Here is a 66,628-nt window from a genome sequence, read left to right as displayed (position 1 = left end):
ATCTGTCTCCTGAGAAATCTCTATGTGGGACAAGAAGCTACAGTTAGAACTGGATATGGAACAACTGATTGGTTCAAAATTGGGAAAGGAGTACGACAAGGTTGTATATTGTCTCCCTGCTTATTTAACTTATATGCAGAATTCATCATGCGAAAGGCTGGACTAGATGAATCCCAAGCAGGAATTAAGATTGCCGGAAGAAATATCAACAACCTCAGATATGCAGATGACACAACCTTGATGGCAGAAAGTGAGGAGGAATTACAGAACCTTTTAATGAGGGTGAAAGAGGAGAGCGCAAAATATGGTCTGAAGCTGAACATCAAAAAAACCAAGATCATGGCCACTGGTCCCATCACCTCCTGGCAAATAGAAGGGGAAGAAATGGAGGCAGTGAGAGATTTTACTTTCTTGGGCTCCTTGATCACTGCAGATGGTGACAGCAGTCACGAAATTAAAAGACGCCTGCTTCTTGGGAGAAAAGCAATGACAAACCTGGACAGCATCTTAAAAAGCAGAGACATCACCTTGCCGACAAAGGTCCGTATAGTTAAAGCTATGGTTTTCCCAGTAGTGATGTATGGAAGTGAGAGCTGGACCATAAAGAAGGCTGATCGCCGAAGAATTGATGCTTTTGAATTATGGTGCTGGAGGAGACTCTTGAGAGTCCCATGGACTGCTAGAAGATCAAACCTATCCATTCTTAAGGAAATTAGCCCTGAGTGCTCCCTGGAAGGACAGATCGTGAAGCTGAGGCTCCAATACTTTGGCCACCTCATGAGAAGAGAAGAATCCTTGGGAAAGACCCTGATGTTGGGAAAGATTGAGGGCACTAGGAGAAGGGGACGACAGAGGACAAGATGGTTGGACAGTGTTCTCGAAGCTACGAACATGAGTTTGACCAAACTACGGGAGGCAGTGCAAGACAGGAGTGCCTGGCGTGCTATGGTCCATGGGGTCACGAAGAGTCGGACACGACTAAACGACTAAACAACAACATGCTTTGAGATCTTTTTCTTAAAAATATAGAAGTCCACAAATGAAATGAATAATAATTGTTGCTGGCACCCCTCTGTCTGGAGAGACAATGGAGTGTGCTTCTGGGGGTGAAGTCAGACCACCCTGGGGCACAAGGCTGGGCAATGTGTCTGGAGATTGTGGGCTGCCCAGACAACCAGGACCCCCCCCCCCTGTTCATGAGGTCCAAAGGCAAGCAGAGCAGGACGTTTAGCACCAGCTTGGCTGCAGCAGTCGCTGGAAGGAGACCTGTGAGGCACCACCCAACCGCCTTAGGGACTCCAGTCTGGTTTTGTGTGGGGTTTACTCTTTAGCTTTTTCTTCTCTCAAAGATATCCCATAAGGCAGCAGAGGTTTAGGATCAGAGTTTTCCTTTCCTTCCTGCGTTTCACTTTCCTCTACAACATGTGCAGAAACCGCCTTCTTGGCCCCTGGATCCATTCTTGGTCTCTGTTGCTCCATCTGCCAGAGCGTCTTTGCATGCAGAGGTTGAGACCTGTTGGTGTGGCTGCTGCCACCTGCTGGCAGCTTCTAGGAGCCACAGGTGGGAGCTGAGTGCAGGGTGGGGACCCAAAAGAAGTGTGCATGCACACGAAAGCTCATACCAAAATAAAAACTTAGTTGGTCTTTAAGGTGCTACTGAAGGAATTTTTTCATTTTACTTCGACCCAGACCAACACGGCTACCTACCTGTATTCCAGAAGGAGCAGGGCATGCCCTCCAACAGAGGTGCCGTACTACCCCTCCCCTAACACCCCATACAACAAACAAACAAACAAACAAACAATCCTATTCGGAGCATGATTTATTTATTGTATTTGCCTGTCATTTAAAATTGCCCAGGGCAACCCAAAGTGACTTACAACTAATCCCTGGGGAATCTAATGCAGCTTCTTCCTCATGTCAAGGCTGCAGCCCTCTCAGCTTCCTTGACTTGGATGCAGCAAATGTACCGGTAGCTGGGTCCAACCCTGAGGCAATAGCTTAAGAGCCGCCCCGCCCCCAGCCTCCCAGCCCCATTGCTGGCAGCAGCAGCGAGAGATTTTAGGGTGATGCAGGCAGTTCCCCCCCCCAGGGGCTGCAAAATAATAATAATTGAAAGCCATAGAGCTTCCTCCTCATTAAGTTTAATTGCAGCCCACTGCTGTAATTTACCCCATCCATCCAGGGTCCCTCCTGCTGCCACAGGCAGGCTGAGTCAGGTGTTTGTGCTGCGAAGAGCCAGTGGGAGCCAGGGAGGCTGCCTCCTTCCCTCTCCCAGGCCCACATCCCTCCACCAGGCTGGGCATGCCATGCCCCACGCTGAGTGGCTACAGCAGTGCAGCAGACACAGGGGCCACCCCTCTGCCTGCACCCGGCCCAGCAGCCCTGATACTTGTGTCACGCAAGAGAGCCAAGGAGCCCCAGACTCCCACCAGAAGGCAGTCTTGGCACCTGGAGACGTGGCTGGCTGCCTTTCTCCATGACAGCCAGATGCAGGCCAAGACTGGGGGACACGCCCAATGCTCACAATGCAGAACTCAGCACCCCCAGGCCCCCAGATACACTCAGGGAAGAAGGGCAATCTGGGCCTCTCCTCACACACACAGCTGGACACAGAGCTGAGCCACCAGTCCTTAGCAAAAGCAGCTGACCGCTGGAAAATTCAGGACAGATCATAGGAAAGGCAGAGTTAAACTATGGAACTCCCTCCCACAAGAGGCTGTGATGGCCATCAACCGGGCAGCCACCTTGAATAAAACATTGGAGGGGGGAGATAAGCCCCACCCTGTGTAATTGATCACAAGATGCAGCATGCACACAAACCATTTGAATGTGCAACATTCAACAACTTTGGGAGGGAGGCACCCCCATATTTAAGGGGGGCAAATGGACTTCAACCCCTAGGAGTTGGCTGCTATGGTCAAGAATGTGGATGGCTTGAAAAGAAAGTTAGACAGATGCATGGAGGAGAGCCCTTGGGATTAGTTGTTAGTCGCTTTGGGTTGCCCTGGGCAAAAAAAAAGGGGCAGGCAAATTAAATAAATCATGCTCTGAGCAGGTTTGTTGGTTTGTTTGTTTGTTGTTGCATGGAGTGTTAGGGGAGGGGGTAGTAGCTCTGGTTGGGAGGCAAAGTTTGTTGCTGGAAAAGCACAGGAGGGGAGAGGGAGAGTGTTCCTCTTGTGCTCAAATCCTGCTTGCAGGTTCCCCACAGGCATCTGGTTGGCACCATGAGAAGAGGGTGCAGGATGGGCCCCCCTTTCACCTGACCCAGCAAAGCTCTTCTTCTGTTCTATATAAATCACAACTCCCCACTCTGCTCTGGATAACTCCTGGGCTAATGAGGGAGCAAAAGGGGAGCAGGGAGCCATTTGTTTTGCTTCTAGACCGGTTGCTGATAGAGAAATAAATACACCGCTTTCAAGGGCTCCCCGAAGGCTTTTTTATTGCCCTCTTGTGGCTGCGGAGCAGAGAAAAACAGCTAGAAAGCGTCCGGTCATTTCCCCTTTCATCATGGCTGGCGCACTCTGCACTCCGTCTGTCCATGATGCTCTCCGGAGAACTGAAGTAGGGAGCGTGCAGGAATCGCCCGACGCTGCCAGGCTCAGGTTGGCACGACCTCTGCTGTGCAGTTCGCCACTCTCGCCACCGGGAGGCGCGCTGCCTTTTCCCGCGAGTCGCGCTTGCACAGGTCCACCACCAGATGGCGCAGTGGACCGCTGCAAAGCCGGCCAGGTGCGACGGGGCGGTTCCGCTGCGCCAGCCGGGTCCAAAAAGGCAGGGAAAAGCCTGGAGCCGCTGCCTGCTCGCTCTCTCGGCAAAGCGCCCCCAGCAGCGGCCATCCCTGGCTTCACAGCTGCCCGGGTGTCGAAGGAGGTCTCGCTGGAGCTTTGGAAGAGGCGCTGGCCGTCGGACGCGAGGAGGCGGGCTGGGCGTTTGGAGGGCTGGCCGTCCGAGGTCGTTGGCTGCTGGCCGGCGGGGGCGGCGGTTCCAGCAACCGGGACTTCCCTGACTCCTGGACAGCCCCCACCCCCACCCCGCTTCCTTGCTGCCGTTACCCTGAGAGAAGAGCCGACTGAGCCACCAACTTGCGGTGGGGGTTGGGAGCTGCTGCCCCTTTGATTTGGAAAACTCCAACCAAACATGTCACAAAACAGGGGCCACGTTTCCGGGAGCCCCAGAACTCTCTCAGTCTGTCCGTGTTTGGCAGGAGGTATTAATGGACATGCCAGAAGTTTAGATTTCCTGAGCTGAAGTGGATTAAAGGGCTCTCGTTGTTGCTCCAGAGCAAGAAATCAAGTTTTAAAAGGGTGGGACTCTTTGAAGTTTGGAAAGTGAAAGTAGAATTGGAGAGTTGGAAGGGCTCCCCAAGGGTAATCTAGTGCAACCCCCTGAAGGGCAAGATGGGGAATTGCAATAAAAAGTGTGAGGTGAATGACTGACTAACAGGAGGATTTGTAAATTCCCCGCAAGCACATCAAGGTGTGTGCAGGATGTATCATCCTTGTTGCCTTTCATCCTGGGGGGGGGGGACAGGGGGGAGGACCACTGCAGCTCTGCAGCTGAGCATCTTTCCTTCCCTGAAGGGGTCAGGCGGAGTCCCAGCAGCATCTCCAGCTCAGGGTGAGGCCAACAGTCTCACTCGCTATCAGGCAGCTTCCCATGTTCATATCATAAACCCACCCTGTGAGCAAACCAGAACAAATGTTCAGCAAAGACCCTAGCAAGTCCGACTACTGCAGAAGATTTGTGCAGGCAGATCAGGACGTTCCTTCCTAAGGAGGACGAATGCGGAATAAACAGCTTGTCTGGAGAAGCAAAGGTGTGTGTGTGTGTGTGTGTGTGTGTGTGTGTGTGTGTGTGCAAACAAAGCTGGCTTGGTACTGAGGCCACCACATCTAATTTTTTCAAAATGGAGGTGAGTGTTGGTGTCAAGGCCCTTGACATCTGTGGCAACTTGGATGGGGTGCTCTACAATCTATTGATAATCTCCCACAGAAAACTGGATTTGGCCCAGCAGAGTCCCCACAGCCCCCTATTCTGCACCTGACACCATAAGGACCTCCCGGGCAGAGCAGGTGCATTATGGCTTACATTCATACTTCAAAGCAGCAATGGGGAGCTTCAAGTGAGCTGCCCTCTACTGCTCCTTTGCTAGGAGCCAGGGGGGCTGGCAGGTGGGGGGGGCACCCCTGGCTGATGCAGGAGGAATGAAGGCTGCTTCCCGCAAGCCTTGGCAGCATGGAGCGCTTCTCCTTTGCCCTGCAGGTGCCCTTCCAATGCTCCTCCTGCCCATTCATTGCTGGGCAGGAGAAAGAAGCCCTTTGCCAGCCCACAGGTGCCTTCTCATTTCCCACAGGCAGGTAGGTTGCCCCTCCCACATGTCAAAATTGGCTGGGGGGGCAAATCAAAATCTGGGCCCCAGAGCCAAAAAGGTTCCCCACCCCTACCCTGTTTGGACTCGTCAGACACAGACTCTCAACAAAAAAAATTACATCAGGCATTCCTCAGATTGCAATACCCACCCCAAAAAGAAGCCAAACAGGTCAGTGAAGCTGAAATGGTCCCCAGGAATGATAATCCATGGATGGGGCAGACCTAGAAGAGGAAAGGGCAGAGCTGCAGCACCAGCTGCTCCCAAACACCTAGTAAAGCTGTTCAGTCGGTAGAGCATGAGACTCTTAATAATTGAATAATAATTTTATTATTTATACCCCGCCCATCTGGCTGGGTTTCCCCAGCCACTCTTAAGCTCTGGGTGGTGAGTTCAAGCCCCATGTTGGGCAGAAGATTGCAGGAGGTTGGACTGGAAGACTCTCGCGGTCCTTTCCAACTCCACAATTCTAAGACTCTTTCTAAGGTTGGTGTGTGCTCAGAAATGGAGGGAAGATACAATACCAAAAGAGGAAGAATGGGAAAGTTAATAGAATCTATAGAAATGGCAGGATTGATAAATAGAATAAGTGATCAGGATAAAAAAATACTCAAAGAAGATTGGAAATGTTTTGCAGACTATTTGGAAACATATTGTAACATAAGTTAACAGTAAAAGTATAAATTCAGCAGTAAGAAATATTGAAATATAAAGCTGAGAAGAATAAGATATGGTATTAGTATATGTAGGGGAAAAGAAAGCAACAAAATGAACCATGGGAGGTGAGTCAACATCAACTGTGTTGTTGTTTTTACAGTACTTGAAGTATTGTCATTGTTTCAAGTGTAAAAATTGTAAATGATAAAAAAGGCTCTTTCTAAGGTGCATCATCATCAGTAACCTAGAGCCATAATTCTGGGCATTGAGCCTTCCCTTCACGGACCGGCACTTGCTGACAGACAGACCACCCCACACCCCACACCACCCCCGTACTTACTAGCAGCAACAGGACACAGCAAACAGTAACATAGAGGCAAGGAGCAGCCCTGCAACAGCCCCAAATGCCAATTCTGCCCGCTGCCCGTCTGCCCTGGCAATACTATTCGAGGACCTCTTTATCTTGCCCACAACACCAGAGTCTCGTTCCCTTGGCACATCTTCCCATCTGACCCTCAACTGCCATCTCCCATCCAGTCCATGCAAACAAACAAACAACTACATGCCCAGCTGGCCCTGGAAGTGGCAACATAGAAAAGACAGGTGGGGATATTTACACCTCCCGGAACACTCTCTAGCTGTTGAGGGGACCCCCATTCAAGGAAGGGGCTTTGGAGGGAGGCCTGAAGCGTGTAAGAGGCTCCATGCTCTCACCTCTGCACAGAATCCGAATGAGGGTTTTTTATCAGGCTTCCTGTGCCAGGATATCTGTGTGAGCATTTATGTGAAAGACAAAAGAGCACCAGAAGAGCCTTCTGGATCAGGCCAAAGGGAGCCCATCCTGTTCTCACAGTGGCCAAGCAGATGCCTCAGTGGGAAACCAACAAGCAGGATCCAAGCACAGGAGCAACTCTCCCCTCTGTGGTTTCCAGCAACTGGGATTCAGAAGCAGGGCTGCCTCTAACTGTGGGAGCGGAGCAGAGCCATGAGAGCCACTGAGCTTTAAGGAGCTGGTTTTCAAGAAGAAAGCTCCAGAGCAAACAAAAAACAAGAAGGTGCCTGGAAACGGATCTCTAAAGTGCCGGAAAAGAGCAGAGGAAAGCTAAGTGCAGAAAAGCTCTGAGTCATGCGATTTATCACCATTTATGCTTTTCTGCATTTGGTTTCTTCTGACCTCACGGTTTACCCTTTCTCCCCTCCACCATGTAGACATGCACCTGCCACTCAGGAGCTCACAGCCTGAGTCTGAGGAAGTAGACAAAGCGCTTGCCATGCTATTATGGCATGTTATTATAACAAACCCATGTTATTGTCTTTAAGGTGCCACCAAGCTCTTTACCATAACTGCCAAGTTATCCCTTTTTTAAAGGGATTTTCTCTTATGCTGAATAGGCTTCCTCGCGAGAAAAGGGAAAACTTGGCAGCTATGCTCTTTACCATTTCTGCTGCAGCAGACTAACCAGAAGGCAGCTGCCTCCCAAGCTTGCTCTCCTTAATGGGGCAGCAGGACACAGGCCAGGCCAGGCCAGCCTCCTCTGCTGAGCTTCTGGTGCCCCAGCTGCCTGCAGGGCCTCCTCCTGCTGCTGCTGCTGTTGCTGCTCCTCTTCCCCCTGTGTGATTTGTCTCCCAACACACCTGCTGAGTGCCTGGGTCCTTTTCTCACCCCAGACAGAATCCAGGACTGCCCAGGGGGGAGGGGGCACAGGACACTTAGTGAAGGAGGATCTTTGCCACCGGTGTCTTTCATTTGCAGCAAAGGGCTGGATACCTGGGAAATGACTGTGCCCTGGAACAGTTTGGACCCGACTAGAGCATAGCTGCCAAGTTTTCCCTTTTCTCGCGAGGAAGCCTATTCAGCATAAGGGAAAATCCCTTAAAAAAAGGGATAATTTGGTAGCTATGGACTAGAGGGGTGCCTACCATTCACTGACTGCCCAGGACCAGGTGCAAGATGCCAGTGTTGTTGAGCAACCATTGTGTTCAGAAATGTGAACATGAATTTAAGTGGAACAATTGCCAGGAAGGTCTCAGTCGAGTCACATTTGATTTCAAAAGAGGAAACTTTCCCAACATGAGGGGATTGGTAAAAAGGAAGCTGAAAGGCAAAGTCTGCAGATTTGAGGAACATCCCCTCAATTCCTTCATCCAGGTGGCTTATAAAGACATTGAACAACAATGGGCCAAGGCAAAACCCTGCAGCACCCCACTTGTCACTTTTCCCCAGGATAACGAGGAACCATTAATGAGGACTCTTTTGGTTTGGTCAGTCAACCAGCTACAACTCCACCTAAGGGTTACCTCGTTCAATCCACATTTTACCAGCTTCTCTACAATAATACCATGGGGTTCTTTGTCTAAAGTCTTACTGAAATCAAGAAACACAATGTCCACAGCATTCCCCTGATCCATCAAACAAGCAAACAAAAAGAAATGAGATTCATTTGACATGACTTATTTTTGAGAAACCCATGCAGGATCTTAGTAACCACCACATTTCCTTTGGGCTGAACCAAATTGTTCAGGGTTAAAACAAAAAGGGATTGTGAGGAGCTTCAAAAGGACCTCTCAAAACTGAGTGAATGGACAGGAAAATAGCAAATGCAATTTATTATAAGAAGAGTAAAGCAATGCACAATGGGGCAAAACCCTCTAATTTCGCATAGGTGGTTTGGGCAACCAGGGAGGCAAAGGAGTGCCAAAAGAGGTAAAGGAGATTGCAGAGAAACTGAGTGAATTATTTCACCTGTTTTCCAAGCCCAAGATATTGGGCTTGCTCACACCTGAGCATTCTTTAGATGCTAATGACTGTTTCCCTATTCAGATTAGACCCATGTTCCCCACACCCACACGTAGTTGAACTGGTATATGAGGAGCCCTTTCAGTCTTTCCTGTTCATACCAAGAGGCCTTCCCTCTGCTGTTTGTCCTCACCTTCTAATTTATTGATTCTATTATGCCAATTAAACACTGACAGGACATGAACACAGCAGCTGTGCAAGCACCTTGGTTCCTTTTTTTTAAAGAAAATTCACCACCCAAGAAGTATTTAAAAGCAGTGTCAGGCAATTGGAAAATGGCCTCTCTCCCTTCCCTTCCGCCATGATTCTGCCTCCGTACATCCGTGGTTCCACCCATGTGGCTTTGCAGGTCCTCAGCCGGGTCTTTCCTCAGAGCGCATTGGTCACGCTCCCTGTGAGTTCTGTGTCTTGGGCAGACCATTCCCTGGTGAGGTTTGGGCTGAAGGTAGCACATGCCACTCTGCAGGTTGGTCCAGTCTTGGAGGCAGAGGGAATCGGATGGGTTCATGAACACTCGGTGGGGGGGGGGCATGTTTCCATCTGACAGAGCCGGCACTCCGGCCAAGACTCTTGTCTCACTCTTATGGAATAAGATGGTATGTAGAACCACTCACACGGTTGCTCCAAAGTGCCCTCACTGTCACTAGGGAGCCTGTAGTCCGTGTTGTCACTCCAGTGACCCGCCTGCAACGAAACAGGAGGATCAGTGGCTAGAGCACAGGTGGCATAAGGCTCAGCCCAAACTTGACTGAACACAGGTGAGGCTGCACCCCCATGCTCACCACCTGGCTGGGCTGGCAGCAAAGAAAACCTGCTTTTCCTCTGCCACCATTGCATCCCTAAGCTGCCATCTGGCAAAGCTTTTCTGAGAAGTGAATGGGCTTTTGCCGCCTGGCCAAGAGAGTGTTGCCACGACCTCCTCAAAGACCCGCAGAGACAACTTGGCAAAGTTCTTCAGGAACAAAATTGCTCAGATTCAGGCGGACGTGGATGTGCCACGTCCAATGGAAGTGCTTCAAGCATTGCCTTTCCCATCTACACTGGATTGGTTTAGATCATTGCAGCTGGAGGATGTGGACAAGCTGCTCGAAATAGTGTGTCCCACCCACCTGTCCCCTTAGCCATTCATTCATTCATTCATTCATCCCAGGCTGGGTTACAGAATTAAAACTCAGCACTAAAAACAATGTAAAATAACTTAGAACCACAAAAGAAGGTGGGTCCTAGAAACATGCAGCTCAGGCAGGTGTCCAAAGCCAGGGCAGAGAGGAGTCTCTTCAGCATCCTCTGGAAGCTGTACAATGAGGGTGCCAGGCAAGCTTCTGGGGGGAGAGAGGGCCCAACCTGGGGGCTGCAGCTACAGAGACCACGTTCTCAGGAGCCTCTGCTCCACCCCACCCCCCAGCCTCTGAGGGCAGAGGAACTACCAAGAGATCTCAGCTCCTGAGAGGGTCTGTAGGGATGGAGGAGGCCTTGGAAACATTTAGGGCCAGAGTGGTTTAACAACTAGCATGAGCACTTTGAATTGAGCCAGGAAAGGAACTGGCAGCTGTTTTGAAACAGGGGTTAACTAGAACCCCAGCCAATAATTTGGCTGCTGCATTTTGGACCAACTGACATTTCTGGGTTGTCTTCAAGGGCAGCCCCCGAGAGAGTGCATTGCAGTAATCCAATCTGGAAGTCCAGAGCGCAGTGGCCAAATCCTCTCTGTCCAAAAGGGGTTATAGCTGGGGAAGCAGCCAGAGTTGAAAAAAGGCCCTCCTGGCCACTGAAGTCACCTGAGCCTCCAGCAACAGGGTCCAATCCAGACTGCAAACCGGCTCTTTCCAGGGCAAAGGCCATACAGGAGAGGCCGCCTCCCTACTTCCTGGGGCACATAAACATCTCAATCTTTCCAGGATCCACCTTGAGTTCCTTGGCCCACATCCAAGCCATCACTGCCTCCAGGCGCTGGTCTAGCACCTCAACCGCCTCCCTGATTCAGATGGAGGAGAGAGATAGGGCTGCCTCTCAGCTGCATATTGATGACAGTTCACTCCAGCTCTCCTGACAGCAGCTAAATATAGATGTTCAAGAACCCAGGTCCATCTTGGCTTCTGAGTGTTAGCCATAGGGGGCTGACGGGGAGTGATTCATCCTTCACGGGAGGGGGGGGAAACCACCTGCCTTGAAGGAAGTGGTGAAGCATTGCCTCCTTACAAAACACTGGCTTCCCTTTCGGGGGCAATGCGCTCAAGATGGTGATGGGGGGTCCACTTTCTGGCAGGCTTGGAGGAAGCTGATTACTTGGATCCATTCTAGTCTGGCTCCAGGGCCAATGAGGGCACTGAAACTGCCTTGGTCACCCTGGCTGATGCCATGGGCCAGGAGAAAGATGGATCCCTGAACTCTTGTTGACTTTCAATACAGATGAGCATGGGATCCTTTTGGAGCAGCTTAGGGAGGTGGGGGGCACTGGGCTTTGATGGTTCTGCTCCTGCCTCTAACTCCAAGCCCGTTTCCAGAAGGTAGTTGTGGGAGCCTGCCTGCTGTTGGTTGCCTGGCAGTTGTCCATCTTGTCCCTTGTGCTATTTGCCATCTATATGCAGCCTCTGGGAGTTTTGGAGTGAAGTCCATCAGTTTGCAGGTGATGCCCAGCTCTATCTCTTTGCTCCATCTGAATTGGGAGAGGCAGGTCGAAGGGGTAGCAGGCATGTCAAACCTGCGGCCCTCCAGATGTTTTGGCCTACAACTCCCATGATCCCTAGCTAGCAGGACCAGTGGTTGGGGAAGATGGGAATCGTAGTCCAAAACATCTGGAGGGCCGCAGGTTTGACATGCCTGGGGTAGAGCAAGGCTTGGAGGCAGCAATGGGCTGGAATTTGGCCAGTTGACTGAGGCTGAATCCTGAAGAGACAGAGGTGCTGTGTCTCCCATGCCGTGGGGGTGGGGGGGACAGGGACCGGCAAGTCCTGGATGGTCTGCAGCTTTGAAATGCTTGTGGCTTCCACATTGTCACATAAGGATGCTTTGGCCTTTGGGCTTAGAGCGCCTACCGGTATGCCTTGCTCTGGCTGGTTCTCCAGCTACGGCCCGTTTGGGGCAGAAATGACTTGGCCACTGTACTCCACACTGGTAACTTTGAGACTGGACTGTTGCAATGTGTTCTGTATGGGGCTGCTCTGGGAGATGACTCAGAACTTCAGCTGGTCCAAAACACAGCAGTTAAGATTCCTAGCTGGCCTCCCTCTTAGATCTCACATAACCCCTGTTTTAAATCAGTTGCATTGGCTGCCATTCTGTTGATGGGCCCAATTCAAGGTGCTCATTTGAGTGTTTAAACCTCAAATATCTGAAAGACCACCTTCTTCCCTTCAGGGTCTTTTCTGACAGAGGACAGGGCAGCCCTGCAGTTGTGGAACTGTCTCCCTGCAGAGCTGCATCTGACACCATCTTTCTACATCTTTTTGTAAATCCTGAATATGCACCTTTTTACGTTGGCTATTGGCACCGGAGATGTATATTTTTAGGACGCACCTTAGTTTTGTGGTTGTAGGTTGTTCTAAACTGTTTTAACATTGTGCTTTAATTCATGTGAAGTGCCTACAGACATTACACTGAACAGCGGGCAATAAATCATATATTTACATATATATAAGCTCCTTCCGTGCCCTTTTTAGCATACTGGAAAAGAAATGAAAGCAAATTCTCAGCGTGCGTGCGCGCGCGCGCACACACACACACACACCTCAGATTGCTGTTGTTGTTGTTGTTTAGTCGTTTAGTCCTGTCCGACTCTTCGTGACCCCATGGACCAGAGCACGCCAGGCATTCCTGTCTTTTCAGATTGCTATCAGGTGCATATTTTTTCTTTGTGGTTGGCTTGTGCTGTTTTCTGGTTTTGTACATAGCAGAGTGACCAAAAGAAAAAGTCAGGATTCCTCCATTCAGGACTAGACTACAGACAGAAAAGAGATGAGTGCCTCACTTGAGGAAGGAGGGGGCATGGGAAGGGGAGTAGCAGAAAGTGACAACTGATTCAGTCACCCAAAAACACTGAAACAAATTGCTTGAGACCCACAGGGCAGGTGCCACACCTGAACTACTGTAACTTGAACTGGAGAGGTGGGTTTTTATGAGGAGGAACTGGGTAGAGTGTGGTCCCCCTCATCATATGAGAACTTAACGGGGTCAGCTAACAAAGCTGAATGTTGAAAGACAAATTGAAGTACAGTGGTACTTGGGTTAAGAACAGCTTAGTTTATGAACAACTTGGATTAAGAATGCTGCAAACCCAGAAGTAGGTGCTTTGGTTTGTTAACTTTGCCTTGGAAGCAGAACATGTTCCACTTCCTGTTGGGTGTAAATTGTTTCCCCCGCTGCTGTGGGAAAGCACACCTTGGTTTAAGAACACTTTGGTTTAAGAATGGACTTCCAGAACAGTTTAAGTTCATAAACCAAGATAGCACTGTATCAGTTTTAAACTGTGGAACTCAAGGACAAAAGAAGGGCCTGCAGGACCAGGCCAATGGGGGCCCATCTAGTCCAGCACCCTGTTCTCAAGGGGCCAACTAGGGGCCCCGAGGAGAAGCCTTGCATGTGCAGGAGGACCTTAGAATCATAGATTCATCGAGTTGGAAGAGACCACAAGGGCCATCCAGTCCAACCCCCTGCCAAGCAGGAAACACCATCAAAGAGCTGCAGTTCTCTTCCCTCTCGTGGTTTCTAGCAACTGGTATTTGGGAGCACTGCTGCCTCCAGGTGTGGAAGGGCAGCAGAGCCATCCCAGCTAGGAGCCTTGGACAGACCTCTCTTCCTCCCCTTAAAGCCATCCGGGTTGGCGGCCATCCTGTGGCAGGGAGTTCTATAGCTTCACTATGTGCTGCAGAAAATGCTCTGTGGGGTCCAACTGGCTGCCCCACTGAGGGAGATCCCCTTGCAAGGCGCTGAGGCACCAAAGGAGGCAAGCGGGGGGGGGACTATGGGATGGGGGTGGCACTGTGACACAAAGTCCTTCCCTTCTGTCTGCAGAAAGACAGAGAGACAGGCAGAATGACAGGCAGAGTTGCTAATCCACCAGCTCAGGCATTCTTGGCAGGGGAGGGAGAAGGAATCCAGAAACCACAGTGGCTCAGCCTTTGTCTCCCAGGCTGGTCCTGGCCTGCCCACCACAAAGCCCAGGGCCTGAGAGGCAGAGAGGGCAACTCAGGGGCACTTCCTGCTCCTCCGGCTGGTGGGAGACGCCTGTGGCTGGGATGGCCCAGCACCTAGCAGTGGGGGGGGGCAAAGCAGCCTTGCAACGGGGGGGGGGAGAACCTGGGGTCCTGGAGCAGGCTGCAGCATTCTCCTCCTGATAGGGCTTCTCTCCTCTGCAAGCACCATGACCCTTCCTCCTCCACCAGGCTCCTCTTACTACACATGGGGAGCCAGCGAGGGCCACATCCTGACATCTGTGGGGGATCCTGGGAACGCCCCTTTGCCAAGGATGCCGGGAACTGTAGCTCTGCGAAGTCAGCACTCTTAACAAACTACGCTTCCCAGGACCTTTGGGGGCCGAGAGGGGAGGGTGCACTGGGCCCTTTTTGAGGAAGAGACCACCCCCCACATTCCACAAGGGCAGAGCACCTGCTTGGCATGCAGAAGGACCCAGGTTCAGTTCCTGGCAGCCCCTCCTGAGAGGCCTGGGAAACCCCAGGGAACTGCTGCCAGTTGGTGTAGACAGAACTGAGTGAGAAAGGCTAGTGGTCTGACTCAGGGCTTCTCTGCAATTCCCCTTTGCCTGCTCTTTCCAGGCAAAGGTCTGCACTTAAAAGCTCTGGGTCTGAGTGCTCTCTCTCTCTCTCTCTCTCTCTCTCTCTCTCTCTCTCTCTCTCTTTCTCTCTCTCTCTCTCTCTCTCTCTCTCTCTCTCTCTCTCTCTCTCTCTCTCTCTCTCTCTCTCTCTCTCTTTCTCTCTCTCTCTCTCCTTGCTCTTCTGTCAATTCAGCTTTTCAGCCCTTTTTGGTGAACTCTGAGGACTGGCGTCTTCCTTTATTGTTAGGGCCGTAACTCAAGATAGGGCAGCCAGATGAGGGGGGAAGAATAAGAAGATCGGAAACCCTCAAGAGTAAGACAGAGAGAGATGCTGCCAGTCAGTGCCTGCCAGGCAGAGCCCTCCAGGTGCTGCTGAACTACAGCTCCCGTCATCCCTGGCCACAACCCACGCAGACTGCTGCAAGCAGGGACTCCACAACACCTGGCGGTGACCCCAGCATTGGCCCCGCTGAGTGAGATGGGCCAAGGGCAGGTTCCTGTGAAGGACCAGAAGGGCCTCTTTGGACCTCCATCCCGCAGAGCAGCTGTGCGAAAGCGACCTCTGGGTGGCGCTACAGCAGTGACCCCCCCCCCACAAAAGGCTGGGCAGTTGGCCACTGGATGCGACTGTGGGCTGTCTCCTGCAGGGAGGTGGGGTCTGCCCCGACATTGAGGTCCATCCACTGCTGTTCCCCACCCCCGACCAACGGGGACCATGTCCTTTGAGGCCCCATGTCTGATGCCCGGTAGCAGCATCTCTGGGTAGGGCTGGGAAAGGCTCCCCTGCCTGAAACCCTGCGGAGCCGCTGCTGCTGCTGCCAGCCAGTGCAGGCACACTGGAGCAAGAGAGAGCCAGAGCCTGACTCGATGCAAGGCAGCTGCTCCCTCTGTTCCCACGAGGAGAGGAGAGCCGGGCAGGTGGGGCGAACATTTCTCTCAGCAAGTGCCCGTCGCGCCCACACCTGGCCTGCTCCTGGGATGCTGCTGTGCCAAGAAAGTTGGTGACTGAGCAGGAAGGTGAATCGTTCATGCCGTGGCTGCTGCCACACCTCCGCCTCTCTGGCTCCGGCCTGCCGGGAAGGAAGGAGGAAGGCGGGCAGCAGCCTGGAGGCATTCCTCAGGAGGCGCTTGACAGAGCAGCAGCATGGCCGCAGGTGAGTCCTGGCCTGCGGGACTGGCGGGGGGGGGGGGAGAGTGGGATGGGGAAGGGGTGAGCCCAGGAGGAGAGGGAGAGGGGGGCAGGCTCTGCTCCTCCCAGGCTCTCCTCAGCCCCCCTCTGCATGCCCTGGCCCCTTCTCCTCCTGCTGCTCCGGCTCCCCTCCCTGGGGATTTCAGTGGCCGCAAGCAAGGATGGCTCTGCTCTTCCACAGCTGGAGCCAGCAATGCTTCTCAGTATCGGTGGCTGGGAGAGTCCTTCTGGGCTTCCCATAATGGGCATCGAATTGGCCACTGTGAGAACAGGACGCTGGGCTAAATGGGAGCCCCTTCTGATCCAGCTGCTACAGGGCTCTTCGTAGTGTCTCATGGTTGCTAAATGGAGCCTCCATGGACAGAGGCAGTCTAGCTTAGAATTGTGGAGAGCAAGAGTGGGAGAAGGTGGCTTTGGGGGTTCTTAAGCAGAGGTTGGGTGGCCATCTGTCATGGATACTTTAGTGGTGATTCCTGCATTGCAGGGGGTTGGACTAGATGGCCCTTGGGGTCCCTTCCAACTCTATGGTCCTACCTGGGGGCTTCCCAGAAGAAGCATTCCGCTGGCCACTGAGAGAACAGAATTCGATGGGCCACAGCCTGGCCCAGCAGTCTCCGCCGATGTCCTTTTGCTCTTCCCTAGACCTGCAGCTGGCGTTCATCACTTGGCACAGCACCGAAAACAACCTGCAGCACCGCACAGCGGAGATGGGGGGCCAGCAGGTGATCGCACGGCGGGGGCAGCCCTTCACCATCACCCTCCACTTCCAGGGCCGAGGCTACCTGCACGGAGACTCCCTGCACCTGATTGCAGAGACAGGTAGGAGCAGGTGGGGAGGAGGAAGAAGAAGGGGCTTGGCCTGGGGTCTCCAACCAGCCCTGCCCTGCCAGTACTTCACCACCCCCCATGAGAGGAGAGGAGATAAAAGAGGATGAGGCAATTGCATGCAGGAGAGGGCTCTTGAAAGCTCCTAGCCAGGATAGCTCTGCTCTGCCTCCAGTCGGAGGCTGCAAATGTTTCTGCATACCAGTTGCTAGAAGCCACAGGAGGGAAGAGATCTCTGGGGCTCAAATCCTGCTTGCTGGTTTCCCACAGCCACTGGAGGCTGGACTAGGTGAGCCACTGGCCTCCTCCAAGAGGCTCTTCTTCTGGCCCCGAGCCCTCACCACGTCCAGGGCAGCACCATCCTTCCTCTCAGGAGGCCTACCCAGTGGCAAGGGACCTGCTGCAAGCCCTGGGGTCTCTTCTGGCTCCTGTGGTCTGCCTTGTCCCCTCCCTGTCTTCCATCTGGACTGCCTGGCAAATGCTGCCTGCCTGGGTGCAACCAAGCCTGATGAGGAACGGTTGAGGGAGTTGGGCATGTCTAACCTGGAAAAGAGGAGATCTGAGAGGAGATAGGAGAGCCATCTCCAAATATCTGAAGGGCTGTCACATGGAAGATGGGGGAAGCTTGTTTTCTCCTGCTCTGGATGGTAGGACTCGAACCCATGCCTTCTAGCTACAAGAAAGGAGATTCCAACATCAGGAAGAACTTTTGACAGTAAACGATTTCCCTCGGGAGGCTGTGGACTCTCCTTCCTTGGAGGTTTTTTTTTAATAGAGATTGCATGATCATTTCTCCTCTATAATCTAGTTGAGATTCCTGCATTTGACCCTTCCAACTCTACCATTTGATGATTGCTGCCCTGAGTCAACCAAGGCCATTGGAGCTCCTGGAGTGGGAAGCTCAGAGTTCTGCCTGCCAGCAGGTGCCAAGGGAGTCCCAGACCTTGGCGGAGACCCAGTGGGGTCCTATTGCCAGCAGCAGCAGCAGCAGCTGAAAGGGTCTCGTTGAGCAGCAGCGGCTGCTGCAGACAAAAGCAGGAAGCAGGGCCTCTATTTTACGTGTTCATTATTGTATTTATATCCCACCCGTTTCTCCATGGAGCTCAAGGTAGTGTCTGGCCCAAGGTCACAGCCAGTGAACTTCATGGCTTTATGGGGAATTTAACCTTCGTCTCCCAGGTCTTAGTCCTCCTCTAATCCCCACAACAGCATCCCTGTGTGGTAGGTTAGACTGAGACAGGAAGTGACTGGCCCCGAAGGTCACCTCGTGAATGTCATGGTTAAGTGTGGGGTCTTGAACCCTCTTCCAGGTCCTGTCTCTGTTGCTCTAGTGCAGTAGACAGCATGGGGAGGGGGCACGATGGCCCACCAAGGGCAGCCTCTGCGGGCAAGCCAGTTCCCACCTTCTGTGATGGCAGCTCCCTTGCAGTCCAACCGGGCCAGCTCTTCCTGGCTGCTCAATGCCCCGTTGGGCTGCCTTGAACTGGCCTGACCCCCTGCGAGAGACCCTCCAGCTCCCCTTGACTCCCCCCTGACTCTGCAGGGCCTCAGCCAGACCAGCAGGCGGGGACACAATCCATCTTCCCGGTGGGGCCAGGACAGCCGGACTCGAAGCGCGCCTGGAGAGCCACCGCCAGCGCCGCCAGCGGGCCCCGATCCACAGACGTCGTTGTCCGGCCTCCGGCTGGGGCACCCATTGGGCGTTACCAGCTGAAGATCCGAGTCGACTCCGACCACACCTCCAAGTTCTACTACCTGGGGGACTTCATCCTGCTCTTCAATGCCTGGTGCCCAGGTAGGGGGTGGAGGGCCCTTGGGGCGGTTGGGTTTTAATGGGTAGGAGAGGAGATATTAATGGCAATTTACCCCTCTAGGCCCCCTCTCTAATTGTATTTCTGCCTATCAGCAACGCAGCTCTGTGGACTCTGCCCCTTCTCATGCTCACTAGCAAGAACAGGCATGTGTTAGCTTGGGCTGCTAATCTCCCCCATCCCTGCCAGGCCCCCCCCCCCAATGTTTGGCTTTGCTCAGCCTTGCAGCGGAAGAGTCCTGGGTCTGCATCTGGGGGCAGGGGCTTGTAGCATCTCCCTTGGACCTTGGAGCATTGGGGGGCTTTCCTGGGCCTGGAGGGGAGTGGGGCCAGTGCACCCATGAGGCAAGGGGAGGCAACTGCCTCAGGCAGCAGGATCCACAGGGGCAGCAGACTCTGATGTAGATCTTGATTCTTCCATTCTTCCTGAAATGAAGCTTGGAGGTGAAGCTGGGTCCCAGGAGGGGAAGGAACCTCAGAAGAGCCTGCTGGATCAGGCCAAGGGCCCACCTGGCCCACATCCCGTTGTCACTGTGGCCAACCAGATGCTCCAATTGGGGAAGCCCACAAGCAGGACCAGAGTGCGAGGGCAGCCCCCTCCCCTCCTGCGCTTTCCAGCAACAGGCATTCAGGAGCATTGCTGTCCCCAGCTGTGGAGGCAGAGCAGAGCCAGCCTGGCTAGTGGCCCTCGAGAGCCCGCTCTCTCCTCCTGGCCTAATCCTTTCTCCAGGCCCTCCAAGTGGGTGGCCATCACTGCCTCCTGGAGGAGGGGCTTCCATACTCTGACCTGTCCCCCTGCCCTGCCTCTCAGATGATGACGTCTACCTGGAGAGCGAGCTGGAGAGGGAGGAGTACATCCTGAACGAGCAGGGCCTCATCTACCAGGGAAACAAGGACTGGATCCGCCCAGTGCCCTGGAACTTTGGGCAGGCAAGTACCTAAGGCAAACCCCAGTGCCGGATCAGGCCAATGACTCATCTAGTCCCATTCCCAGTGGGAAGCCCAAACAAGCAGCTCCTGAGACCAACCACCTTCCCCCACTCTTGTTGACTACACTAAGGTAGAGTGGCTCTATCCAGGGAAGCTCCACTTAGGGTTGTGCTGCAGCAGGCGCAGCCTCCCCTAGGGCTGGCTAAAGATGGGGCTCTGAAGGCATGACTGGACTTCCAGCTGACCTCTCCATCCCTGACCACTGGCCTGGCTGAGGCAGCTGGGAGTTGGAGTCCAGCAAGTGGTGGGGGGGGGGAGCCACAAGCCCCAGCCAGACAAGGCCCAGCCCTCCCTCCCTCCTCCAGTTCCCCTTGGCCCCTGCCCAGAAGAAGAATCCGGCCAGGCCAAGCCAAAGAGCAGCCTGCATTTGTCCGAGTTTGCTTATGTCAGGCCATTGCTCCATCTAGCTTATTATTGCCCACACTGGCTGGCAGCAGCAGCAGCTCTCTGAGATTTCAGTCAGGAGTCTCTCCTAGCCCCACCTGGAGCAGGTGCCAGACCAGCTGAGCTGGATCCTTCTATCTCCTCTTCCTCTGCAGTTTGAGGAGGGCATTGTGGGCATCTGCCTGAAGCTGCTGGACAGGAGCCTGCACTTCTTGCACGACCCAGGCAGGGATTGCTCCTTGCGCAACAGCCCTGTCTACATCAGCCGGGTGCTGAGCGCCATGGTAAGAGCTGTTGGGACTCAGGGTGGGGCTGGTGGGACCTTGTGGGATGTGGGCCCAAAGCAGTTGGCTGGACTTGCCCTCAGCCAGGAGACAGTGCAATGGAGCATGCGCAAGAGGCGTGGCCTTCCCCATGCCCCACGCCAGCCAGCCAGGAATTCAGTGTACAGGCTGTTCCACATGGGCTTGCCGTAGCTTATTTCACTCATAAATCACTTCCCAAGCAGCACCTTGAAGCCATTTCACAACACAGCAAAAACCATTAAAAACCCATTAAAATGAAAAACAACTGCATGTACACAAACACTTTTCCTTCCCCTGGAAAGAGCAGGCGCATGGCAGGAGTGCTCCAGGCGACTGGGGGCCATGCTCTGAGAGGCTCCTGTTTCAACTGCTGCAATGCATTGTGGGTAGATAGGGCTGCCCTTGCAAGAAGCAGCTGCCAGAACATTCACTGGTTTGAGACTCCGTTCTGTCTGAAACAAAAGGTTTGGTGACCCAATTCCTCTCCAAGTGACAGGTAATGACATAGGCTGAGGCGGACAGGACAGCTCACTCTATGATTTAACCCCTTCATGAACTAATTAGCTTCAAGCACGCTAGAGTTATATGAGGCTGCAACTCGACAAGGGGCAAGTTCAAAGTACTTTGGGAGGCTCAGTCGAGTGGCCGTGAGCTTGGCTGTGCCTGGAGGGGCCCTCTGGCACTCATGGGGCTGCCTCCCCCCTCCCCCCTCCAGATCAACAGCAACGATGACAATGGGGTCCTCCTGGGCAACTGGAGCGAGGACTATTCTGGGGGCGTCCGCCCCACTGAGTGGAGTGGCAGCATCGCCATCCTGACCCAGTGGGACCGCAGCGGGGGCCGGCCGGTCAAGTATGGGCAGTGCTGGGTCTTTGCCGCCGTGATGTGCACAGGTAGGGACGGGGAGCAATGCATGCTGGGAGCAACTCCCCAGGGAAAGGTGGAGGCCTCTGCTTCACCTGCAAAGCCAGAAGGGAGAGTGCGGAGGGGACTGTCCGGCTACTATTTGTCAAGATCCTTGTGTAATGAGGAGTAGCTGTTTTTGGAATAGGAAAGTGATAAGTTGCATTTGGGAACACGAACTTCCTCACCTAGCAAGGAATTTAAGAAACACAGCTTTTTTTCCTGACTGCAAACTTGTGGAGAGCTTGGTACTTAAGGGGAGGTGGACAATGGAGGGGGGGGCAAGTAGCAAAACACAGGGCGACTTTAAATACCATCGGTGAAAGCAGATGGCCTACCTGGGCCAAAGGGAGAGGCAGGTTTTCCTTAGGGGGAAAAACGGGGGGTGGGCCAGCCAAGTAGTAGGCTGGAGAAATGGACCCCCAAGTCCCCTCTGATGCACACACAGAGAGAGACTTAACTCTTGGGGCCCAGAGACTGGGCAGATATGGGGGTCCCTGTAAGAGCCTCACCCCAGCTGCTTTTTCACTGCAAGCTGAAGCTGCTGCTGCTTCTCACTATTAACATGCTCAGAGGCTAGTTACAGGAGCCAAGTGCAGGATCCCGGCAGAATTGGCACAGCCATCCCTTCTCTGGGGGGGAGAGGGGAAAACAGCAGCACTTGGTTCCACCAGCAGAAGCTGAAGGGCAGCGGGTGGGGAGGGGTCACAGCTGCCCAGGACGCCACCCAGCTGCACCCTCCTCTCCCCAGTGCTGCGATGCCTTGGGATCCCTTCACGGGTGGTGACCAACTTCGACTCGGGGCACGAGAAGGACGGGAACCTGATTATTGATGTCTTCTATGACAAGGCCGGGCACCTCCTGCCCACAGAGAGCAAGGACAGCATCTGGTGAGATGGGGCTGCCTCCTGGGGGCCCCTCCCCCCGACTGCCAAATCCCCTCCCCCCCGACTGCCCCAGAGCGCATGAAGGCCCCTTCTTCTCTGCATCATGTGATGGAGGGAGGACCACCATGACTCAGGGGCTCCTTCCCAGGGATGGAGTGAGGCAAGGGCTTTCCTATCCTATTCCTGCATTGCAAGGGGTTGGACAAAATGACCTCTGTGACCCCCCCATGATGACCCCAGAGATGCATCTTACCACAAACCACACCCCTCCCAGCTAGCGAGACCACCTCTTTGGGCTCTGCTTGTCTTCTGCTGCAGGAACTTCCACGTGTGGAATGAGTGCTGGATGGCACGGAGAGACCTTCCCCCAGGCTACCATGGCTGGCAGGTCCTGGATGCCACCCCCCAGGAGCGCAGTAATGGTGAGTTTCCTTCGCTCCTCCTTCCAGCCTGGCCTAGGCTTGGCCTGACTGCTTTCCCATCATGCCTCACTGTGTCTCTGGGGGACCTTGGTGCGCCAGGGGCAGCTCCATGAAGACGCTGAGCCAGGGTGTGGAAGCTGTGAAAAAGGCAAACGTCATGCTACAGATCTTTAGGGAAGGAACTGAAAATAAAACTCCCAGTAATCTAAGGTGAGACCACATTTGGAGTACTATGTACAATCCTGGTCACCGAAAGGATATTGTGGAGTTGGAAAAGGGTCAGAAAAGGGCGAGTGAAATGATCAAGGGGGTGGAGAATCTCCCCTATGAAAGAAGGGCAGGGGTATGGATGGATCGGGTGCTCGGGTCCAGTTTGTGGACTCCCAGAGGTGCTCAGGTCCAGTTTGTGGACTCCCAGAAAAGGCATCTGGGCAGCCACTGTGAGAACAGGATGCTGACCTAGATGGGCCCCTGGACTGATCCAGCCCTGACGTTTCTCTTCCCTCCTGGCAGGGCTATACTGCTGTGGGCCAGCCCCTGTCAGAGCCATCCGGGAGGGAGAGCTGGACCTGCGCTTTGATGCCCCCTTTGTGTTCTCCATGGTGAATGCTGACCGCGTGGCTTGGCTGCTGGACGGGGCAAGGAAGGAGAAGCTCCAGTGGGACACCAGGGCTGTTGGGAACAACATCAGCACCAAATGCGTTGGGAGCGATGAGCGGGAAGACATCACCAGCGCCTACAAATATCCAGAAGGTAGGGAGGTGGAGGAACCCATCCTGCACCTGGCCAGCTGGCCTGACTCAGAAGTTGTCATCCGGATTCACCATTCCTGCAAGTGGTTACAGAGGAGCAGAACAGATTGTTCTGGCCTGGAGACAGAGCCGGTGGAGAGGCCTCTTGGCCAGCAGGCCCCTAAATTGCAGGGTGCAATTCCCTCATCTGAAGGCTGTGAAATTCTCAGCCAGCATGTCTGATCCTGCTTGTGATGGTGGCAGCAAAGCGCCTTTCGTGGCTGGGGCAGAGAGAAAGGCAGGAAGCTAAGAGGCTGCCGCAAGCACCACGCGGGCGAGCCTGAGGGTTGCTGCACTGTCAAGGCAGTTGGCTGGGGTTGGGCTTTGTGGCGCATGATTCTTCTTGTGATTGGGTCTTCGAGGGCCTGGGGCCACAGGGCGGAAGCTGGCGCTGCAGAAAACCTCCAGCAGGTGGAGCACCAGCCTCAGAGCACCAGCTGGGAGCAGCTTCTTGGCCACTAAACAGCAGCTGCAAAATGCCTGCAAAAAGATCCACATGGAACCACAGTGGGGTCATCTGGAGTCCCTTGTCAGCAATATGCTGGTGACACACAGCTGTCCTTTACGCCAGCAGGTGGCCAGTGGAAGTGCTGGACTATTGTCTTGCCTTGATAATGGACCGGATGAGCACCAGCCAACTGAAGTTCACTCTGGATCAGGGCGGTTCCCTAGACTGGATGGCTGGGAGGTGGCCTTGATGGGGTGGGTACACAACTTGGGGGAACGTCCGGATCAGGTGGCCTCAGTGGCCTGGAGTGCTTTCCATCAGCTTCATCTGGTGGCCCAGCTGCGCCCTTATCTTCTGTTGTCAATGCTCTGGTAACCTCTAGGTTAGACGACTGCAACACATTATAGGTGGGGCTGCCTCTGATGAGAGTTCAGAAACTTCATCTGGTGCAGAAGGGAGCGGCCAGGTTGCTCACTGGGGAAAGATGGTTTCAGTATATGATGCCAATCCTGGCCCAACTGCCCTGGCTGCCAATTTGTTTCCAGACCCAATTCAAAGTGCTGGTGCTGACCTATAAAGCCTTCAATAGCTCAGGATATGACCAACCTGGACCCTGCGATCATCCTCCGAGGCCATTCTTCATGTGACTCCTCCGCAAGAGGTCCGGAGGGTGGCTACATGAGAATGGACCTTTTCTGCAGTGGCTCCCTGCTTGTAGAATGCTCCCCCCAGGGAGTCCTGCCTGGCGCCTTCGTTACATGTCTTTAGGTGTTAGGCAGAAAAATCCCTCTTCTCCCAGGCCTTAGGCTGGTTAAACAATCTATGGCTTTTTAAAAGTGTTTGTTACTGGTTTTTCTGCTTTTTTTTGTTACGTTATGTATTTTGTGTTTTCGTTTTGTATCTTAATGCTGTAAAAACCACCCTGTGATTTTTGGGTGAAGGGCGGACAGTTTATAAATTTAATAAGTAAATAGGTAAAGGTAAAGGGACCCCTGACCATTAGGTCCAGTCGGGACCGACTCTGGGGTTGCGCGCTCATCTCGCATTATTGGCCGAGGTAGCCAGCGTATAGCTTCCAGGTCATGTGGCCAGCATGACAAAGCCGCTTCTGACAAACCAGAGCAGCACACGGAAACGCCGTTTACCTTCCCGCTGTAGCGGTTCCTATTTATCTACTTGCATTTTGATGTGCTTTCGAACTGCTAGGTTGGCAGGAGCTGGGACCAAGCAACGGGAGCTCACCCCGTCACAGGGATTCGAACCGCCGACCTTTTGATCAGCAAGCCCTAGGCTCAGTGGTTTAACCACAGCGCCACCTGGGTCCCTAATAAGTAAATAGAATAACATAAATAAATTCAGGGCGGCTAACCCTGCTAGTTCTGCTCTTCCTCCCTGGTGAGAGACTAGAACGCAATTCCAGTTGCTGGAAGCCACAGGAGGGAAGGGGGCTGCTCTTGTGCTCAAGGGTCCTGCTTGCTGGTTTCCCCTTGGGGCATCTGCTTGGCCCCTGTGAGAAGAGGAGGCTGGACTAGGAGGGCCTGATCCTGCAAGGGTCATCTTATGCAGACTGCAAGTAGGCTAGCAGAGATCTGGTGCCTCTGATGGCTCTCAAACTCCCCTCCCCGCCCTCAGCCAAGCTCTGGATGGGGGTGGGGGGGTGCCTCACCCCGTGTACTCACTGGCCTTGCCTTGTCCTTCCTTTCTCCCCCCAGGCTCCTCGGCAGAGCGCCGCATATTCCTGAAGGCTCTTGGCCAGAGGCAGCCGCTCAGCCCCCCAGTGCGATACAGGTCAGGAGTCCTTCCAGTTGCGTTCTCTGCCCCTGTGGACGACAGCTTCCGGGAGCCGCCAGCCACGGTCCAAACCTCCCTGAGGCTCCGGCTGGTGGAGAGTCCTGAGGTGGGCCAGGACATCCAGCTGGTGTTGGCGGCCTGCAACCTGGAGTTTGCCCACAAGGAGCTCAAGCTGAGCCTCAGCGCCCAGGCTGTGCTGCATGATGGCCACCCACGGCCGCCCTTCTGGCAGGAGACCCTGTACCTCTCCCTCCGCCCCAAGGAAGGTAAGGCCAGCTGATCGGGAGCTGGGCAGGCCTCCCAAGGCAAAGGAGTGCCGTCCTCCTCTGACACGGGCCTCTTTGCAGAGAAGGAGCTTCCCTGGAGGATCTCCTACCAGCAGTATGGGCAGCAGCTGGGAGAGGATAAGCAGCTTCGCATCATTGCGCTGGGCGAGGAGAACACCACCTGGCAGAAGACCCTGGCAGAGAAGACCATCACCATGGCCAGCCCCAGCCTGGACATCCATGTAGGCACATAACCTCTGGGTTGGCGGGGGGGGTAGTGGGCTGCTTGCCTGGGAGATGGGCAGCTACCGTGGGGTCCAGTGAAAGTTTTCCAAAGGCTCTGTTCCTGGGGGCAAAGGAGCCAAGACACATGACCGGCTCCCTCCTTGGCCCATACGTCTGCACCTTATGTGGTTTGGGTGGGGAACTAGGCAAAGAGAGGGCTGGGGGTGGGCAACTGTCCCAAAGAGCCACCCTCCCTTCTGCTCTAACCACTTGGTCCTTGGCACAGGTGTTGGCCTCCGTGGTGGTGAACCAGCCCTTCCCGATCCAGGTGGTGTTTGCCAATCCCCTTTCAGTGCCCGTGCACAGCTGCATCTTGACCATGGAAGGCAGTGGGCTGGTGAAGGGCCAGCCCCAGATACAGTGAGTAAGGGGGCAGGGGGCGGGTAGGCGGATTGCAAGACATCCCTCCAGGCGCCCACATGCAGGGGGGGAACAGAGTTCCACAATCCCATCCTTGGCAGCAAAATTTAAAATGGCAGACTGTAAAACTTTGTTCAGGCAACAACTTTGGAAGGAAGTAAAAGAAGACTGGCTTACTTTATAAGCATGCACTGGATCACAGCAACAGCAGTAATAAAAGCTATGTAAGCAAATACTTACATTGACAGTATAACCAGCTGGCATCTGCCTGGCACAGGCGACATCTGCCCTCTTTGATGGTCAAAGGAAGAGAGAGGAAGTGGAAGTACTCTATGCTCCTCCCTCTCCAAGAGAGGAGGGGAAGTGGCATCACACAGAGCCCTCTCTACCAATTGCATTTCTATGGTCTGAGTCTCTGCCTGTCAGCAATACATCTCTGTGGTCTTTTGTTAGGTTTGGCTGCTACTTTCTCACAGGGGGCTTTGGGGGGGGCAAAGGGGGCAGTGGAAGCTTCCACTCCCAGCGCTTGATCTCCTGGAGGAAGTGCAGGCCAAAGGATGATTGTTCACAGTTCTGCACCTCTGCCTTTTGGAAGATCTTTGGGGCAGGCTCCTTCCCCCTGGTGTGTGTGTGTGTGTGTGTGTGTGTGTGTGTGTGTGTGTGAATGTGCGAATGTGCACGTGGCCCCTTCCCCTTCCCCGTGCAATATCAGCTCTGGAGCCATTTCTGAGCAGGAGCATCCCTGGAAGTCAAGGGCCCAGCAATACATTCCGTTGCCTCTCTGGCACCGTGAAACTACAAACAGCAGATAGACCTACGAGCAGGAAAAGATATTCACAATGTGCTGAAAGAGTCTTTAGAAAAAAAGGAATAAGCAACCATACAAACTGGAAGATTTATCGTCCTTTCTGATTTACAAGAGCCCTTTCTGATTTACAGGAGCGTAGCATTGGGGGCCAAGGCCTTTATTGCCAGTCAGGGAGGGAGATGCTGTATTTTGTCGTGAAGGGGGGAGGAGGAGGAGGAGGAGGAGGAGGAGGAGGAGGAGGAGGAGGAAGAAGAAGAAGAAGAAGAAGAAGAAGAAGAAGAAGAAGAAGAAGAAGAAGAAGAAGAAGAAGAAGAAGAAGAAGAAGACCCTCTCCCACAGGGACCTTCTCTTTGGTCAAGAAGTTTGGATGGCCACCTGTCAGGGACAGAATCATAGAATTGTAGAGTTGGAAGGGACCCCTGAGGGTCATCTAGTCCAACCACCTGCAATTCCGAATCTCAACTAAAGCATCCTTGATGACAGATTATTTATTTGTTTTCTCCACTTCAGTGGGTTGGACTAAATGACTCTTAGGGTCCCTTCCAGCTTTACACTGCTATGATGTATGCCTCCTTGGCCCTGTGAGTGCCCCCACCTCCCCCCCACCCCTGGCCATTTGGGGCTCATCACTGCCTCAGAGCTGTGCCGGTCCCTTTGGTCTCCTCTTTGCCAGGCTCTTCTTCTCTTTGCAGGTTGGGGCCCCTGGGCCCCCGGAAGCAGACCAGTGTCCGGCTCCAGCTGACGCCCTACAAGAGCGGCCCCCGGCAGCTGCACGTCACACTCAAGAGCAGCCAGTTCCCCCCAGTCAAGGGCCACAAGCAGCTGCAAGTGGCCCCCCGCTCGGGATGGAGGTGTCGCAGGGACTGACTAAGCCGGGACCCCTGGCAGCGCCTCAAGGGCCACGACTGCTCAGACCCCCTCTGTCCCCTCCTATAAAAGTCTGCATTCCCACCCATCGCCGCCGCCTCGCCGCCGGTTCCTTCTGCCGCCGCAGACCCCCGCCTCTCCCCGTCCAGGAAGGGGGCGGGAAGCGCAGGCAGCAGCCCTTCCCGGGAAGACTCCTCGCTATCCTGCGCCCCTGTCCCGCGCAGACACACCGTCGCTGGTGGAGATTGAGACGCTTAATCGTTCGATCAATGTCATAAAAATCTGCGGCTTACAAAGAGAATAAAACAATTATTAGGTTGTCAGTAAGAGCAAATCTTTAGAACAAAAAATCGGCAATAAACTATCGCGTGTGCACAGGCTTTCCTGAACCAGAATGTCTTGCGCACCCTCCTCTCCCCAGTGATGCGAGAGAGGGCGGCGAAGGCGCCTGCCTGAGGTCAAGGGGCAGGGAGTTCCAGAGGGTAAATGCTGCCGCACTAAGAGATCGACTTTTTAGAAATGCATGACGGTTTGCGCGGCGCCACCTGCCACCTGTGGCCTGTAGGGAACACACCTGAGCCGCGTCCCGCGAATGGGGAAAACCACACGAAGCGTGAGAAAACGAAGCCAGCAGAAAGCAGCCCGCCCGGTAACAGGCAGCTGCTTGGAAAGGCCCGTCGGAACCGCCCGGCCAGCCACACATGGCAGAGATAAGGGAGGCAGGTGACTCCAGCCTGATAAGGAGCCCAGGATAGGCGAGGGGGCCCCACCCGACGGGCCCGGCAGAGGCCGCCTCGCCATCCTCGGCCCCGACCATCCGCCCGCAGCCAGCCCGAGGCAAGAGGAGAAAGGGACAAAGCGCCATGGGCCAAGGTGAGCGGGGACTCCCTGGGCACTGCCAAGCGGTCTAAACCCGGTGCCAGCCCAGAGGGGTCTGTCTGTTAGGCTCCTTGGCGCAGCATCACAGCGCGGCGCAACTGAGGTTGCCCAGGCGGGCGGGAGCCCCTGGCCTTGTAGGGAGGAACCCGGCAGGGAGCCACGAAGCGGGGCGAGAGGGTCCTGGGTGCAAGCCGGGGGCGTCTCAAGGTGGGGGGCGTTTAGGCCCGGCTAAAGCGGGGGGAGGGGGAGCCCAAAGAGCAGGTGGGTCGGAGGGGGCTGATTAGCGCAGCCTGGTCGAAAAGGCTCCTCTCCAGCCAAGAGCAGGCGCAGAGCTTTTGGCAGCAACCAGTTCGGTGGGACGGACCAGCCCCGTTCTCACGTGCGGCATGTGCGTTGCTCTGTCACACCCAGCTGGTCAGGCAGGACCCCCCTCCCGCGCACTTTTGCAACATGGCACCCCCCCCCCCGCCATTCCAAACAGACCTTAGCACCCTTAGCAGAATCCCGCTTCTCGGGGGTCGTGAGCAGCCCCCTAACCGTGAGCAACCCCCTAACCGTATTTCAGGGAAGAGAGGGACATTCCTGGCTGCCGCAGTCTGGCGGTCAGTCACTACTGTCCAGACGCCGGCCTCTCTAGCCCATCTCTTCAGGGCGGCAATTGCCAGAAGAGCGGGAGGCGGAGCGGAAGCGACCCCCTCCCCGACCCCGCCCTGCGTGCCGCCTGCCCCCTCACCGCCCGCCCTCCTCCCGCCCCGCAGCCCTGCACGTGTCGAGATGCGACTTGCAGCCGTCGAGGAACAACCCGGCGCACCGCACGGCGGCCGTCAGCACCGAGCGCCTGGTGGTGCGGCGCGGGCAGCCCTTTGCGCTCACCCTCCACTTCCGAGAGCCGCTGCCCGGAGCCCCCCGGAGGTACCTGCGCAAGACATGCCTGGTCGCCCAGACGGGTAAGCTCCGGAAGAGCCGGAGGCCGAAAGACCCGCGGCTCCCCGACGGCCCCGCCGCACCAGGAGCCCCAGGCCAGCGCGCCTCTCGCGCTCCTCGGGCTGGGAGGGGGGTGGTTGCCGGCTGGCAGAAGCGGGAGACCACCAGGAGATGCACCGCAGAGCAGAGGGGGAGTGGGGAGTTAAGCATCACAGGGGAGAAAAGGAGCGGCAGCTAAGTTTGCGCGGCGCCTGGAGGGAATTCCAACTCCCCCCCCCCCAAAAAAAGTAAGGCGGGTCAGAAATGAAAGCGAGATGAACAACTGAGAGCGTCCCATTAACTTTCTCATTCATTTCAGCGGTCCTAAAGTGGGTCCGCTTTGCTGGGCACACGAGGGGAGGGGACTTGCACCTTCGCCAGCAGCAGTGCCCCAGCTGGGGGTGGGGACAGGGGGGAGGACACGCCCACGGACCCTTTTTCAGGAAGCTGTGGCTCCTGCATTGCAGCGGGTTGGACTAGATGACTCCGAGTCCCGGGTCCCTTCCAACGCTACGATTATGGGGTTCTCTGGGCCACCTCGCTTAAGATTTTCTAGACTGCTTGACAGCGATCCTCCAGAGCGTTAAGCGGGTTGGGGGGGAGGGGAAGTCTCTGTCAGTCCCACCTGGAGATGCTGTGAGGATCGGAACCCGGGACCTTCTGCTTACAAAGCAGCTAAGTCTGCCCCAGAGCTAGAATGCCCTTCTCGGAAGGAATGTAGAAAAGTAATTATGTAGCACTGTCTCCCAAAACAGCTGGGAGGTGTCATATGTTTGCACTAGAAGATGCTTTAACCCCCCGTTAATGAATGAAGCCCTGGATTTGGCCCTGGGGAGGCTCGCCCCCCATCCCCACCCCGTCTGACAGAACAGTCGAGGAGAGCTCAAAGACCCCCGCAGGGCCTCGCGGCCCCTCTCTTGCCTACCTGAGCCCCCGTTCCTTTCTCCAGCGAGCCCCCCAGTAGACCTGTCCCCCGCCCCTCTCTGCCTTGTGTCACCTTTTGACCATCTGGCATTTCTGGCTGCAGGGCAGCGGCCATGCCAGGCGGACGGGTCCCTGGTGCGCTTCCCCATCTCCCGCCGGGGCAGCCAGAGCGGCTGGGAGGCTTTCGTGGACGCCCCGGAGACCCTTTCCTGGACGCTGACCGTGACCTCGCCCGCCGACGCCGCCATCGGCCGATATTCCCTCCTGCTGCAGCATGGCCGAGGGGCTCCGCGCCCGCTGGGCACCTTCACGCTCCTCTTCAACCCCTGGTGCCAAGGTAGGTGGTCGACCAGCAGAGGCAAGACGCGTCGGTGCCAAGGCTGGGATGCTGGAGCCAAGAAGGCAGTGGGTGGGGTCGGAAGAGCTGGCCTGCTGCGGGGAGGGGGCGGCGCGGCAGGGGTACCCCTGCCAACCAGAGAAGCCCCCTCCCCAGGCTGAGCTGCTTGCCCCCCCTGATGGGCCGTCTCCCGCAGAGGACAGCGTCTTCCTGCCCAACGAGGCGCAGCGCCAGGAATACGTGTGCAATGAAGAGGGCACCGTTTACTGGGGGCTAGAGGAGGAGCCCCAGCAGCAGCCCTGGGACTACGGACAGGTGAGCGAGAGACCTACCCCCCCTCAGCCCAGGGGTCGGCTGCGCCTGGACGGTTTGGGCCAGGTCATAGCTGTCAAATTTTCCCTTTTCTCGCGAGGAAGCCTATTCAGCATATGGGCCAGGTGGGCGGCCGCACCTGCAGAGAGGTGGTCGCTGCAGCCACCTGCGGGGCTGCTCCTTCCTGCAGCAGAAGGCGCGCGCAGAGGGAGGGGTCGGGATGGTCGGGGGGCGCGAGTGGGGCTCCCCTCACTCTCCAGCCTTCAATTCTGCGCCTCTCTTTTTAGTTCGAAGAGGACATCGTGGACCTCAGCCTGGCCCTGCCGGCCATCGGCCTCTTCTGGCTGAAGGACGCACCCTGCGCCCAGCGCAGCGACCCTCTCCACGTCTGCCGCCTGGTCAGCTCCATGGTAGGTGGGCAGGAGCAGGAGCAGAAGGCAGAGTCGCCCGCAGACCGTGCCGGCTTCGTGGAAGTAGCTGCACATGCTCAGGAACCCTCGGGCCCGGGGTGGGCCGCTCGCGCCCCCTGCTGGCGAGGGGGTGCATTTAGCTGCCATTCCTGTATTGCAGGGGGTGGACTCGATGACCCTTGGGGGTCCTGTTGGATGATTACACACACACACACACACACACACACACACACACACACACACACACACACTGTGTAGGCAGCGGGTCGGATATATTTTACAAATTATCCTCGCTATTACTCACATGTGTGAGCGGAACGTTTAAAGTTTAAAAAATTAGTTAGCAGAGTTCCAAACCCCATCCTTTGCAGCCCTAAAGTGGAAACTTTGGGACTCGCCTGTGTAGCCTTCTTGCCATTCATCCAGACTGGATCCCCCCTTTCTCCTTCTTAATGAAAAGAACACAGCAGACTGTTGACCAAGCATGAAAACAGCATTTACGTACATAAAGTCTTGCGTTCCACTCCAGCAGCAACAGTAACAAAAAGAAGGCCAGGCAAATTCTCCTCGCAAAGAAATTAAAAAGAAATCTCCATAGATGTCTGGCTGCCTCGGAAGCAGGGCGGAAAAGAGAACGAGTTCTGACTTCTGAGACAGGAGGAACTCTGCGTCTTAACCCTTTCATACCCACAATCCCTTCCAACTCTACATTGCTATGCGGGCGGGCGGGCAGCTGCACAATCCGCTTTTCTCCTAGTGCTGCTCACTTCTCTCTCCCCCTCTCTCTCCCCCCTCCAGCTGAACAGCAAGACGCACCAAGCGATCCTGGAGGGTGGCTGGACCGGGGACTACAGCGACGGGAGGTCCCCTTTCCAGTGGCCGGGCAGCGCCCCCATCCTGCGCCGGTGGCTGGCAGCGCGAGGGCAGCCTGTCCGCTATGGGCAGTGCTGGGTCTTCGCGGGGGTCCTGTGCACAGGTACAGGGTCCTGTTCAGGGATGCGCCCCAGACGAGGAAGGGGCTCCTGCTGCCTGAAATGGTCCCCCCCCCAATGCCTACTCTGCTAGCTCTGAGGGACTGCCCCCCCTCCTGGGGAAAGAGGTTTAGTGTCGAGGGAGCCGGTGTAAATGTTACCCTCCTAAGTTCCCTCTGGCTCGGCCGCGACTGGGCGTGGGCAAATCTGCTGTTCCTTAAGGCCTAAAGGGTTGCGATTCCTGCAAGGAAGGGGGTTGGACTGGATGGCCCTTGGGGTCCCTTCCCCCCTGGTAGCCCCCTCGCCATCCAGTTCCCCCTGCCTCTCTCCCTGCAGTGCTGCGGAGCTTGGGCATCCCCACCCGCGTGGTCACCAGCTTCGCCTCCGCTCAAGACACGGCCGGCCGCCTGCGCGTGGATGAATACTTCGACGAGAGCGCCGCCCTGATCCCCGGCCTCTCCGCGGCTGCCGTTTGGTGAGGCGCCATAATACTGGAGTGGGGGTGAGGTGGGGGAGACGGACGGGCTTCAGAGCCCCCTAAGACATTCCCTCCCGGTTTCCTGCAGGCCCTTCCACGCCTGGAACGAGTGCTGGATGGCCCGCCGGGATCTGCCCCCCGGCTATGACGGATGGCAAGCCGTGGATGCCACGCCTCAGGAAGAGGGCTGGTGTAGGTCGCGCGGGCGGAGGGCTCAAGAGAGAAGGGGCGGGACACTGCGATTGACCCCCGCCCCAATATGGAGAGACCAGGATGGGGGAGCAGCTTCCACCTAGAGGGGGGTGATGGATGGGAGAGAGGCCATCTGTCAGGGATTCTTTAGGTGGGATACCTGCATTGCAGGGGGCTGGACTAGACAACCGTTGGAGTACCTTCCCCCTCTAGTTCTTCTGCGATTCTAGCTTGCCCTTTTAGCCACACTCTGTAGCCCCCTTGCCTCCAGCTCCACAAGGCAGAGGGGCGCTTCTGCTTGGACCACTACCAGTGGCTAAAGCAGGGCTCCCCCTGGGCCACAGAGGCCACCCCTTCCCAAATGGTCGTCCTCCCCTTCCTCTCCGCAGGCTCCTCGTTTTGCGGGCCAGCCCCTGTCCGGGCCATCAAGGAAGGCCGCCTGGACCTGCCCTACGATGTTGCCACCTTCTTCGCAGCCACCAACGCCACCTGCACTGCCTGGGTGCGACAGGACAACGGGGACTTCCAGCGCGCCTTTTGCCCCACCAAGTTCGTGGGCAACAACCTCAGCACCAAGGCAGTGGGCAGCGACCGGTGCGAGGATCTCACACACCACTACAAGCACCCGGAAGGTAAGTGGGGCAGGTGAGCTCTTGCTTTCTGCTTGTCTTTCAACAGGCTCCCCATCCTGGGGTGGGTGGGCTCCAAATCTGGCGGCATCTCTGACCCCCCCCCCCATTCTCAGCCAGTCAAGGAAGAAAATTATCACCTGCTTCCCTGAGGACCAAAGCGGAAATGGCTTCTGGCTTTTTTGCAGGGTCTGCTGCAGAGAGGGCTATGATGATCAAGGTCTCTCTTGAACAGAAGCGGCTCCAGGACCAGATTGAGGGGGACAGCAGCCCCCCTCCGCCTCCACTCGCCCCTCTGGCCCAGGAAGATGACACAGAGCCTCTCCTCTTTGCCCAAATCCAGGCCGAGAGCTCCTGGCCACTGGGGCAAGATGCCCCGGTCTCTGTGTTGGTGGTGAACCGGACCGGGGAGGAGAAGAACCTGGCACTGGTTCTGGGTGCCCAGCCACTGCAGTATGATGGCAAGGCCCTGGCACAGTTCTGGAAGGAGGAGTATCACTTAACTCTCCCTGACGGGCATGGTAAGCTTCCTGGGGAGGATATGCGGATTGCAATTTATCCCTTCAGGCGCCCACATGTGTGGTCTGAACAGTTTCTCAAAATCCCATCCTTGGCAGCAAAATTAAAAGTACAGGAATTAGGCTAAGTCCAACTATGAAGTAAGCTGGCTCTCCCTTTCTTACCCCGATTTAACAAAGAATCAGGGAACAGCCTGGGAAGTAAGTTTAAAAATAGAATTCACTTACTTAAAATCCTGCATTGGTTAACCTGAACAGTAGCAGCAAAAGCTATGCAAGCAAAATGCTTCCATTTACAGTATAACCAGCTTCTGGCATCTGCCTAAGCAGGAGCAGACAAAGGGCATGTCTGCCCTCTTGGCTGGTCAAAGGAAGAGAGATGAGGGCAAGTGACATCACACAGAGCCCTCTCCACCAATTGTATTTCTATGGTCGAGTCTCTGCCTATCAGCATAACAGCTCTGTGGTCTTAACCCCTTCTTATGCTAACTAGCAAGAATAGGCTTTTGTTAAGATTGGCTGCTACTCTCCTACACAGAGAACCACAGAGTTGGAAGGGACCCAATGGGGCATCTAGTCCAACCCATGTGGAGCGGGTTCTTTCTCTCTCTGCTCTCCTGCTACGAAAAGGGCAGGATGTGGGAGCTGAACTCAGCCCCTTCATGGCCCCACCAGCAGCCTCAGGGAGGGCAAGGCAGGGCTAGAACAGGAATGGCCTGTTCCTTGCAATAGACTGGATTTGATCCCCCTTCTGTGGCCTAGTGGGCAGAGTACCTGCCTGGCCGGAAAAGGCCTTCTGGGTAGAGAAAATGTCCTGCAGCCAATGCTGACCCTGTAGGGCTAGATGGGCCATTGGTCTGACTCAGGAGGAGGATGCATCCTGCAAACACCCCTCCCATCTAGTCCAAGCGCACCGGGTTCCTTGCAGAGGCATCACAGCCTGTGACGGGCGAGTCCTTGGGTGCCCTCTGCAAATCTCCCTTAGCCCCCACCCCCTGCCTTGTTTTCCAGAGGAAGCCCTAAGCACCACACTGCCTTACGCAGAATACGGCCCAGCCCTGCGCAACAACGCTCTCTTCCTGAAGCTTACGGCGCTGCTGAGAGACACGGCCTCCGGTAGCAACTACCTGACCTGGCAGGAAATCCGCTTCTGTGCCCCTGGACTCAACATCCAGGTCAGTGGGAGGCCAGAGCACACGCATGCACGCATGCACGCATGCACGCACACACTTCTTCAGCTAACTGCACAGACACAGCTGAGCCCCACTCACACCTGAAGGCAGAGCAGAGAAAAATCTATTACTTTCATATCCCCCCCCCAAGGAGTTCATGGTGGTACACAGGGGTCTTCCTCCCCACTTTATCTGCACAACTGCCCTGTGAGGTAGGTTAGGCTGAGGAACAGTGACTGGGGAGCTTCATGGCTGAGCAGGCCTTTGAACCCTAGTCTCTCCCAGGTCCTGGAGCAATATTAGCTGTTGCACCACAGTATCTCAAGGCAGGCCTGCTTGGGGTGTGTGTGTGTGAGCCCGCAGTCCTCCTTTCCTGACTGTGAGCCCTTCAAAGGGAAGAAGAGGTCCTTGTTTCTTCAGTGGGGTGCCACAGCAAAGCAGGCTGGGTAGAGCCCAAAGCCCCCCCCCCGGGACTGCATTGCCAGTAATCTGCCCCCTCCCTATTAGCAAGCCCAGTAGGTCTATGGCAGGCATCCCCAAACTGCGGCCCTCCAGATGTTTTGGCCTACAACTCCCATGATCCCTAGCTAACAGGACCAGTGGTCGGGGAAGATGGGAATTGTAGTCCAAAACATCTGGAGGGCCAAAGTTTGGGGGTGCCTGGTCTATGGCTTCAGCTTGCCCCTCCCCCCCAGTCCCTGTGCTGCCATTGTCCTGCTTTCTCCATGAAGGTCCCTGAGCGCACAGCCCAGTTCCAGGCCACCCAAGCTGAGATCCAGCTCCACAACCCCCTCCCAGAAGACCTCCCAGGCTGCCTCGTCTCCGTGTCTGGATGGGGCCTTTTCCACAAGACCAGGAGCTACAGGTGAGGGGCACTCTTTGGCACGGTTGCTTTCTTTGGGGTGGGGGATAAAGCCCTCTCCATGAAGGTGAAGGCAAAGGCACACTCCCCACGGCTGCATCAGAGCAAGCAGGGTGGGGGTGGGGGGCTGTGCCAGCCCAGCCCCACTTGTTTGCCAGGATTGAGGGGGAAGGGCTCTCTGCTGAGGTCCCAGCTGGATTCACCTACTTGGCACCTCTGACAACAGACGGTGGGGTGGTGTTTATAGGCTTTGGGGGGGGGAAGGTGAGCAGCTGCTCTTAGAATCATTGTGGAGTTGGAAGGGACCTCGAGGGCCATCTAGTCCAGCCCCCTGCAATGCAGCAATCTCAGCTGCAGCATCCCTGACAGATGGCCATCCAGCCTCTGCTTAAAAACCTCCCAGGAAGGAGAGTCTACCACCTCCCCTGCGAGTCCGTTCCACCGTCAAACAGGGCCCACTGTCCAAAGTTCCTTTCTTGTAACTTGAATCCTGCCCGAAATGCCCCTTGGTGCCAGTCTACCATTCTGATTCAATGGATCCACCGGGAGCAGGAGAAAACAAGCTTGCTCCATCCCCCTCCCCAGGACAGCTGGCAGCAGCTCCCTTTTGCCCCCTCTCCTTTGGCTCCCCCTTGCAGGCTTGGAGACATCCCAGCCGGCGGCAGCACAGCGCTGAGGATCCCATTCACGCCAACCCAGGTGGGGCCCCGGAGGCTGACGGTGCGTGTGGAGAGCCCCCTGCTCCAGCCCCTCAAGGCCTGCAGGACCATCCAGGTGGGGGCAGCAGCTTAGAGCGTCTCCAGAGCAACAGGACTCTTCCCCCCCCCCGCACTTTACCATTAAATGCACTTGGAGTGACACCTCTCGGACTGTGGCTCCTTCTTCATCAGCCTAGCGCCAGCAGAAGGGGGGCTTTGGGGAGCTGTTTTCGGGGGGCAAGCAAAAGGCTGCTCAAAAGCAGCAACTCTCCTGTCCCCAAAGCAAGCTGGCTGCTCTCCCGCACTGCTGTTCAACAGGTAGAGCCAAAGGACAAGTGACACCTGTGCGGCTCCCTCCTTCCCCTGCGTCGCATCTGGGCCTGCAAGTTCCTTGGGGCAGAGACCTGGCTTCCTTCGGTGCTTTGTGAAGCCCTGGGCACATGGGTGAGGTGGTATAAATGATCAGGAGCACACAAGACTTCCTCTAGTGCAGGAGCCCAGCCAGCACAAGCGCAGGGGAGACTTTATTGCCCCCCCCCCCGAGCAGCTATGGGGTCCTGCAGGAGTCCTGCCTCCTCCCTCTTCTCTCTTCTGCAGGCAGCCACAGAAGGCACCCAAGGGTCCAGCACCCCTCCCACAGGGAGGCCCATCAAAGGAGCCCCTGGGTGAGGTCTTTGATTTTGTCCATGTTGTGGTCAACTGCCCCAGCCAGGAACTGCACCCAGCTCTCTTCTGACGGAGGGCAGACATGGCTGGCCCTGGGGAGGCAGGAGAGAGGGAAAGAGAGAGAGGTGCAGGTGAGAACCGACGCAGGAAGCAATGGGTGGGCCACTCTGACAAGGCACCCGCCGCCCACCCAGTCCCAGCACCGAGGGCGATTGCGCTGCGGCAAAAGGCTGGCTGTGTCTTTAAGATGGAGACCGTTTCCCCACCAGCTGTGCCCCTCTGCCCCAGAGGAGAGGCTGCCCTGCTCACCTGGTCAGTTCCAGCATCTTCTTTAGCACAGACGCCAACTTTGCAGCCTAGAAAGAAACAACACGTCAAGCCCAGAGCAGCCACTGCTGGAATTTCACCTTTTCTAGAAAACAACAACAGCGCAACAGACGCAGGAGGTTTCTTGTCCGGTGGCCACAAGGTGTCCAGAAGGCAAGTGCAGGACTTGGCATAGAGGCCATCTTAAAAGGGCTTCTTCCTTTGGCACTCCCATACAGCCCCTCGGACGTAGCCTTGACCTTTCACCCCCTGAAACAGAGGGAATGGCTGTCCCAACTCCGGGAGGAGGACCAGGTCAATCTCCCCGCAGCATCTCCATGTAGGGCTGGGGAAGGGGCACTCTGGCCTCAAACAGCAGAGACTCCCTTGCCAGGCAGTGTGTCCTGGGCCCAGTGGCAGCTTCCTCCGCTTCTCGGCTGCCTTTGCTGAGGGCAGAGAAGGGAAGGGAGTCCAGCTTGGCAGAGGAGGAAGAGAAGGGTGATCTGCAATGGGGCATCAAGCACCCCCTCTCCAGGGCGCAGGAGAGGCCCCCTCAGCCCCAGGTGCAACTCTTTGCTTGCACTGTCTTCTCTCCCATAGGCCATCTTGGGGGTCCCAGGCCTCCCACCCTCATGGGCTGAAGCGTCTCCCCAATGTGGGGAAATAGGGACTCCCAAAAGCTGCTCATAGTTCCGGGGAATGAAGCAGAGGACCAGAGGCTTCCCCTAAAAAGCTTCATCGTCCCCAATGGGCAACTCACATTCAGCCGCAGAGCCAACTGGTTCACAGGGGGGTAGGTGCTCAGCACCAGCTCGTCCACACTGCAGAATAAAAACAGGGAGGGAGGAGGGGTCAGGGGAGGGTGCCTTGTGGTCTCCTGCCCCCCTCACAGCCCCCGACCCCAAAGAGAGGCAGCCTGAGGGAGCAGAGCATGCACTGGACTCGGCCGCAAGGCTCCCTGGCGCCCCTCTTCCTTAGGGGGGGGGGGGCTTTCCAAGGACAGAGCAGAGCAATCCTGCAGGGAGGGCATTGGGAGTGGTCTTGCTGTTCCTGGCCCACCCCCTAGGCGACAGCAATCCCCTGGCCCCACCCCCTGGACAAAAGCTCCCAAGGCTCCCCTGGTGATCTTCATGATCTTAGTGCTATGATCTTAATACGATTATGTATATAATACATTAACTGATTTACCCCATGAAAAATATATGTACATTATCCGATATATATAAGACATAAGACATCTGTTTAATTACACCTGGGGCTGCCTCACCTGGGGCTAACGTCTCCTGCGATGTCGGCCAGGTCGTCTAACTGCGCCACCTGCTCTGCCACGTCGGCCCTTCCGTGGCTCCTGACGGCCCCCAGGACCTTCTTCAGGCAAATCTTGGCAGCCTTCACCAGCCCCAGGCAGGGGCCAAGCAGCTGCCGGTCAGCCGCCGACCAGTAAGTGTCCCTGTTTGCCCGGGAGCCCAAGTCCTCGTCCTCCAGCACATCGCTGTACGGGTCTCCGCCTTCAATCTGCGCCTGAGCGCAAAGGGACATGCCAGTCACACTTCTCATCCCGCCCCTCCAGGCAGGGAAGGGGATGGGCACCCACCCTCCAAGTCATGGGAGGAGGAGAAGGGGGAGGAATACCAGGGAGGCCGCCAAGTTGCTCACCTCCCCAGTTGGGCATTACAGGCAAGGAGGGAGGAAAGAGATTGAGAGGATTGTGGAGTTGGAAGGGACTCCAAGCACCCTCTAGTCCACCCCCCTGCTGCCTGGCAGCTCCTAATGCAGGAGGGAAGGGGGGCTGGAAGCAACCAGGGCACATTGGGGAACCCCCAGGGAGGATCCAGAGCCCAGAGTCTGCAGCGCAAGAGGGAACCCAGTCAAAGGAACAGTGTGTAACCTTGTAGCCGCTGCTTAATTATGCCCCCCCCCCAAACTTTTAGCTATTATATTTCCTTCTGTATCTGAATGGATTGAGAAAATTTGGTACTTGGTAGCTACGATCAAGCCAAGTGATTATAAAATAACACATATAAACCAGTTTAACAGGTTTATGGGGAAAGGGGGCATTTTCTGTAACGTTTTGGAATAACAAGTTCAGTGCTAAAGCCCAACCTCTTGCTGCCTTCAACTTGCTGAGTATTTCTGTAGGCGCCTTATCTTTGGTTTATTTTGTCAATTAATGAAATGTATTAAAAAAAAAAATCTCTATTAGGCCATAGGCTCCCTCTGACAACTCTTCATATCTCAGTAGAGCAGATTTGCAGGAAAGTCAAGCCAGTTTTTCATGGCGGCTGCATAAGCTGTGAAGAGCCAAGAGCAGAGGGGCCAAGCCCAGGGGTGGGGGCCCTATCAGGGCAGCCCAGCCAAGGCAGGAGCCCTTATCCGGAGAGGCTGCCTCTAGCCTGCCTGGGGCGGCTGGGTGCCCTTATCTGCCCCCAGAAGCCACACAGCAGAAGAGGCCGAGGGAAGATCGGCACATCCAGAGGGGGAGCAGTGCCAGGTTTAATTATGGGCTGAGCAGGCTGCATTATTGGGGGGGGGGGCGGGCTTGGCCTTTTGCCAAAACAAAAATTAAGAAACAGACAGATTTTACTATTGGTATCTGGGCCCCAGTAACAGGAAAGAATGAGGTGCTCCATGAAAGGTCAATATGGCTTTCATGAAAGGCACGAGCACGTTTACTCCCCCTGCAAAAACACCCCCCACCCCAATTTCAGAAGACTTTACATTCCGGCAACCTGCATTCTGACCTGAGCCCACCGTGTGACGCAGCGTCTGAAAAGGCGAATGCAATTGCAGGATACCTAAACGTTGTGCTTAAACCCATTAGTATGATGCTTCAAACTTAGATATGGGCTTTCCAATTGCGGACTAGGGATGGCGATACCCCCTGCTCTCTTGCAAATGAAGCCAGCGGACAGCCCCCCCCCCAGGCAGCCCCCCTCCCTGCGCACCTGCTCCATCTCCTCCTGTGCGTCTCTGACAATCCCCAGAGCCTGGGAAATGGCCAGGGCCACAGCCGCCTGGTTATCTGTTGGGAGAGAAGAAAGGAAGGAGGAGCAAGGCAAGAAGGGGAAGCAATGGCAGCGCCAGGGGTGGCGTCCCTTGCCCTGCCCCCAACTGCCCAGGGGTGGCGTCCCTTGCCCTGCCCCCAACTGCCCAGGGGTGGCGTCCCTTGCCCTGCCCCCAACTGCCCAGGGGTGGCGTCCCTTGCCCTGCCCCCAACTGCCCAGGGGTGGCGTCCCTTGCCCTGCCCCCAACTGCCCAGGGGTGACGTCCCTTGCCCTGCCCCCAACTGCCCAGGGGTGGCGTCCCTTGCCCTGCCCCCAACTGCCCAGGGGTGGCGTCCCTTGCCCTGCCCCCAACTGCCCAGGGGTGGCGTCCCTTGCCCTGCCCCCAACTGCCCAGGGGTGGCGTCCCTTGCCCTGCCCCCAACTGCCCAGGGGTGGCGTCCCTTGCCCTGCCCCCAACTGCCCAGGGGTGGCGTCCCTTGCCCTGCCCCCAACTGCCCAGGGGTGGCATCCCTTGCCCTGCCCCCAACTGCCCAGGGGTGATCCGACTTACCTCGAGGCAGGCTGGAAATTTGGTCGCAGGCCTCCCAGACGCCTCCCGTGGAGACAAGCTGCTCCCGTGAGAGGCTGCAAGGGAGAGCGGAGCAGCATCAGGAGGGGGCCCCACCCTCTTGGGAGAGACGTTCTGCACCTCCTGCCTCTCCCCAACATTCTCTGGGAAGGTGGGGGCGGGGAAGGAGCAGCTTACCTCTGGAGGGGGGTCCGAAGAATGACCTCTGTCAGCTGAATCATCCCCTCCACTACTTGCACCGTGGCATCACGCACTGCTCTGCGCAGGGTGGTCCCTGCAGGGGGCAAAGGGAGACCCATCACCGCTGCTCTCCTCCGAGGTCTGCCTCAGCCCCACAGCCTGCCTGGCACTCACACAGAGAGACTACAGGCAGGCTCCCAGTAGACACTCCGGAGAAACCCACCCCCCAGAAGACCTCATACAGAATCTCAGGCTTCTAGTTGGAAGGGACCTCGAGGGTCATCCAGTCCAACCCCCTGCAATGCAGGAATCTCAGCTACAGAACCCATGACAGAGGGCCATCCATCTCTGCTTCAAAGGTGCCAAGGAAGGAGAGTCTGAGCTGGATAGCTCAGTTGCCTGGTGCTGATAATGCCAACGTTGCAGGTTTGATCCCCGTAAGGGACAGCTGCCTATTCCTGCACTGCAGGGGGTTGGACTGGATGACCCTCAGGGTACCTTCCAATCTGCGATTCTATGGGAGACTGTTTCACTGTCCAACAGCTCTTACTGTCAGAAAGGTCTTCTTAATGTTGAGTCGGAATCTCCTTTCTTGTAAACTTAATCCACTGCTTTGGGTCCTGCCCTCCAAAGCTGGAGAAAACTCTCTTTCATGGGGCAGCCCTTCAGATACACCCCTCCCCTGCTACCTCTCTGTCTTTTATTCCTGCACTGCAGGGGGCTGGACTGGATGACCCTCGGGGGTCCCTTCCAACACTACAATTCTATGATTCTTCTTTTCTTGCCAGCACAAGGTGCAGGAGCCCAACCTAGTGCCTGCCCCCCCCCGGCCTGCTACTCACACGCTGCCCCCCCAAAGAACCCCCTTGTCCCTGCCTCGCCTCCATCTTGCTCACCTTGGCCCTTGGGGAGCTGGTAATACGCAGAGGCGGCTGCCAGGACAGCACTGTGCACCCCTTCCGCCAGGCTCTCCTGCTCCTGCAAGGGGACAGCACCCAAAGGTTACCTGGCTCACAAGGCAGCTCCCCCCACCCCGTAAAAAAGGCCCTGGGCTCAGACAACTCGGCTGGGCAGGATGGGGGGGGAAAGCGGAGAGATCTGGGAGCATCGAGGCAGAATTATTGGAAGCCTGTGAAATTAAAGCAAAGCATGGATCAAACCAGAGGAGGAGAACTCCCCCCCCCAAGCTGCTCATGTGCCCGAAGCATTGGATGCGCCCTCTGCCCAGGGGGTGGGGCGCTCTGCATCGAGCCTCGCCACCATGGCCCCTCAGCTGCCATATGGGCCAGAGTAGAGCCTGCAGGTGCCCGAGCCACAGTGTCACCCCAAGAGAGACACATGGCTTGGGCATGCTGCAGGCCCCGCGGTGAGTGCTGCCCCCCCCACAGTGTGGCACCCAGTGTCCCCCCCCCCCCGGCCCCTAGCTACACCTTTGCTCTTGATTGATCCCAGTAATGTAGATTGTTGTTCTGTTCAGCATTCCTTTTTGGCAATAAACAACTATATGACATTTAGAAGACATCTGATGGCAGCCCAAGTTTAGGCAAGTTTCAATGTATTTTTAACCTTCTGTTGGAAGCTGCCCAGGGGTAACCCAGCGACATGGGTGGGGCATAAATAATAATAATTATAGTAATAATAATAATAATAATAATAATATTTATTTATTTATTATTAATTCCCTGTGGCATTTTTAACGGTCAAATTAATTCAGACTCACATAGCCCAGAGCCATTTTGTCACACACCCTTTAGTGATGACACCTGGGGTGGCCTGCACCCACAGCACCCCCTTCCTACGCCACTGACCAACCACCACCACCACCCCCCCGAAAAATATTGCAGGGAATAAGCCCCGTGAAAAATGCCCAGGATGGGAGGGGGGGGGCTCCGGGCTGGCCCCTCCCTCACCCACCTGGAGGGAAGGCGGCGGGGGTCTCGAGAAGGCCAGGCTCAGCTTGGTGGCTTCCTGCGAGGCGGCCAGGAACGCTCGCTCTGCGGAGAAGGGCAGGAGGGTGAGGGGGGGGGGAGCGGCCTGCCCTGCAGGGGTGTCGAGGGGGAAGCCCCCTGCGCCCTCTGCTGGCCAAGGGCTGTCCGACCCCCGGGATTGGGGGCGGAGGTCCCTGCAGCCTGGCGCCCCCTCCCCGCCCGCCCCTGGAGACAGAAAGGGCCCCGAGGGGCCTCCGCTGCAAGGCGGCACCTACCGAGGGCCTCCCAGAAGCGCCCGGCCTCGAAGCCTCCGGCGCCCTCCCGGCTCTCGCCGCCTGCAAGAGAAGCATGCCTCTGAGCGCGTGCAGAGCGCCGCCGCCGCGCCCGCCCCGTCTCCGCCCGCCCCGAAGGCCGCGCGCACCTCGCAGCTCGCCCAGCTCCGCGCGCAGAGCCTCCCGCACCCGCTGCAGCGCCGCCAGCCCCGGAGGAGACGCCGCCATCGCCGCCGCCGCCGCCCCCGGACCCGCGCGTGCCAAAGAGGAGAAGGCGCCGGACCAGCGCCCCGCCGCACTTCCGGCTCCCCAGCGCCCGCAGGAACCAGAGCGAGGCTGCCGGCGCGGGGAGGGGAGGCTGCGCGGCAGGCTGAAAGGCAACTGGTCGAGCTGCCCCACGGCTGTAACCCCTGGGAGGGGGAGCCCTCGCTTCATTCAGCCCGACTGCTAAGGATGACGCTGCTTTCTCCTCCTTGGCTCTTTCGAGCGACCTTTTGCACATAGGAAGGGAAGGTGGGGGCTTGATCAGAGTTAATTGGGGGGGGGAGCCTCGCCCCGCCCCGCTTGGGAGTGATGCTTCCCCAACCTCGCACCCCCTATCTCCAAAAAGTCGAAGGCAGCCCTGTTCAGGGAAGTTTTTAATGTCTGATGTTTTATTGTATTTTTTAATATTTTGTTAGAAGCCACCCAGAATGACTGGGGAAACCCAGCCAGATGGGCGGGGTATGTATGTACCGGTATGTATGTATGTATGTATGTATAATACTGTATTAATGAATGAATGTTCTCCATGAGCCACGCGATGGAGCGAAGCCGGCCTTTCCTGGAAGCGGCTGCCGGGGTGCCTTCCCTGCGACCCCGCAAGGCGGCTCTTCCTCCCTCGCTCTTGCCCCGCACATGGCGGCTCCTACAACCCGCGGCAGGGAACCAGAGCTCCGCGTGAAGAAGCATCGCGACCGTAGCCCTCGATGCGGAGCTGCTCCACTTCCGGAAGTCTCTTCGTCGAGGCACTTGCGGGAGGGGAGGGGCGCATGCGCAGACGCCTCGTCGCCTCCACGTGCACCCGGCCGAGCTGAGCCAAGCCCGGGACGAGGAGGCTGCGGAGCCGGAGGATCCTTTCGCTCCGCGGCTCTTTCCTTGGGATCCCTGCATTGCAGAGCGGGGAGCAGAATCTCGGCGCTGGGCATCCCTCCCAGCTCTACCCTTCTGTGGGTCTGAATGCGAAAGTATTGCTAGTCTGCCTTGCCTTATTTATTATCAGGATGGGCACCATGTTGTTCCCGGGAAATTGGGAGGAGGGCGAGACCTCCCCCCCCCCCACGAGCCTTGCCTCTCCACACCACGCACGAGGCAAAGACAGACATTCTCCGCTGCACACCACCAAACCATTCACTCAGGCATTTCCCTGCCTTTCACCCCTCAAACCAAATCCTCCAGCGTCAAGAGAAAATAACAGCAATATACAGTACAGTATCTGCAAAGGCATTGCACCTGCAAGGGGAGCTCAGCCCCAGGTCTCCAACAAAGGAAAACAAGGGGACGTGTCAATACCAAATGTACCAATTCACTGATAAATGTTTCTATGTACTGGCTCAATGAGAAAGCTTTAGAAATTCATAAGAAATCACTCCTTGCATCAATCTTTTTCAGTTCCAATGCTTTCCTTTGTACTGTAATTGACAGGGGCATGCCTGGATCCACACATTTTCTGAGACCACACATTTTCTGTGACATCTATGTTGTCCTGATGCATATTGAGGTGTATTATGGGAAACTTTGGAATACGGATGCAACCCATTGATCGGGGCTTCTGGCTTTTTTGCTTCTATCTCTTGGCTGAAGTCTCTTGTGTGTGACCCCCGACCTGAACCTAAGGGAGTCAAGGTTAGGCGATGGTGGGGTGCTCCCTGTTACAATGTTAAAACATAAAAGGCCATTTCAAAAACCAGAATATGGGTAACTGGCTAATCAGTGACACAAAAAGTGCCTTTGAGAGATGCCTGGAAGTGCAAAGCCTGCTGCATCTCTGTTGGGAGTTCCCCAGCAGTGGTCCAGAGACACCACACGCCCAGCTTCTGGGGGATCCCAGTCAGGCCTCTGGATCACGGGGGACAATGAATAGCATGCCCCCCCCCATGATCTATGATGGAGCTTGACGTGCAAGGGCTCAAGTTGCTCAGGGTTTGCATATCCACACAAGTCAGGACGCAGCAGCATGCGAGCAGCCATCACAGATGCGTTATTTAGCAGCTGTCACACGCTGCTGGCTTTGTGTCCCCTGAATTCTGCACCCTCCCAAGGGCCGCCCTGCAGAGACCCCATTGCAGTAATCCAGCCTCAAGTTTACCAGACAATGGCCTAGAGGGGGCAAGCAATCCTGACCCAGTTATGGCCGTAGCTATCACAGCAGATGAAGCTGGTGAAAGGCCTCGTGGCCACAGCCGTCTTGCCCCTCTCCAGCTACAGGGCATTCTTCATGGGGGCTCCAGGGCCTCAGGAGCAAGTCTCCCTGCCGGGAGAGTTCCAAGGGAACAGGCACCCTCCCGGGAGCAGCTCCGGCCTGACCCAGAGGGGACCTTTGGCATCGTCCAGGACACAAGCCCTTTGCTGGCCCCCACAGAAGGGTGCCGTCCTCCCACAGAAAAGACGCTCAGAAGCACAACGGGGATCTGCTAGGACAAATTTATTTGCAACAGTAAAATCTGGCAGGCATAGAGTTGTCAGGACAGGGGTGCCATGAGCAGAGTGGGGCCCTGCACTGCCCACTCCCAGCCCCTCTGACAACCCAGGGTGATTATCTGTTTCACAAAAGCGATATACTACTTGATTGTAAAAGCACTTTGAGACTTGTCATCTTGCTTCTTTGGAAAAGACAGAGCAGGCGGGAAGCAGAACGTGGCTCCTGGAGCTGCAGGGCAGGTGAGGAGAGACAGGAAGGAGCAACTTCCTGAGTTGCCTTTACCTGCTCATCTTACTGTTTGTTTCATCTCACCCACTGTTGTCATGTTAAAAGCTCTGCAACTGTTTCATTGAACCAAGTCCACTATGATAGGGTGCCCAAATGTGATAAAAAACATTAGTACATGATAAAATATAAAAATATCTGATGGAAAGAAGCTCCCATGAGGGTGGCCGGCCTCCTAGTGCAGGAAATTATTTATGTTCAAGCGGTTGGCCTCCTCAGACCAGGCAGCATGGGTTGCCCCGTCCATCTCAGGGGCAAGCTGGTTGCTGGACTCCAGCCTGTGTCCCTCCCCCCCAATGGTCTCCTGGCATTCCGGGCAGCGGGTCGTCTGCATGGCCCCCCCACACTCGCCAATGACGTAGAAGTGCCCATTGCGGCACTTGAACCAGTGCCCGCGGGTGGCTCCGCTGACGGCTGCCACAATCTGCTTCCTTTCCTCCTCGGAGATGCCCAGCCCGGCAACAGTGGGCAGGACGGCCTCCAGCTCCTTCAGCTGGGCCTTCACCTTCCTCTCGTCCTCCGGGGTAAACCTGCCAGGCCCCTCCAGGACCTTCCGGGCTGCGCTGACCAGCTCCGCTGTGCCGGGGGCCTGCCTCACCTGCTTGCCAGCGGTGTTGCACCTCGCCAGGAGCTCCACCAGGTAGGTCACCCGCCGCAGCTCGGTCTGCAGCTCAGAGACCTGCTGCCTGCTGAGGCTGTCGCGGGGCTGGTCTAGCCAGCCGGCCACCTCGGCCAGGCGCCTTCTCATGCCCTCCTGCTCCTGCCGTGCCAACTTTCCTATAGTGGCCATCAAGCCTGCCACCTGCGCGTAGAAGCCCAAGAGGGTCTCTACCAGCCCGAGGGTGCTGGCGGAGAGGGAGTCGTCCTCCAGCTTCTTCCTCAGCTGCTCGTGCTGCCTGGACAGGTGGAGCCTCAGGGTGGTCTCCTGTTGGAGCGCCCTCATCAACTGGAGGGCGCCCGATTTGATCTCGGCTGAGCTGCCCTGCATGCGCCCCTTCACCACCTCCACCTCTGCCAGGCTCCTCTTCACCAACGTGCCGTAGCGCAGGCTCTTCCGGACGGGCGTCTGGCAGCTGGGGCACACCTTCAGCCGGACAGCCCCTTCCTCTTCCTCCTCCTCCCCATCCATGTAGCGGTCGAGGCCCAGTGCGCTGAAGATGTGCCCACAGTCCTCCAGCTGCACAAAGCGGGCGCCAGGCTCATCCTCACAACCAAAGAAGATCTGCGTCAGCTCCTCCGCGTCACAGGCCAGGCACTTCTGCGGGCAGGGCTCCCCGCACAGCCCGGCGCAAGGGTGCCCGCAAGGGAGGTGCTTGGGGCAGGGCACGTCGCAGCGCGGCCGATCACAGGGCTCGGAGCACAGGCGCCCGCACTGGTGGTGCTGGCAGCGCCACTCACAGGGCTCCATGCAGGGAGAGCAGGGCGCCCCACACTGCTTGGGGCAGCGGCTGTGGATGCAGCGGTTCTGGCAGGGCTGGCGGCATGGGGGGCAGTCCCCGGTGCAGGGCTGGCGGCACTGGTGGCCGCAAACCAGCAGGCGCTTGCAGGGGCTCCGGCACGGCTGGTGGAAGCGGCCCCCAAAGCAAGCGTGGCACGAGCCTGGGCAAGGATGCCCACACTCCAGGACGCTGTCACACTTTGTCTTGCAGCGGATGGGACGCCCGTATGCCATCTCTGCCACTGCTGAACATGGCACCTTCTGGCTATGCCCACATGGCAGCGTTGCCAGGACCATCTCTGGGCAGCGCTTCTCGCACTGCTGCCCGCAGGTGAGGCGGCAGGCATGCCCGCACTCCAGGGTTTTCCTGCAGGGCTCCTGGCAGCAGAAATCCTCGGCGGCTGTCGAGCAGGGGACCTCTTGCTGGTGGCCGCACCTGGGCACCGTCTTGGGCACCTTCACCTGGCACATCCCACAGGGCTCCCAGCACAGCCTGGGGCAGCGGTGCCCATTGTCACACAGCACCTTCTGGCAGGGCTTCAAGCAGCGGAGCTCCTTGTGCAGCGGGTCGTAGGGGTGGCACGCCCGGGGGCAGACGTGGCCGCAGCCCAGGCGGGTGTCACAAGGGACGCTGCAGCCCCCCTCGGGCACCTGGCGGAAGTCCGCTGCCTGCACCACGTCCGTCTTGGTCTGCGGGTGGTTCTGGCAGGCCAGGCGCAGCGCCCGGCCCACGTGGCCCTTCTCGCGCAGAGTGTGCACGATCCTGCTCCAGAGAGGCACCTGGCTGAGCATGCCCATGTTGCCCACACAGTAGAGGCCCATTTTGGCACGGGAAAGGGCCACGCAGATGCGGTTGGGGATCTGCAGGAAGCCCACCCGCCCTGCCAGGTTGCTGCGCACCAGGGAGAGCAGGATGATGTCGTTCTCCTCCCCCTGGTACTTGTCCACCACGTGGACCTTGACGCCCTGGAACTCCTTGGCCGGCAGCAACCGGCGCAGGCAAAAGAGCTGCCCCGTGTAGGTGGTGAGGATGCTGATCTGGGAGGGCTGGTAGCCCTGGCGCAGCAGGTAGCGGCACAGCTCCACCACAAACTGGGCCTCGTGCGGGTTCTGGTGGCTGCGGCCCTCCTGGATCTCCTGCTCAAGGAAGCTGTGCTCCACGAAGAAAAGGTTGGAGGAGACGCCCTGCAGCAGAGAGGAGGAGAGGAGGCTGCTGAGCTGACAAGGCAGAGTCTCCTGGCCAAAGGGCTGCCAGCCAGCCAGCAGCAGGAGGCAAGGGGAGGTGAAAGATGCTCACCTTGACGTTCTCGTAGCGGAGCACCGAGGGATGGTTCTCCAGGTCCTGGTAGATGTGCGGGGTGAGCAGCTGGGCGATCTCTGGCCTCATGCGGTGCTGCAAAAAGGGCAAGCCGGGGGAGAGGTGATGGAGAGGGGAAGGCAAGCGCCCTTACAAAAAGAGGGACTGCCTCTGGGCCGCCAACCATAGAGGAGAGCAGCCAGGGGCTGGGCTGCCCCCAACCAGGCCTGAAAGGCTCCCAGCTCTGAGAGCCAGTGTGGCGTAGTGGTTAAGAGCGGTAGACTCGTAATCTGGGGAACCGGGTTAGTGTCTCCGCTCCTCCCCATGCAGCTACTGGGTGACCTTGGGCTAGTCACACTTCTCTGAAGTCTCTCAGCCCCACTCACGTCACAGAGTGTTTGTTGTGGGGGAGGAAGGGAAAGGAGAATGTTAGCCGCTTTGAGACTCCTTCGGGGAGTGATAAAAGCGGGATATCAAATCCAAACTCTTCTTCCAAACCCCATTTGGAGGCTGTAAATGCTTCCCAATCCCCTGAGGGGATCTATGCTCTTGCACCCATATCCCAACTTGGTGGGTTTCCCTTTGGAAACTATGGCCTGATCGAGGGGTCTCCACAGAGCAAGCAAGCAAGCAAGCGAGGGGAGGGGGCTGAGGGGGCCCCCTGCTTGTGCCTCACCTGGAAAGCGAGGCGGACGAAGGGCAGGCCGACCTTCACCAGCCGCTCAAAGAGGGAAACCTCCAGGTGGAAGTTCCTGGCCAAGTCGTAGACGTTGGCACTGGGGCGCAGCTGCAAGGAAAGAAGGAAGATGGAGCCTGGGGAGTGGGGAGTGGGGGTGGGTGGGGGAAGGGGTGGGGCCCAAGGCCAGCAGACCCTGCCCCTCAGCTGGCCCACCCACCCACCCACCCACCTACCTGCTGGTGGTCTCCAATGAGGATGAGGTGCTGGCAGGCCCTGCTCAGCGTGGTGATGACGTGGGCCTCAAGGACTTCGGCCGCCTCTTCCACAATGACCACACGAGGGGCCACCTGCTGCAGGACCTGGCGGTACCGAGCGGCTCCTGGGGCGAGATGGGGGGGTGAGGGGACATCCTGATCTCTGCCCCCTCTGCCTCCCAGCCAAGCTGCCAGGCGCCTGCCTCCCAGCCCCCTCTCCAATGGAGGGCAGCACTGCAGGGGTGTTGTGTTGCAGCTGGGCAAGGAAGCACATCAGAGAGGCTCCCCCCTTCTCTCCCCCCGTCACAGGGTGTTGGGGGCAGCTTGCTGCACAGCCTCCTCCTCACCTGTGGTCGTCATGCCCACAATCTTGGCTGTCTTGAAGACATGGAGGTCCTGGTGCTGGCGAAGCTCAGCCAGCCTGTCAGCCGCCGCCTGGTACTCCTGCTTGTGGTGCAGCATCTGGCGCTGGATCTCAGCTTGGTGCTTCTGCAACCAGTACCTGTGTGGTACAAAGGTCAGGTTGCACCAATAATAGGAGGGGGGGCACCCAGCTTACTAGTGGCACGTGTGAAAAGGATCTTGGGGTCTTGGTGGACCACAAGCTGAACATGAGTCAACTGTGTGATGCAGCAGCAAAAAATGCCAATGCTATTCTAGGCTGCATCCACAGATGTTGTGTCCAGATCAAGGGGAGTCATAGTCCCGCTCTATTCTGCCTTGGTCAGGCCACACCTGGAATGCGATGTCCTGCTGTGGGTGCCACAATTTAAAAAGAATATTGACAAGCTGATCAAGGGTCAGGAAGCCAAGCCTTATGAGGAATGGTTGAAGGAGCTGGGTATGTTTAGCCTGGAAAAGAGGAGGCTAAGAGGAGATGTGAGACCCGTCTTCAAATATCTCAAGGGCTGGGAAGAGAGAGCAAGCTTATTTTCTGCTGCTCTGGAGGGCAGGACTTTAACCTGTGGCTTCAAGTTGCAAGAAATGAGATTCCAACTCAACCTCAGGAATAACTTTCTGACCATAAGAGCTGTTTGACATTGGAATGATCTCCTCGAGAGGTTGTAGACTCTCCATCCTTGGAGGATGGGCAGCCATCTTTAAGCGATGCTTTAGCTGAGACTCCTGCATTGCAGGGGGTTGGACTAGTCGACCCCTGGGGTTCCTTCCCATGATTCTGTTATTCTACCTGTGGGGGAGGCGGGAGGCATGGGTGCCGGAAGCCCCTGCAGCAGAAGTTACCTGTAGAGCTTCCAGCGAGAGCTGAGGTCCAGCTGCCACACATCCAGGACGGCCTCGGCCTCCTCTTTGGTCATCGCCTGCCATTTTCCCAGTTCCTTCTTTGCTTGTCGTTTCATCTTCTTCTTTTGGGCCGGCTGCAGCTGCAGAGAGATCCCCAAGTGGGCAGATGAGGAGGAGGCAGGGGCAACCCCTATCCTGCCCACCTCAGGGGCAGCGACAGCAGAGCAGTCTCCTCCTGGAAGGAGGGGCTGAGCTGGTCAGGGGCAGGAAAGGGGCTAAGGCTTTCACCCTCTGCAATGCAACACAATGTGTCCCCCCCCCTCTCAATACCTGAAACCCAGCGTTTTCCGCATCATGTGGGGCTCTCTGCTCCCCCTTCTCCTCCTCCTCGTCATCCAACCGCATGGCCAGAAACAGGTCATCCAGGTTGGGCCTGGGGGGCTTCCTCCTCCGCTGCCGCCCATCCTCATCGTGGTCCAGCAGCCGCTCGTGCTGAATCAAGTCTGCCTCCTCCACAACCTGCAGCAGCTCTGGCTCTGCCCGTGGGCCTTCCTCCGCCTCCTGGTCTTCCTCAAAGCCTGAATGGTCAGAGAGAGAGCGGTAGGTGGTGGCAGAGAGTGGGCAGGCCACCTCTTCCTTGTCAAAGGAAAGCCCCCTACCTGCATTTTCTGGCCTCTCTGGGTCGGCCGCGTTTTCAACCGGCGTGGCGCCAAGTCCCAGCCACTCCAGGATCAGAGAGTGCGTTGGATCCATCCAGTCTTCTTCCTAAAGCAAGAAGGAGCAGCTCAGACAAGCTCAGCGGCAGGTGGCTGGGTGGGTGCCACAGTCCCAGGCAGCCCCAAGACAGGAAGGCAAGCAGGAGCTGGGGCAGGCAAGGAACCCTTGCAACAGCTGGGAGGTCTCTCTCCAGCCGGAGGGTCTCATGGGAAAATCTCCCTCCAAGGCGATGCGTCTTTCATGGGGGGTGACAGTTTAAGAAGCAGCACCTGCCTTGGGAACTCCCTGCCTCTTGATGTCAAGCAGACGCTGCCCCTGTGCTCTTTTTGGCGCCTGCTGAAAACTTCCTTTTTAGACAAGCCTACCCTAGCCAATCTAGTACAGTGGAACCTCTACTTACAAATTTAATCCGTTCCGAATGCATATTCGTACATAGAAACATTCGTAAGTCGAAACGCGGTTTCCCATAGGAATGCATTGGGAATGGATTAATTTGTTCCGGAGCCTCACCTGCCTCGCTGCCCCACGCTCACCGCCGCTGCCTCAAGTCCACGGTGACGTGTGCTTCCTCACCCGCCAGAGCTGCGCGGCTTCTTTCTTCGTGCTCCGGAGCCCCTTTGCCTGCCTCGCCGCTTGCCCATCCTGTGTGTGTCCAGCCGCATGAGCAACATCCCCTTGAGGGCGATGTATCCTCCGCCAGGGCAGGAGAGGTGCCCAGCCCCGTGTGGTGCTGCCTGCGCTGGGCCAGCTGCGGAGACGCCGGTGGAGGACACATTGCCCTCAAGGAAATGCCGCTCGTGCAGCTGGACACACACAGGATGGGTAAGCGGCGGCGAGGCGGGCGAAGGGGCTCCGGAGCACGAAGAAAGAAGCCGCGTAGCTGTGGCGGGTGAGGAAGGACCCGTCACCGTGGACTTGAGGCAGCGGCGAGCGCAGGGCAGCGAGGCCGTTTGGATGTCGAAAAATTCGTACGGGCGCCACCATTTTTTACTATTTTTTCTCTTCGTAAGTAGAGTCATTCGTAAGTAGAGGTACCACTGTAGTTCGAAAGCACGTCAAAGTACAAGTAGATAAATAGGTACCGCTCTGGCGGGAAGGTAAACGGCGTTTCCGTGCACTGCTCTGGTTCGCTGGAAGCGGCTTAGTCATGCTGGCCACAGAAGCTGTACGCCGTCTCTCTCGGCGAATAACACGAGATGAGCGCCGCAACCCCAGAGTCGGTCACAAGTGGACCTAATTGTCAGGGGTCCCTTTACCTTTACCTTAGATGGTTAGAAACTTTCAACATTCTGTTTTTTCCTTCATTGTTTCTACGTATATAAATACACACATTTCAAGCAATAAATAAGTAAATAAGTAAGTAAATAAGTAAATAAATAAATAAGGTGGTTTCTTCCATGACTGGAGTCCCCATGAAGCCCCCCCCCGACACCTTTGAGGGAGAATTCCTACTGGTCAGAGCAGCCAAAGCAAATGACACTCTCGCCCAAGACTTTGGGCCCCTGCTCTGTTGTTTCCAGCTGAGGGGCTGGAGAAGCCCTGGAGGAGTTGGGGGCTCCCCCTCTGCCCTCTCAGGGGCTCTTGGTCCCTAAGACGGAGAGATCCCGGTGGGGTGTCTTCTTGTGGGGCTGCTTCCCCCCTGCTCCTTCTCCTTACCAGGCCCCCCTTGAGGCTCTCCCAGTGCTGGCTGGAGATGCAGCTCCGCAGGTGCTTCTCGTGCAGAATCCCGCGCAGCCCACACTCCAGCTGAGCTGCCCCTCGGGTGAGTTCGGCCTCGGCCTCCCGCATCTCGCTGGTGATCTGCACTCGGGAAAAAGAGGCCAGGTCAGCCCCTTGAGCAGACAAAGCCCAGCGAGGGAACAAGACCCAGTGCGGTGCCTCCAGCAGAGGACAGCTGGGGGCGCCTGGCCGGGCAGCTCCGCTCCCTGCCCTTCCTCTGCTGGCGCCTCCAACTGGTCTCCCCCAAAGGGTGCCCTGCTGAGTTCCTCTGCTCCGCACAACCTCCAGCTCTGGCCCTGGTCTGCAGAGGCAGCTTAGAGCTCCCTTTCAGCACCAAGGCAGCATTTCCACAGGTGCTGCGCTCCAATGGGTGGTGTAGTGGTTAAGTCACACTTCTTTGAAGTCTCTCAGCTCCTCTCCCCTCACAGAGTGTTTGTTGTGGGGGAGGAAGGGAAAGGAGAATGTTAGCCGCTTTGAGACTCCTTAGGTAGTGATAAAGTGGGATACCAAATCCAAACTCTTCTTCTTCTGGCCATGGCCTGAACATCAGGAATAACTTTAAGATTAAGAGATGTTCGACTATGTGACAGACCCCCCCAGAAGGGAGGTGGTCTCTATCCTTCAACATAGGCTGGGTGGCCATATGGGAGGGGTTCTTGGGCTGCGATTTCTGCATTGCAGTGGTTGACTAGATGACTCTTGGGGTCCCTCCTTCTGCTCTAGGTGGGGACCTCCATTTCCCTGTGCTTTGCTGATCTGGCTGTTCTCCTGGGCAAAGTCCCAGCAAACACCCTCCTCCCCACAAACGACACCCTCCAAACCAGCCCCCCCCCTCCTCGCACGTACATCATGGTGGGACCACCGGAGGTGGCCAGGCAGGCCTCTGAAGAAGTCGCTTCTGTCCCGCAGCTGCTGCAGGGTGAAGGGCTTCAACTTCTCGCTGTTGCTTCTGCTGCCAACCCGCACGATTCCCCTCGGCTGGAACTCTAGGATTCCTTTGGGGGGGGGGGAGATGTAAAAGTCAAGGTGTGATATCTAAGCAGGGGATCCACACAGGGGGACTGCCACTGCCAGGACAATGGGCAACCAGCCATGGAATGACCCCCCCCCCTGCAAAGGAGTCTCAGTAATTCCTGCATTGCAGAGGGTTGGACTGGATGACCTTTGAGGGTCCCCTTCCAACTCGACCACCCTGTGATTTTCTGTTCTACCCCTCCCGCCCCGGCCAAAGTGCTGCTGCTCAGGGCAGGCAGACCCCCACCTTCCAGGAACTGGTCCAGGGCATGGTTGGTGTAGCAGACCACAAGGATGGGGGTCTCTCCGCAGACGGCCTTGTTTTCCAGCAGAACTTCCATGATCTTCAGCCCAACATAGGTCTTCCCTGTGGGAAAAGCCCCATCAAAGCAGGAAGCTCCGTCTGCCAACTCCCAGCGGGCATCAGAGCCCCCCCCCACAGCCTCAGTTCTTCCCCCACGGCCAAGAAAAGGCTAGCACCCCCTGTGCCACAGCCACCTTGCCAGGGGCAAGGAAAGAGCCCACACTGCCATTCCAAGCAGGAACTGCGGGCAACCAGCCCCCTCCGGCCTTGGCTCGGGTTCAAACACCGTGAGGCAAAGGAAGACACCCGACGCCTGAGTGACCGGGGGGGGGGTGTCGGAAAAGTGGGCCTTGTGGGATGTCAGGATCCAGCTGGCCGGCTGGCTCCACTTTACACCCACCCCAGTTTCAGGCAGAAATATGAGCCTCCATCTGGAGAGGCATGGTGGTACAGTGGTTAGAGCGTCAGACTAGGATCTGGGAGAGACCTGGGTTCAAATCCCTAAGTCGGCCTTGCACTTCACTTGGTGTGACCTCGGCAGCCAGTTGCTGCCTCTTGGCCTAGCCCAGGCATCCCCAAACTGCGGCCCTCCAGATGTTTTGGCCTACAACTCCCATGATCCCTAGCTAACAGGACCTGTGGTTGGGGAAGATGGGAATTGTAGTCCAAAACATCTGGAGGGCCGGAGTTTGGGGATGCCTGGCCTAGCCTACCTCACAGGGTTGGTGTGTGGCTAAAACAGGCAGAACTCTGTATGTTGCACCCTGAGCTCCTTGGAGGAAATTGTCAGTATTTTTCACTGCCACTATCGCCAAGGGTCACAAGACTGGCTGATTTCATTTGTTATCAATGTGCGAATGGAAGTCAGGCTGATCAACCTCTGCTCTTTGTTCTTTCTCTCTCCAACAAAGAGGATGTGTAAGGAAGCTGCTCACACAACTGTTACTTTTATTTCTTTGCTGTAAATAAAGATGATTGATGCTACAATTCCACAACAACTCTGCTTTTGCTGACTCTGCTGACATATCTTTCGGATGTGTGTCAAAGTTTGTACGGGACTACGCCATCCAAGGACGTAAATGTGATAAATACATAGTGTTTCTGGCCCTGGAGAGATCCTGGAACCCCGGAGGAGAGTTGCCTCCTCTGCGGCGGAAGGCTCCCCCTCCCAACCCCACTTCCTGCAACAGACCCCTCTTCCTGGGAGGATGGGACACCCCGACTCACCTGTCCCCGGAGGCCCCTGGATGATGGCCAGCTCCTTGGTCAGGGCGAGTTTCAGGGCTTGCAGCTGGGACTCATCCAGGCCCACGGCTTCCTGCGTCGGCCACTGGGAGGGGTCCAGCACGTCCACGTGGCCCTCGGGGGCTCCTCCCGCCCCAGAAGCCTCAGCAGCAGGGGGTGGCTTGGCCATCAGGCACCTGAGGTCGTAGACGCTGCTTCCCAGCTCCCTCCGCAGGTAAGCCGGCTCCCTCACCTGGGCCTCGCAGTGAACAATGTACCTCTGGAAGGGGATGTCTTCCTCCTGCAGCTCCTGCAGCCCCTGCAGGACATGTCGGTAGGCCTCAAAGTAGGCGGTGGTCTCCACCATGACGAAGGAGTCAGAGGGCTGAACCTCGGCCAGCAGGGCCTCGCTGTGGCCGGCGAAGGAGAGGTGGACAAAGCCCTTGCACAGCTCCTTGGGCTCCCGGTTGGAGACCGTGGCAAAGAGGAAGGTCTCAAAGTTGTCCTTGGACAGGCAGACCAAGGAGCCGTACAGCAGGCGCTTGGAGTTCTCCCACCGGACGCCGCGCAGCGGCTTGGAATCAAAGTGCACCATGTAGTCAAGGCCGGTCCGGGAGCAGAGCGGAGCCAGGACCCGGGCGTCCAGGTACACCTGGATGTCATCAAACCTCCTCCTCCTGCCTGGGCCGGCGTCCTCTAAGCTCTGGAGGAACTGGAGGATGCCCTCCCTCAGTGGCCGGACAAAGTCCTCCCTCAGGAGGCGAAAGTGGGTGTCCAGGTAAATGGCGGGGCTCTCGTAGGGCTGGCTGATGAGGTTGGGGCGCAGGAAGGGCTTCTGGCTGCCGTTCACCTCCTCATAGGTGGGGTAGATGGACATGGTGCGGTACTCCCCTTCCTCGCCGGGTGCCGTGGGCTGGAGGAGGGTGCAGCTGTCCACCCGCAAGGTGCCCTCGCGCCGCCGCTCCTGGAGGTGCTGGACGAAGCCCTGCAGCTTCTCCAGGCTCCGGTCCAGCTCCTCCGGGAAGTCCACCCCCAGCGCTCGGAGGCCGTTGACGGAGCCCGGCAGGACGGACATCAGCATGGCCACCTTCTGGAGGGAGCTGGCCGGGAAGATGCTGACCAGCTCCTGGAGCAGCGCCACCACGCTGGCAATGTGCTGGGGGCACTGGCGCCGCACCTCCGGCCGGGCCTCCGTCAGCATGTCGGCCACGTACTGGGGCAGGTAGACCCGGAGGAAGGAGGACTCCTTCACCGTCTCCAGCAGCCGCTGAATGCTCTGGCGGTCCATGCGGGAGAGGCAGGCCTTGTTGAGAACCTGGCACAGCAGCTGCACCAAGTCCGGCCTCATGACAACTGGGGAGAGCGCCTCCCGTAGGCTGGGGTTGGAAGCCAGCGTGATGGCCACCTCCGAAGGGTCCTTCTCCAGGAGTTCATGGAGGAAGCGGGTGCTGATCATCGGGCCCCGGTGCTGCAGAGCGCCTCTTGGTCCTGCGTGGGGCCGCTGGGTGGGCTCAGTGTTTGGGGCCCCCTCTCTTTGCCTTCTTGGGCCATCCCTGGCCGGCCCTCCCTGGTTCTGCCCCCCAGTCCTCCACTCCTCCCTCCGATCAGCCCCAGGCCAGACGCCCCCTCTGCGAGGGGGTCGGCTCCCCTCTGCCCCCAGCCGCCTGGGGTTGCGCGCCCCGTCCTGGTGGGGGGTCCGGCCAGAGCCAACCCTCCGCTCCACTCTAGGCTCAGGACCACCGCTTGCCTCCAGCCAGTAAGCAGCTCTGCCAGGGCCAGAGCCCCCTTCACGCTGCCCACTTGAGTTCTGCTGGCAGCCTCCTCCATCTCGAGGCTCTGCAGAAGAAAAAGAGGGAAATTAGAGAGTCTCTAATTCGAAAGGGCAGAGGAACCAGAGACCAAATAGCAAACATGCGCTGGATTATGGAGACAGCTAGAGAGTTCCAGAAAAACGTCTACTTCTGCTTCATTGACTATGCAAAAGCCTTTGACTGTGTCGACCACAGCAAACTATGGCAAGTTCTTAAAGAAATGGGAGTGCCTGATCACCTCATCTGTCTCCTGAGAAATCTCTATGTGGGACAAGAAGCTACAGTCAGAACTGGATATGGAACAACTGAGTGGTTCAAAATTGGGAAAGGAGTACGACAAGGTTGTATATTGTCTCCCTGCTTATTTAACTTATATGCAGAATTCATCATGCGAAAGGCTGGACTAGATGAATCCCAAGCCAGAATTAAGATTGCCGGAAGAAATATCAACAGCCTCAGATATGCTGATGACACAACCTTGATGGCAGAAAGTGAAGAGGAATTAAAGAACCTTTTAATGAGGGTGAAAGAGGAGAGCGCAAAATATGGTCTGAAGCTCAACATCAAAAAAACCAAGATCATGGCCACTGGTCCCATCACCTCCTGGCAAATAGAAGGGGAAGAAATGGAGGCAGTGAGAGATTTTACTTTCTTGGGCTCCTTGATCACTGCAGATGGTGACAGCAGTCACGAAATTAAAAGACGCCTGCTTCTTGGGAGAAAAGCAATGACAAACCTAGACAGCATCTTAAAAAGCAGAGACATCACCTTGCTGACAAAGGTCCGTATAGTTAAAGCTATGGTTTTCCCAGTAGTGATGTATGGAACTGATCGCCGAAGAATTGATGCTTTTGAATTATGGTGCTGGAGGAGACTCTTGAGAGTCCCATGGACTGCAAGAAGATCAAACCTATCCATTCTTAAGGAAATCAGCCTTGAGTGCTCCCTGGAAGGACAGATCGTGAAGCTGAGGCTCCAATACTTTGGCCACCTCATGAGAAGAGAAGAATCCTTGGAAAAGACCCTGATGTTGGGAAAGATTGAGGGCACTAGGAGAAGGGGACGACAGAGGACAAGATGGTTGGACAGTCTTCTTGAAGCTACGAACATGAGTTTGACCAAACTGCGGGAGGCAGTGCAAGACAGGAGTGCCTGGCGTGCTCTGGTCCATGGGCAAGGGCGTACCCACCGCGGGGCAGGGAGGGGCCGCTGCCCTACTCTAGAGGCAGGGCCGGTCGGGCAGCTGCGGGCAAGAGTGGCGCTGCCGGCGGGGCTGGTGGGCAGAGGCGGAGGACAGCCCAGCGGAGCGCGAGTTCGGCGCCCGCAGCAGTCTCTTGCGCCCGAGCCGTGCGGAGTCCACACAGCCGCGCTGTGTGGGAGGGGGCAAGGGCTGACGCTCCCGACGTTCGGGAGACCTTTGCGCATGCGCAAAGCGGGGCGCATGCGCACAGCACGGCTGTGGACTCCGGCGGCCGCCGTGCAGGGCGCATGCGCACAGCGCGGCTGTGCTCAAAGGTCTCCCGAACGTCGGGAGTCGTTCAGCGCCTGAGACCGCTGCAGCAACGGAGCCTCGGATAGCTTCGCGGAGGCCGGGGCTTTGCTCCAGACCTCCGCGGAGGCCCCGATCCAAGCCTGGTTCCCTTCTCTCCCCCCCCCGCCCACCCCCAGACTTCCCTCTTCTCCTCTAGGCGGCCGCTGGTTTTCTCCCCTTCGCCGCCGTCGCTTCAGGTTTATTTTGATTTCACCTGGGCTCTGTAGCCCCGCCCACATTCCCACTTTGTGGCCCCTCCCCTCCCGTGCCTTGGCCCCGCCCCTTGCCCCCCCCCTAGTTTTGATCCTGGGTACGCCCCTGTCCATGGGGTCACGAAGAGTCGGACACGACTAAACGACTAAACAACAACAGAGAGTCTCTGAGCAGGTGCCCAAGCTGTGCTTCACCTGGGTGCTGCCCCCTTCTGCCCCCTCCCACCAGGGGTTAACTTTGGCTTCTCCCCTCCAAAGTTAGGCGGGGACTGAATTCTCCACCCAAGGACAGCATCCAGAGAGCGCTGGGAGGGAAATGGGCGGCTCCTCCCATTTGGCTGCTCCTCCCCAAGAAACGATGGACCGGGGGCGGGGGATTGCCGGTCCGGGCGGGGTCGCACAGCCTCCTGCCTGCTGCCAAGAGGAAGCCCGAGCCGCAGAACGGGGCTTTTCCTTGGGGGGGGGGGGAGGGCGCGGCTGACTCCGGCGGGAAGGGGACGCTGGGCCAGATCCAGCCGCCAAAGCTGAAGCCATTGCTCGGCTCCTTTTTTCGCTTTCTCGTCCCGGGAGAACACCGGTGCTCTCCGCTAACGCCAAACCTGACAACGGCGGAGACGCGGTGCTCCGGGAGACGCGCCCCCCCCCCGCGCCAGCCTTCCCGTGGTCGCCCTGGGAGGGGCAGAAGCAGTCCCTAGTTCTACTCTTTGGGTGTCTGAAGTCCTGACTCTGGGGAGGACCCTCCTTCCTTGGAGGCTTTAAACCGGAGGTTGGGTGGCCATCCGTCAGGGACCCTCCGATTCCTGCATTGCGGGGGTTGAGTCAGACGACCCTTGGGGATCCCTTCCCACTTCCCGGATCCCTCCGGTGCTCTTGCGAGAAGCGCAGGCTGTGAGCAGAGCCTCCCCTCCTGCCTCAGTCGAGCTTCCCACCCTAGTCCCGGAAAGCTCTGCTTCTCCTCCGCTTGAAATGACTGATGCTTTTGTGTGTGTGTGTAGTTTTCTTGGCTTACAAAGATACGTGCAATGTCTCTCATAACATTTCTACAAATCAGTTTCATTTGTTGAGACATTGGGGAGACATTGTTGAGACATTGGGGAGGAAAGGGGAAGAGAGGTAGATGGGTGTGGGGGGGGGGAGTCGGGTGACAATGTTTCTATTCTGCTTAATGTGTGGGGTTTTTTGTCAGCGTCGCTTGTGTAGCTTCTCTGCTGTTCACTTGGGTTCCTTTGATGGTGAGAGAGCTTTAAGGTATTTTCAATTTTTTGTTGGAAGCCGCCCAGAGTGGCTGGGGAAACCCTGCCAGATGGGCGAGGTATAAATAATAAATTATTATTATTTATATTAATATATATTATGATGGCTCTCACCTCTGCCTCCCGCTCCTTCTCTTCGGGGCCGCCGCTGCTGCCCCCTTCCTCGCCCGCGCCCGTCCATGGCTCCGCTCCGCTCTGCGCTCCGCTCCTGCCCGTCGAGGCGCCTCCAGGCTCTGCGCCTCCGCCTCCGCCGCCGCCGCCTTTTCAGCTCAGTTTCGACTTTCACTTTCCCCTTCCCGGCAGGCTCCGCCCCCGCTTTCGCTTTCGCTTCTCCTCCCCACAAGGGGCGGCGTTTCCCACCCGGCCCCGCCCCGCCCCGCCCGCGGAGGGAACCTCTGCGTCCCGGTTGCCGTCCCCGGCGGAAGGGAAAGGGTGGCGGACGGGCGGTGCTCTGTGTCTGGCGCACCCGGCGCCCTGCACTTCCGGTCCCTCCGACACCACGATGGAGCTCGGGGAAGGATGGCGGGCGAGGCTGGGCGGGCCGGGCGGCGAGGAGGCCGAGGAGGAGGAGAGCGGTTCCGAGGCCGAGGTAGGCGAGCGGGCGGGGAAGAGGGGGTGGCGGGGAGGGAGAGCCTCGCAGCGCCTGCCCTGCTCGTCCTCTCCGGCGGTGCCTTCCGTCTTTTCTTTCTCGTCTTTTCTTTCTCGTCTTTTCTTTCTTTCTTTCTTTCTTTCTTTCTTTCTTTCTTTCTTTCTTTCTTTCTTTCTTTCTTTCTTTCTTTCTTTCTTTCTTTCTTTCTTTCTTTCTTTCTCCCTCTCTCTTTCCCTGTCTTTTTTCTCCATCTCCTCCTTTCTCCCTCTTTTCTCCCTCTGCCCCCTTCTCCCTCTCCCACCCTCGCTCCATCTTTTCTCCGCTCGCATCTCTCGTCTCTCGTCTCCCCCAGGAGCTGTCTGTGGGGCGCGGCGGCCGCGGCGGAGACTTCGCAGTGGGTTTTGCGTTCACCGAGGCGTCGGCAGGGCCCAGCGGAGGGCCCTGGGCGGAGGTGCTGAGGCAGCTCAAGGGGAAGGTGAGAGGTGCACCTGGCTCTCGCGGGGAGAGGGTGGGCTCCGCAGGGGCACCTACCTGGGGGCCCCGGGGGCCGTGCTGGGTGCCATCACTCCCCCCCCCCCAAAAAACCTTTCACCTTCTGGCATGATCCGGCAGGGCAACTTCTCTGAAGCCAGTGCCAATTCTGTTTTGCCCTCCTCTGGAGCAAAAAAGGTTCCTGGGCCTTCTCTCTGTCCCCCCCTGAGACCTGCAAAGTCAAGATGGAAAGGTTGCTCCGTGCCTTAGGATTCCCATGAGGTCATCCTGCTGGAGCCTCCTGACCTTTGGGTTTTCACTCTTGTACTCACCTTGTTTGTTTTCTCTTGTGCAGAGATCCGCTACTAGCCTGGACGAGAAGATTGCAACTGTAAGAAAGAAAAGGAAAGCCCAGGTTAGAAATTCCCACCTGGTTGGGATCTTCTGGGTTCCTGTATGTGTGTGGATAAGGGCGGTGATTTGCCCTCAACATTGCAGGGGCGCATCATGTGATGCAGCATGTTACACATCATGTGCCAGCACTCGAATGCTGGGTGGGGAATGGGGAGCGCAGAGCTGGGCTCCATGCTCAGCTACCTCCTCCCCGCGCGACATCAGACAGGGAGGAGGAGGCGGAGCAGGGCCACAGGATTTTGGGGCAGCCCAGTCCCCTCCTTGAAAAATGGGGGGGGGCTGAAAACCCCTCAATCCCCACTACTTGGTGCACCTGTGTGTGCATGTTGTACTGCCTTCCAAAAGTAGTGTCCAACTTTCATGTGCAGGGGAACTTCTCTGACTGCAGAATGACTTATCCAAGCACAACAGAACTTCCCATTTTCAGTATCCCAAAGTCAGGGCAATGGGGCCTGGAAGGTTTTCTGGCCCAATCCTCTGCTTAATGCAGGATCAGCTTCTGGATGGGGCAACATGTGTGAACCATGAAAGTGTTGTGTGGGCTTTGCCTTTTGCACAAGGTGCCTACAGTGTGATTGCATCTCTGTAGGGACCCTTAGAGAATCTTCAAGCAGTTTTTCTGGTTCTGTGGAACGTTATTTAATTGTGGAATCTTAGAGAAGGAAGTTTAGAAGCAGGCTTACAATGGCAGAAACAATTCCCTAACATATTTGACGCTAACAGATTTGTGTCACATAAAGTGGTGCTTTATGCTCTGGCTGCAAGAAAGATGAGCAAAAGAAACGATATTGCAAAAAGTTGCGCTGGAGATTCAGAGGTCTAATGGAAGTTAAGCTAGGTATGAACTAGCAGATGATACAAACTCGTGACTTCCTTTCTTTAAACGCTTGATGCTTTGGAGTATGTAGTTGTTGTATGCTGTTTGTTACAGTTTGGCAAATTGTAATGAAATTGTTACAGTTTTGGGTCAAAATAAACTCTTTGGCCATAGAGAAGGAGGCTGGGCAGGAAAAATAATGTCCCATTTGGGGGGGTCTTTTCTAGGAAAAGAAAGCTAAACAAGGGCCAGCAAAAGAAGATCCTGAGGAGGCTACACAGGAGAATGTAGACAAGGTGGATGCCAGAGGAAGTGAGGAGGAGGATGCAGAGGAGGAGGAGTTGGAGTCTGAGTACTCTTCGGCAGATGAGAGCATCTTCACAAAAGCTGGTAAGCATGATGATGGATGTGCTGTGCAGGCACCGGGGCAGAAGAGAGCAAGTGTGCATCTTCTGTGCCTTACAGTGGGGCAGCTGACATGTTTTTTGCACGTAGCTGCATGAATTGAGGTTTTAGTAGGTGCTGCTGCTCTCTGATTTGCAAGGTGTTCTGCTCATCCTTTTGCGGTGGTTGTGTCATTTTTCACAGATACACTCAAGGTGAAGCAGCGACGGAAAAGGAAGCGAGGTGGAGAGGTGAGCCTTTGGATGCTGGGTGGTGCTGGGGTGAGAAGGAATACCTGCAGAAACAGGGGTCCTTCTCTCATGTTGTGGGTCGGTGTTGCAGGCTTTCTCTTTCTGATCCTCCTTTCTAGGAACCTGAGCAGTTCTTTGAAGATGCTTCACAGTACGATGACAGCCTGTCCTTCCAAGATATGAACCTCTCCCGGCCTTTGCTGAAGGTAGCCAGTTCCTGCTTTCTTTCAGAGGGAGATGGCGAAGGTGGTTGCCTAGTCTCTTTTGGAGGGGCAAATCTCAGCCACACTGAGTCATCACATTTGACAGCTTTTGGGGTTCCAGAAGTAGGTAAGGCAAACATGCCTTTCCTAGTTAAATCAAAGTAACAAAAGAAACAGAAAAACAAAAAACTACTGTTTAGCTGCAAAGATAACATTAGGATGTTCACCATACAGTGGAACCTCGTTTTTAAGCGTCTTGGAAGCCAAACATTTTGGAAACTGAACACCAAAAACCCGGAAGTAGTTGCTTCTGTTTTCGAATGTGTCTTGGAAGTCGAACAGATTCTGCTGCATTTTTTTCTTTTTTTCTCAATGGATTTTGCTGACCTCCCATTGCTCCTTGGTTTTTGAACGTTTTCACTGAGGTTCCACTGTACTGTTAACGGCTCAAGGCTTCTGGGTAAATGGACCTTAAATGAGCCTGTAGTTGGAGGATGGAAGAAGGAAGTTCTTGTTTATTTATATTTAAATTTGTATGCCAGCCTTCACCCAAAGATCACAGGGTGGTTCACAACATAAAAATACAAAAGGAGACCACAAAATACATAAGAAAACAAAAACAAACCCATAACACTCCTCCCGCAAACACATTAAAAAAGCTGTAGAATGTTAATCAGTCAAAGGCCTGGTTGAAGAAAAATGGTTTTTGCCTGGCACTTAAAGATATGTAATGAAGGCGCCAGGCGAGCTTCTCTGGGGAGAGCATTTCACAAATGAGGAGCCACAGCAGAACAGGTGTTGCCCGCTCTCTGGACCTCATGGAGGAGGCATCAGAAGAAGGGCCTCAGGTGATGATCACAGGGTCAGGGTCACTTCATGTGGGGAGAGGGGGTCCTTGTCAGTTGTCAGTCCAGTTTATTTGCTAAAAGGGGGTTAGTAAGGTGGACATTTAACCTTTCACTTCAAGATGAGCATAAGAATATGGGGTTTAAATTAAAATCAATAGTCTTTTATCAATATTCGTATTGAGCAGCTTAGACCAAACTCTGTCTATCAAATCAAAAGCTGAAGGTAGATCTGTAGATGCTACAAGAAGATACTGTGTTGACCTTTTGTGCATGCACAATTTGCAGTCAAAACAGCTGTCTAAATTGGTTCCTGCTGCTTCAGTGGGATATTTCGTTTCCCTCAGTCCACACAATTCAAATCTCCGAAATCTAGTTGAATTCTTCTCCATTATCACATGACTCAACTGTCCAAAGCTGAAGGAAGAAATTCTACCACATTCTGCGATTGGTTCCTCTAGTATAAAAAACCACTTTTCCTAAAAATTCTGATTATTTTCTAAAGTTTCTGAGAGCACTTAGCCACCTGACATTCAGAATCAAACGAGCCACCAGAATCAAGTATTTCACTTTCTGGGGCTGTAATTATTATTATTAGTATTATTAGTATTAGTATTTACCATATTTTTCCATGTATAAGAATATATTTTCCCCCTATTTTTTCAAGTTTAAAATTGGGGGTCTTCTTATACATGGATAGTGCATATGGGGGCTTTCTTTATTTGGAGTCCAAAAAAACAGGGGTCGTGTTATACATGAGGGCATGTTATACACGGGAAAATTCGTCACTAGGTTGCA

At 56.2% G+C, this 66,628-nt stretch overlaps 5 protein-coding genes across 6 annotated transcripts; 3 read left to right on the top strand and 2 right to left on the bottom strand.

Moving 5' to 3' along the window:
• Window positions 1–16,346: 16,346 nt before the first annotated feature.
• On the top strand, window positions 16,347–28,249 carry TGM5 (transglutaminase 5). The gene is made up of 12 exons (XM_060277507.2): window positions 16,347–16,603; window positions 18,153–18,404; window positions 19,231–19,349; window positions 19,949–20,077; window positions 20,814–20,991; window positions 21,753–21,891; window positions 22,207–22,310; window positions 22,824–23,063; window positions 25,262–25,606; window positions 25,688–25,848; window positions 26,118–26,251; window positions 27,752–28,249. The coding sequence occupies exons 1-12, from the start codon at window positions 16,372–16,374 to the stop codon at window positions 27,924–27,926; spliced, it is 2,208 nt and encodes a 735-aa protein (XP_060133490.2). The 5' UTR covers window positions 16,347–16,371; the 3' UTR covers window positions 27,927–28,249.
• A 402-nt stretch (window positions 28,250–28,651) lies between these two features.
• LOC118089272 (protein 4.2) lies at window positions 28,652–37,439 on the top strand. Its single transcript, XM_035123791.3, has 13 exons — window positions 28,652–28,799; window positions 29,564–29,752; window positions 30,796–31,029; window positions 31,226–31,344; window positions 31,629–31,751; window positions 32,550–32,727; window positions 33,059–33,197; window positions 33,289–33,392; window positions 33,782–34,024; window positions 34,210–34,542; window positions 35,551–35,714; window positions 36,443–36,576; window positions 37,212–37,439. The coding sequence occupies exons 1-13, from the start codon at window positions 28,790–28,792 to the stop codon at window positions 37,363–37,365; spliced, it is 2,124 nt and encodes a 707-aa protein (XP_034979682.1). The 5' UTR covers window positions 28,652–28,789; the 3' UTR covers window positions 37,366–37,439.
• A 315-nt stretch (window positions 37,440–37,754) lies between these two features.
• CCNDBP1 (cyclin D1 binding protein 1) lies at window positions 37,755–44,499 on the bottom strand. Of its 2 annotated transcripts, XM_060277439.2 has the most exons (11): window positions 44,346–44,499; window positions 44,200–44,259; window positions 43,911–43,990; window positions 42,893–42,974; window positions 41,994–42,090; window positions 41,799–41,872; window positions 41,189–41,265; window positions 39,511–39,764; window positions 39,004–39,064; window positions 38,247–38,293; window positions 37,755–38,029 (listed from the first exon to the last, which is right to left on the bottom strand). In XM_060277439.2, exons 1-11 carry the CDS (start codon window positions 44,422–44,424, stop codon window positions 37,921–37,923), a joined length of 1,020 nt encoding a protein of 339 aa, XP_060133422.1. In that variant the 5' UTR covers window positions 44,425–44,499; the 3' UTR covers window positions 37,755–37,920. The 2 variants fall into 2 exon arrangements, with proteins under 2 accessions (XP_060133422.1, XP_088530944.1); XM_088674818.1 differs by lacking the exon at window positions 43,911–43,990 and having other exon boundaries at window positions 44,386–44,453.
• Window positions 44,500–46,864: 2,365 nt separating this feature from the next.
• Window positions 46,865–62,126, bottom strand: ZNFX1 (zinc finger NFX1-type containing 1). The gene is made up of 13 exons (XM_035123931.3): window positions 61,971–62,126; window positions 57,053–58,885; window positions 55,769–55,888; window positions 55,354–55,502; window positions 54,445–54,588; window positions 52,731–52,836; window positions 52,402–52,649; window positions 52,072–52,211; window positions 51,177–51,331; window positions 50,809–50,954; window positions 50,573–50,683; window positions 49,897–49,992; window positions 46,865–49,784 (listed from the first exon to the last, which is right to left on the bottom strand). The coding sequence occupies exons 1-13, from the start codon at window positions 62,035–62,037 to the stop codon at window positions 47,337–47,339; spliced, it is 5,763 nt and encodes a 1,920-aa protein (XP_034979822.3). The 5' UTR covers window positions 62,038–62,126; the 3' UTR covers window positions 46,865–47,336.
• Window positions 62,127–62,276: 150 nt separating this feature from the next.
• On the top strand, window positions 62,277–65,150 carry LOC118089315 (putative ATP-dependent RNA helicase DDX27). Its single transcript, XM_088674584.1, has 6 exons — window positions 62,277–62,445; window positions 62,798–62,920; window positions 63,272–63,370; window positions 64,375–64,537; window positions 64,736–64,782; window positions 64,902–65,150. Exons 1-6 carry the CDS (start codon window positions 62,359–62,361, stop codon window positions 65,148–65,150), a joined length of 768 nt encoding a protein of 255 aa, XP_088530710.1. The 5' UTR covers window positions 62,277–62,358.
• Window positions 65,151–66,628: the final 1,478 nt, after the last annotated feature.

The sequence above is a fragment of the Zootoca vivipara genome, chromosome 7, assembly GCF_965207765.1.
Source record: "Zootoca vivipara chromosome 7, rZooViv2.hap1.1, whole genome shotgun sequence".
Lineage (NCBI taxonomy): Eukaryota > Metazoa > Chordata > Lepidosauria > Squamata > Lacertidae > Zootoca > Zootoca vivipara.
The sequence above is the reverse complement of the archived record's forward strand: the minus strand, read 5'-3'. Positions and strand labels throughout refer to the sequence as shown.

Bases quoted from the DNA above. Each gene is read 5' to 3' on its own strand.
- LOC118089272 (XM_035123791.3), top strand. The intron at 31,345-31,628 runs GTGAGCGAGAGA...CTCTCTTTTTAG, and splicing joins AGCCCTGGGACTACGGACAG to TTCGAAGAGGACATCGTGGA. The intron at 31,752-32,549 runs GTAGGTGGGCAG...TCCCCCCTCCAG, and splicing joins GCCGCCTGGTCAGCTCCATG to CTGAACAGCAAGACGCACCA.
- TGM5 (XM_060277507.2), top strand. From the start codon at position 16,372: ATGGGCCACAGCCTGGCCCAGCAGTCTCCGCCGATGTCCTTTTGCTCT. The intron at 20,992-21,752 runs GTAGGGACGGGG...TCCTCTCCCCAG, and splicing joins TGCCGCCGTGATGTGCACAG to TGCTGCGATGCCTTGGGATC. The intron at 25,607-25,687 runs GTAAGGCCAGCT...GCCTCTTTGCAG, and splicing joins CTCCCTCCGCCCCAAGGAAG to AGAAGGAGCTTCCCTGGAGG.
- CCNDBP1 (XM_060277439.2), bottom strand. From the start codon at position 44,424: ATGGCGGCGTCTCCTCCGGGGCTGGCGGCGCTGCAGCGGGTGCGGGAG. The intron at 41,266-41,798 runs GTAAGTCGGATC...CTCTCCCAACAG, and splicing joins AATTTCCAGCCTGCCTCGAG to ATAACCAGGCGGCTGTGGCC. The intron at 38,294-39,003 runs GTGAGTTGCCCA...GTTTCTTTCTAG, and splicing joins AGTTGGCTCTGCGGCTGAAT to GCTGCAAAGTTGGCGTCTGT.
- LOC118089315 (XM_088674584.1), top strand. From the start codon at position 62,359: ATGGAGCTCGGGGAAGGATGGCGGGCGAGGCTGGGCGGGCCGGGCGGC. The intron at 62,446-62,797 runs GTAGGCGAGCGG...CGTCTCCCCCAG, and splicing joins AGAGCGGTTCCGAGGCCGAG to GAGCTGTCTGTGGGGCGCGG. The intron at 64,783-64,901 runs GTGAGCCTTTGG...CCTCCTTTCTAG, and splicing joins AAAGGAAGCGAGGTGGAGAG to GAACCTGAGCAGTTCTTTGA.
- ZNFX1 (XM_035123931.3), bottom strand. From the start codon at position 62,037: ATGGACGGGCGCGGGCGAGGAAGGGGGCAGCAGCGGCGGCCCCGAAGA. The intron at 55,889-57,052 runs GTGAGTCGGGGT...CTTTTCCCACAG, and splicing joins CCAGGGGCCTCCGGGGACAG to GGAAGACCTATGTTGGGCTG. The intron at 52,837-54,444 runs GTAAGGAGAAGG...TTCTTGCTTTAG, and splicing joins AGAGCCTCAAGGGGGGCCTG to GAAGAAGACTGGATGGATCC.